Source organism: Hemitrygon akajei, chromosome 20 (genome assembly GCF_048418815.1).
Source record: "Hemitrygon akajei chromosome 20, sHemAka1.3, whole genome shotgun sequence".
In the NCBI taxonomy this organism is placed as follows: domain Eukaryota; kingdom Metazoa; phylum Chordata; class Chondrichthyes; order Myliobatiformes; family Dasyatidae; genus Hemitrygon; species Hemitrygon akajei.
The window spans coordinates 19,373,221-19,445,309 of record NC_133143.1 but is presented as its reverse complement, the minus strand read 5'-3'; the positions used below and the strand labels follow the sequence as shown (position 1 = coordinate 19,445,309).

General features: G+C 43.3%; 1 protein-coding gene across 1 annotated transcript; it reads left to right on the top strand.

The window, feature by feature from the left end:
- The first annotated feature begins 37,815 nt into the window (after positions 1-37,815).
- On the top strand, positions 37,816-42,593 carry LOC140714008 (uncharacterized). Its single transcript, XM_073024682.1, is given in 3 exon segments — positions 37,816-39,402; positions 39,466-41,209; positions 41,212-42,593. Coding segments are annotated over 3 exon segments (4,713 nt in total).
- The last annotated feature ends 29,496 nt before the right edge of the window (positions 42,594-72,089 follow it).

Genomic DNA, 72,089 nt, shown 5'->3' with positions numbered 1-72,089 from the left:
ATGTCCAGCTTTGTGAACAGCTTACCCCCTGACAGGGTCGCAAACAGGTCATCCACCCGTGGCAATGGGTACTCCTCCAGCTTAGAGACCTGATTCACAATAAGCTTGTAGTCCCCACATATCCTCACCATTTTATCTGCCTTCAAAACTGGAACAATAGGAGCCGCCCACCTTGAAAACTGGACGGGCTCAATGATGTCCAGCCCCTGTAAACGTACCAGCTCCGCCTCGACTTTGCCTTTCATGGCAGAGGGCACCGACCTGGGCTTAAAAAAACGTGGTGTGGCCTCAGGGTCAACATGGAGTTTCACGGTCACGCCCTTCAGTGTGCCCAGCTCGTCCCTGAAAACGTCACTATACCACTGCAGAATGTCCTCTGTTGTGTGAGCATACTTAATTTCATGCCAGTTGAACCGGATTTTGCAAAACCAATTGCGGCCCAAAAGACAGGGCCCACTGCCCTTAGCTATCACCAGCCTGTCTTCAGCCTTCTGACCCCTGGCTGAAATATCCACATATAACACCCCTAAATGAGGTATGGGCTGCCCCGTATAGGTCCTGAGTTGGAGCTTAAATGGTCTGATGGGAGGCAGGTTGGATCCCCATGTCCTCCTGTAGGTCTCTTCACTAATGACTGATGCAGTAGCATCACGAAATGGAAAATCTGGGTGACCCCCGGGTGGCAAAGATCTGCATGGAGGGCGTATAGCCGGTCAAGCTGCGCGCTGGCACATGTTCCCCAGGATAGGGCATCAGGGGGCTCATTGAGCCTTCCAGGCCAGTACAGGATGTCATAGTTGTAGGTGGAGAATTCGATTCTCCACCTCAAAATTTTATCATTTCTGATTTTGCCCCGCTGTTGGTTGCTGAACATGAACGCAACTGAGCACTGGTCGGTCAGCAAGGTGAACTTTTTGCCAGTGAGATAGTGCCTCCAGTGCCTAATAGCTTCCACTATGGCCTGGGCTTCTTTCTCCACCACAGAGTGCCGAATTTCCGGGTCTTGAAGGGTACGAGAGAAGAATGCTACCGGCCTTCCTGCCTGATTGAGGGTAGCAGCCAGCGCGAAATCGGAGGCGTCACTCTCTACTTGGAAGGGAATGGTCTCGTCCACCGCATGCATCGTTGCTTTGGCAATGTCCCCTTTAATGCAGCTGAAGGCCGCGCAGGCCTCGGCTGAGAGGGGAAATGTGGCAGACTTGATCAGGGGGCGGGCCTTGTCTGCATAATGGGGGACCCATTGGGCGTAATAGGAAAAGAAACCCAGGCACCGTCTGAGGGCTCTGAGGGTGGTGGGAAAAGGGAGTTCCAACAGGGGGCGCATACGGTCGGGGTCAGGGTCAATGACCCCGTTCTCCATGACATACCCAAGGATAGCAAGTCGGATGGTTCTGAACACACACTTTTCCCTGTTATAGGTAAGGTTAAGAGCTTTGGCTGCTTGGAAAAATCGTTGGAGGTTGGTGTCGTGATCCTGCCAGTCGTGACCGCAGATGGTGATGTTATCCAGATATGGGAACGTGGCCTTCAGTTGGCACTGGTCCACCATCCGGTCCATTTCCCTCTGGAAGACAGAGACACCATTCGTGACACCGAAGGGGACGCGCAGGAAGTGATAGAGCCTGCCGCCTGCCTCGAAGGCGGTGTAGGGGCGGTCCTCCGGGTGGATGGGGAGCTGATGGTAAGCGGATTTCAGGTCTATGGTCGAGTACACCTTGTACTGAGCTATCTGATTGACCATATCCGCGATGCGGGGTAGGGGGTACGCGTCAAGCTGCGTGAACCTATTGATGGTCTGGCTGTAGTCCGTGACCATCCTATTTTTCTGCCCGGTCCGAACAACAACCACCTGGGCCCTCCAAGGACTTGTGCTTGGCTCAATGATCCCCTCCCTGAGCAGCCGCTGCACCTCCGACTTAATGAAGGCCCTGTCCCCCGCGCTGTACCTCCTGCTTTTAGTTGCCACAGGTTTACAGTCGGGGGTCAGGTTGGCGAACAGCAGTGGGGGAGGGATCTTGAGGGTGGAGAGGCTGCAAGTGGTGTCAATAGCGTGGTTGTTGGCATGGTGCTGGGTGGGATGTGCGGGTCGGTGTGTGTGTGGGGGCAGTAGCGGGGTATGTGATGAATTCCCACAGAATTGAGGATTTCTGACAGTGATTGGTGGGAGGGGCCCGTCATACTCCATTGTCACACTTTTCAAGTGGCTCTGGAAGTCGAGCCCCAATAGCACAGGGGCACACAGTCGAGGCATGTCCAGTAAGACAAAGTCCCGATACTCTGTGCCCTGCACCACTAGTGTCGCTACACAACCCCCCCCGGATGTCTGTTGTATGCGACCCAGAAGCCATGGTGACCCTCTGGCTTACTGGCCGTGTCACGAGTCCGCAGCGTTGCACTGTGTCCGGGTGAATAAAACTCTCAGTGCTGTCCGTGTCAAACAGGTAGCTAGGCCTGTGCCCCTCCACCAGGATGTCCATCATTGACCTTGCAAGCTGGTATGGAGCGCTTTGGTTGAGGGTCACGGAGGCCAGGGTTGAATCGCTGTCTTGGTGCCTGGTAAGCACCTGTGGGTCAGAGGCGGGGCGAGGTGGCACCGACAAAGATGGCCGCCCCATGCCTCGCACGCAGCGGGCAGGCAAGATGGCGGTGACTAAGATGGCCGCCCCATGCCTCGCACGCGGCAGGCAGGCAAGATGGCGACCCCCATGCTTCACACGCAGCGCTGCTCAATCCCGCTTGCAGTTGGACTTACAGGCCTTGGCGAAGTGGCCCTTCTTTCTGTAGCTGGAGCAGGTAGCTTCTCGGGCCGGGCAGCGTTTTCGGGGTGCTTCTCGAGTCCGCAGAAGTAACACTTCGTGGACTTGCGACTGGCAGCAGCCATGGTAGATTCGCCGGCGGGTTGCGGGGTCTGCGGCGTCCATGAGGCCGGCAGGAGATCATGCGCCTGGAGAGCGTCAGCGTTGTGCAGAGCGGCCTCCAGCGTGTCGGCCAGCTCGATCGCCGAATGTAAGGTAAGATCGGTGTGTTCCAGCAGCCACTGGCTCACGTACACTGACCTGATCCCCGTAACGAAGGCGTCTCTTACTAGGAGCTCCACATGCTGTTCTGCCGTCAGCCCCCTGCAGTCGCAGGCCCGCACGAGTGTCTGTAGGGCCAGGACAAACTCAGCACTCGACTCTCCGGCCCGCTGCCGCCGTGTCACTAAGTGATGTCTTGTGTAGACGGTGTTCACCGGCTGCAGTTATTGTCTTTTGAGGGCATCCATCGTGCCCTGGTAGTCCGTTTGGTCCCTGATCATGGATTAGACTCTTGGACTGACCCTAGAGAGGAGAACTCTGTGCACCGTGGCAGGCTCAGTCACATGAATCTCCTCCAGGTACGATTCGAAGCAGGCTAGCCAGAGTTCGAAAGCGTTGCCGGCTTCCTGGGATTGAAGGTCGAGATCCAATCGGTCAGGTCATAAAATGCTCTCCATGTTTTAAAATTGCTGTTAATAAAATTGATGCACCATCAATTACTCTCGGAGACTGGAAGAGAACAATAGGCTTTTATTAACAGCAAAAAGGGAGCACTACATCTCGAAGACTGAGGGAGGAGCAGTGCCCCAATCACCTTTATACAGGGGTTTGTGGGAGGAGCCACAAGCAGTCATCAGAGGGGCGTGTCCAGACAGGTATACATAGTTTACCACACCGCAGTGTAGCTAAGTTCCGTATCAGCTTGTACGTCTTTGCCCCACACACACACTCAGGAGAATAGAGCGTTTCTTAGCCTCCTCAGTAATTCCATTAGCACAGAAAAAGTGGCCCAACCTTTCCTCATACTCCGGCCACTCCTCGATTTGCTCGTCGAACACATCGATATTTCCGAACGTAGCTATCCAAATGCAAGGCTCCTCGCCTGCTCACAGCTCCTGATCAAAAACGGGGCCGACACATCCGTAAAACCAGTTTACCTCGTCGCCAAAAATATGTGGTAACTTCTACTTTACAAAAAGACCACTCGACAACTTGATGGCCAAAAGAGCATCTTTATCTGGGACAGCAAATGATATTTACAATACAGAGGCTTCCAGGTACCTGGTGCGGCCTGGGTGGAGGAACTATATACAATGCATACTGGGAGTAAAAAGAGCGGAAGTAAAACCCTGCCAACCACGGATCATGTCTCTTGCTACCAACAGCTTCCCGATTAGTATTAACTTACTTTTAATAATACTCACATTACAATAATCTCCTTCGTCCTGGAGTGAAAAGCCTCATCCTGAGAGCAGATGCGGCGGAGATGAAGGTATTGTGAGAAGGGGTTAGCATTTTTGCAAGAGACAGGGTGGGAAGAGGAATAGTCCAGGTAGTTGTGAGAGTCCATAGGCTTATAGTAGATATCAGTAGATAAGCCGTCTCCAGAGATGGAGACAGAAAAATCAAGAAAGGGGAGGGAGGTGTCAGACCTTATATTCCGTCTGGGTAGCCTCCAACCTGATGGCATGAACATTGTTTTCTCTAACTTCTGTTAATACCCCTCCTCCCCTTCTTACCCCGTCCCTTATTTACTTATTTATTTCCGCCTCCTTTTTTTTCTCTCTCTGCCCCTTTCACAATCACTCTTTGCCTACACAAAGTACACTGCAGATGCTGTGGTCAAATCAACACGTAGAAATAAGCTGGATGAACTCAGCAGGTCAGGCAGCATCCGTTTCAACCTGCTGAGTTCATCCAGCTTGTTTGTATGTGTTCACTCTTTGCCTGTCTTCCATCTTCCTCTGGTGCTCCCCTCCCCCTTTCTTTCTCCCTAGGCCTCCCGTCCCATGATCCTTTCCCTTCTCCAGCTTTGTATCCCTTTTGCGAATCACCTTTCCAGCTCTTAGTTTCACCCCTCCCACTCCTGTCTTCTCCTTTCATTTCAGATTTCCCCCTCCCCCTCCTACTTTCAAATCTCTTACTATCTTTTCTTTCAATTAGTCCTGACAAAGGGTCTCGGCCTGAAACGTCGACTGTACTTCTTCCTATAGATGCTGCCTGGCCTGCTGCATTCCACCAGCATTTTGTGTGTGTTGCTTGAATTTCCAGTATCTGCAGATTTCCTCATGTTTGCGTTTTCAAGATAATGTTCTATTGGTTGGGTCTGAATGTTGACCAGAACATCAGGGATAATTCTGCTTGCCATTCATATACAATCTGATGTCTCATCACCTTTGCTGCCAGTTCCCATCCTGCTCTCACATGCACATGGTCTACTTCTGTCTCTTCTATCCCCTTTCTTGGCATCACCAGCTCCATCTCATAAGATGGAATGACCAACTCCTATTACAATCCCACTGATTGCCATGGCTTTCTCATCTTCACCTATTCCAGGAACTTCTCAAAAAAGTTGCCTGGATTCCTCCCAACCTGATTCCATCCAATTTTCTCTATCTCTACTTAATCTGCTTTGTGGAGATGTTCCATACTTGAGCCTTTAAGAAGTTTCCTTTTTTTCTTGAGGCTTTCCCTCTTCTGCAGTTGACAGGGCTTTCAAGCATGTCTCCTTGATTTCCTGCACTTCTGCTTTCAACTCATCTCCACCCAAGCAGAAAGACCAGGTTCCTCCCACCACTGCAACTATCAGACTCATATTTTTGCTCCCGTCCCATTTAAATACACCAAATGGAATGTTCCCTTGCAGCTCTTTGGTCCACTCTTCTATCTTCACAAATCATGCTGATGATACAACCACTATTGGTAGAATCTCAGATGGAGATGAGAGGATGTACAGGAGTGAGATATGCCGACCAGTGAGTAGTGTCACAGCCACAAGCTTTCACCCAACATCAGTGAGACAAAAGATTGTGGACTTCAGGAAGGGAAAGACGAAGGAACATATACCAATCTTCATAGAGGGATCAGAAGTGGAGAGAGTGAGCAATTTCAAGTTCCTGGGTGTCAAGATCTCTGAGGATCTAACCTGGTCCCAACACATCGAAGCAGTTATGCAGAGAGTGAGACAGCGAATATATTTCATTAGGAGTTGGAAGAGATTCGGTTTGTTGCTCTTAGGTCAAGGTGCAAAACGCAGTACCAGCAGTTACACACAGCGCAAGGCACATATAGCACATATAAGATAGCAAGAGGATATAAGATATCAGTAAAGTATAGTCACATGGAAATATACAGTCCAAGTCCCTGGGTCCGTGAATGTTGTATTAATCTGCAATCGAACACGATGAGGTTTGTCTTCTGCTGAGCAAATGCTGGAGGCAGCATTGACTGCAGCTTGGATGGTGTACCACTCGGCCTTCACTGACTCCAGTGCTCTCTCCTGGGCAGCTGTGCCCAGGCAACACTGCAGATTGAGGCCTTGTCCTCACTACGACTGCGGCCGGGCAGCTTCCCTGTGATTCGCCCTCTGTCCGCGAATAAATAACTCAGTCCACACGGATGACTGAGTTTAAGTTGCTTGTCACGTTAGTTCTCTGTCCCACATCCACTCCACCCAATATCTTTGGTCTCCTACTTTGGACCCCCTCAAGTGCAGGTGTACAGAACACAGAATATAGAACAGTACAGCATAGGAACAGGCCCTATGGCCCAAAATGTTGTGCCAAACCAAATAAATTAATGATCAAATAGCCATCTAATCCCTTCTGCCTACACAATGTCCATATTCTTCCATTCTCCTCACAGTCATGTACCTACCGAAATGTCCCTAATGTTTCTGCCTCCACCTCCACCTCAGCCAGGCACCCACCACTCTCTGTGTAAAAAACTTATCCCTCACATCTCCTTTGAAATTACCCCCTCTCATCTTAAATGTATACTTTCTGATATTACACATTTCAACACTTGGAAAAAGATATTGTCTGTCTCTCTCCCTTCCCCAGCACTTACGAGGTGCACCTCCGTCCATCATTTGGGAAGTCGGATCGCTCTTCCATCTTGCTTCTGCTGATGTACAAGCAGAAACTGAAACAAGAGGCAGCCACAGTTAAACCAGTCCATTATTAGTCCAACCAATTGGTCCTCCATGCCACAGGACTGCTTTGGTGATGTTAACTAGAATGTCTTTCCTGATGAGGATGTCTCCGAGTTCACAGATGGGATCACAAGCTTCATCTGGAAATGCATTGAGGATGTTTCCCGCCCCCCCCCCAAAAAAATAAGTTAGGGTCCATGCAAACCAGAAACCCTTGATCAACAGTTCCATGCGAGCGGCACAGACAGACAGACAGACATACTTTATTGATCCCAAGGGAAATTGGGTTGTGTCACTAATTGCGTGACCCAGAGCTTATGTTGCTGGTAACCAACAGGAACTCACGAAGTGCAGCTATGATCTACACAAAGTCATCAAGGCAGCAAAACAACAATACAGGGACAAGATTCAGACACAACTCTCCACCAACAACACACACAGCTTATGGCAGGGTCTTGCACACCATTGCAGACTTCAAAGCTGAGCGCAGTGGTGCTGCCAACATCGCTGCCTCTCTCCCAGATGTGCTAAATTGCACTCAGTTCAATGTCACCAACACTGAGCTCCCCAAGGAGAGCCACCAAAGCGACCTGCACCTCATCTCTGAGGCTGGAGTACGTAGGTTTGTCCAAGTGGACAGTCACAAGTCTGCGGGACCGGACGGCATCCCAGGGTGGGTACTCAGGATGTGCACAGCACAACTGGCAGGAGTGTTTACAGATATTTTTAATCTCTCCCTCTCCTGGTGCAGAATGCCCTCCTGCTTCAAAACACCCACCATTGTTCCTGTACCCAAAAAGCCCAAGGTAACATATCTGAACGACTGGCGTCCTGTCACACTCAGCTCAATAACAAGCAAATGCTTTGAGAGGCTGGTCAAGGACTACATCTGCAGCACATTGGACCCCCTACAATTCGCCTTCCGACACAACCGGTCGACAGATGATGCAACAGCCACAGATCTACACACCATCGTTACACATCTGGAGAAGAGGGACGCTTATGTGAGAATGCTGTTCTTGGACTACAGTTCAGCATTCAACACCATAATTCCCTCCAGACTTGGCAAGAAGCTCAGAGACCTCGGCCTTCACCCTGCCTTGTACAGCTGGATCCTGGACTTCCTGTCAGATCGCCAGCAGGTGATTAGTGTGGGTTCCCTCATCTCTGCCCCTATGACCCTCAACACAAGTGTTCCTCAGGGCTGTGTCCTAAGCCCCCTGCTTTACTGTTTGTATACCCATGACTGTGTCGCCACCCACAGCTCCAATCTGCTGATGATACAACATTGATTGGCCTTATCTCAAATAATAATGAGGCAGCATACAGAGAAGAAGTCATCACCCTGACTCAGTGGTGTCAAGAAAACAACCTCTCCCTCAATGTTGCAAAAACAAAGGAGCTGGTTGTGGACTACAGGAGGAATGGAGTCTAGTTAACCCTTATTGAGATCAATGAATCAGGGGTTGAGAGGGTGAACAGCTTTAAGTTCCTCAGCATAAACATCACCAAGGATCTCACGTGGTCTGTACATACCAGCTGTGTGGTGAAAAAAGCACAACAGCACCTCATTCACCTCAGACAGTTGAAGAAGTTTGACATGAGTCCCCAAATCCTAAGGACTTTCTACAGGGGCACAATTGAGAGCATCCTGACTGGCTGCATCACTGCCTGGTATAGGAACTGTAATTCCCTCAATTGTAGGACTCTGCAGAGAGTGGTTCGGACAGCCCAACACATCTGCAGATATGAACCCACTATTCAGGACACTTACAAAGACAGGTACATAAAAGGGCCTGAAGGATCACTGGGGACCCGAGTCACCCCAACCACAATCTATTCCAGCTTCTACCATCTGGGAAGCGGTATCGCAGCATAAAAGCCAGGATCAACAGGCTCCAGGACAGCTTTTTCCACCAGGCCATCAGACTGATTAATTCGCACTGATACAATTGTATTTCTATGCTATATTGACTGTTCTGTTGTACATACTATTTATTACAAATTACTAAAAATCACACATTGCACATTTAGACGGAGATTTTTACTCCTCGTGTATGTGAAGGATGTAGGATATAAAGTCAATTCAATGCATTTCAGTTCAATTCAATTCTATCTATGCCTCTCATAATCTTATAAACTTCTATCTGATCTTCCCTCAGACTCGTCCACTCCAGAGAAAACAACCCAAGTTTGTACAGCTTCTCATTATAGCACATACCCTCTAATCCAGGCAATATCCTGGTAAATCTCTTCTGTACCCTTTCCAAAGCCTCAACATCATTCCTATAGTGGAGCCACTGAACTGTACACAATACTCCAGATGCAGCCTAACCAGAGTTTTATAAAGTGGCAATCTAACTTCCCGACCTTTGAACTCAATACCTCAACTAATAAATGTAAACATGCTATATGCCTTCTTAACTACTTTAAGAGAGATGTGAACTTGGACACCAAGATCCCTCTGCTCATCAACACTGTTAAGGGTCTTGCCCTAAACAGTATACAGTCTCTTTAGATTTGACCAACCAAGGCTCAACACTTCGTAATAGGCCGGGTTAAATTTCATCTGCCATTTCTCCACACATATCTACAACTGATGTATATCCAATTGTATCCTTTGTCAGTCTTCTACGCTATCCAAAGCACCGCCAATCTCCATATCATCTACAAACTTACCAGCCCACCTTCTACAATTTCATCCACATCATCTATATACATCACAAACAGCAAGAGCTCCCAGTACATATCATTGTGGAAAACCACTAATTACAGACCTCCAGCTCGACCACTCCCTTCTGTCTTCTATGGCCAAGCCAGTTCTGTATCCAAATGGCCAATTCACCATGGATCCCATGAATTTTAATCTTCTAGATGAGCCTCCCATGAAGAACCTTGTCAAATATCTTACTAAAGTCCATGTAGACAACATCCACAGCTCTATTTTCATCAATCACTTTCGTCACCTAGTGAAAAAACTCAATCAGATTAGAAAGACATGACCAGCCCTGCACAAAGCTGTGCTGGCTCTCCCTATTTAGGCCATGGTTTCGCAAATGTTCATTTAAATCCTATCCCTAAGAAGTCACTCCAGTGACTTTGTTACCGCTGATGTGAAACTCACTCATCTATAGCTTGTAGGATTATCCCTGGTCCCATCTTAAATGATAGAATAACATTAGTGACTTGCCTGTCCTCTAGGACCTCACTTGTGGCAATAGAGAATGCAAAGATATTGGGCAATGCCCCAGCTGTTGTGTATTTAATATTCCTGTAATATTTGAGTAATATTGTAAATATATGGTTTGATTAAGCATTCTTTGCTGTTTACATAATTCACTATGGGTTATATGAGGTGTTTTAAAAACAAACCCAAAATGGCCATCGACCTGTTGAAGCACAGTGAAATAAAAAAATGCAACAATGAATGGTCAAATATTCTTTAAAAGCCCAGCACATGCAGAGACTTTGAGTTAAAAACAAAGCAGTACAATACATGTTCTTCAAAAGGGAAGACACAATCGAGTATTGAAAAAATAGTCCAAAAATGGAAGAATTCATAAGTTCATAAAGACTGAGCATCAGGTGATAATAATCACAAAAAAGCAGAAATGACTGGCAACATGAGAAAATTTACACATTTGATTACACAAAAGATAACTGGAATATGTATACTGAGCCAATTCAACAATATTTTGAAGAAAATGAAATAGCCAATGAGAACGAATATTAATTTTGCTGAGTGAATTGGGTTTAAAGGCATACAGTTTTCTTCGAAGTTTAACTGCTCCAATCAAATCAGCAGAAATGAGCTTTGCTGATGCTCATAACACTACCCTGATAGTGCTGATTCATTACAACACCGTTATTCAACTCTTTACTGAATTTTTTTAAATAACAAAAGTTCATTCTAAACTATACATAAAACTTCTCAAGAGTGGCCACCATTACAGTAAACATTCAATCAGCCAATGAGAGCGCTTTATGTACACTCTGAGCCACTCACAGCCAATCACATATTAGCTCATGCTCTGCTTCCCTTGGCAATTTATTCCATTTTTTTATCCATGATGTCTGGAATACAGCCTGCAATTTCCAGTGAAAGTTCTACATCTAAAATGTCTAGGAAAAGCATTAGCATGGATGTGAAACTGCAAATGATACAGCTGGTGAGCATCAGGATGATATGGGTGCCTCCTTGAAACTGGTTATGATCTGACAATCAAAACAATTATAAAGGATGCAGACAAGATAAAAGGTTCTGCAACGATGACCTCAAAGTTAGCATCAATGAAGGTGACTCATTCAAGGAGCCATTTGTTTGAAAACATGGAAAGTAGACTAAGTATATGGGTGGATGACCAAACACAATGAAACATACCCCTAAGCCAGCTGATATTAATGGAAAAGCAAAAAGCATCTTCAATCATTTTCAAGAAGGAGAAGGTATGTCAGTAACATTCACAGCCAGCAGAGGTTGGTGTGATAGATTTAAACCTCCATAGCATATGTACCTCTGGAGAAGTGGCTAGTGCAGACAGCAAGGGAGCCCAGGATTTTCCTGCAACATCGAAGACCATAATCAAAAAGGACAATTGTCCTCCCGGGCTCATCTTCAAAGTGGATGAAACAGGCTTATTTCAGAAAAGAATGGCTTCTTGTACTTTCATCTCCCAAGAAGAGAAACGTGCACCTGGGTTCAAGGCAGCGACGGACCAGTTAACTCTCTTGCTAGGAGGCAATGCTAAAGGTGACTTTAAGTTAAAGCCTTTGATTGTGCATCACTCTGAAACACCACAAGCAATGAAAGGTATTTTAAAGTCAAGTCTACTAGTGATTTGGAAATCAAACAAGAAAGCCTGGGTGATGATTGATGTTTTCCAAAATTGGTTTGTTTCACATTTTTGTCCAGCAGTGTTGTGAAGAGCATGACCTTGAACCTAAAGCATTGTTGGTGCTTGATAATGCCCAGGCCACCCTGAGAATCTTGACATGGTTTGGACCTGCATTCCTGTAGAAGTGGTTTGCCTTCCACCCAACACCAACCACTTCAATACTCCAACCAATGGATCAAGGAGTAATATCGAATTTTAAAGCCTACTATCTTCATTGCACATTCAAGCAACTTGTAGAGGAACGAAAAGGTCAAGGCAAACCATCTATCAGGCAATTTTGGAAAAACTACAACACCATGAAAGCTGTAAACAATATCAGAGCAGTTTTTATAGACAACATATCTGAGAAAGCTTCTGACATGTTAATCACAAAGTCACTTGTGAAATGTGGCTTGGTTTTAAGCTGGAAGAAAATTCAGGTATGTTCAAGAAAGTTGCAAGCATTCGGCTTTTGTGAGTATAAAGAACCTGAATCTACTCTGTGTGCATTAAAGTTATTCCACGACTTTTAAATGGGAGACAAAAAGCTGCCAGTAAAAGTGCATTAAATGTCTAAAGCCCAGCTGAATGAACAGAAAGCTAAAAAGAAAGGAGTCAGTGGAAATACGAAAACAAAGGATTCGTCAGGTGATATTATGGATGAAGAAACCAAGAGGAGAGATCAGATCGTAAAGTAAGCAATTGAAAGTTTAATAAGAGAATACTCCAGTGAACTAAATGGACCTTCCCAAGGTCAAGATGCACAAACTAGAAGAAAAAGGAGGGAAGGGATAGAGAAAAAGAATGTGAACAAGAAAGAGAAAGATGTGAAAGAGAGAAAGAATATGAGAAAGAAAAAGGAAGGATTTGCAGTAGATCCAGAGAGAAATAAGGAGAAGAATGGTATCCAGAGCTGTCAGAACCACATCCTGCAGACACAAGAGTCAACTCCTACAACCACCACGGAGGAGGCTCCAGAAACTGAGATTGTTTCACAGCCACAAGTCTCACCTGCCAAGCAGAGTGATCCTCCTCATCCGGAAAAACATTATCCCACAAGAGAAAGAAAGCCTCCACAGTAATTAAGTCTTTAGGTCTGAAAGCTTTCATCTTTAGGCCAATTTAAAAATTGACTACTGTGTATATCTGCATTGTAGTTGCATTATATAGCATACTGTGAATATAGTTGAGATGCATTCACAGTTGTGTTGGGGTTTATAGCTAAGCAGGAATGAGTATTGTGTATTTAGTATTTAAGGAATGTTTGAGTAACCTTTTAAATATATGGTTTGATTAAGCGTTCTTATTTATTTAAATAATTCATTACAGTTATACATATAATTATGTGAATTGCATACCTCATCATGTTACCACGTGATACACGCTCATCTCATTTAAAGTAAACACAAAGTTAGACCCACATTTCAAACTCCCATGTCTTCCTTTGAATTAGTTTAATGTTTTGAAGTTACAAAGTATAACACTACTGGCTTTCATAATCCCTTCTTGAGTTCTTTTTCGGCTTCTTTATAATCCTCAAGGGTCCTGTTTCATTCTAGCTTCCTAGGATTTCAGCCCGAAATGTCAACTGTACTTTTTTCCATAGATGCTGCTGGCCTGCTGAGTTCCTCCAGCATTTTGTGTTTGTTGCTCGGATTTCCAGCATCTGCAGATTATCTCTTGTTTATGGCTCCTTATCTTTATATATTTTTCCTTTTTCTTCTTGACTAAATTCATCATCTCCCTTGACATCCAAGGTTCTCTTACCTTGCCTTCCAAATTCAAGTTCAAGTTTATTGTCATCAGACTGTACATATATACAATCAAACCATATCCTTCCTTCTGACTGGATCATATAGAACCTGTCCTGTACTCTGTGCATGTGTAGATTTTTTCAAATACAGCTGTTCCTAATTAATTCTCCCTTGTTCCAGTTTAATAACTCATAATTTACCCTGCTCCAGTTTAATACTACTCCACAAGGTCCATAGCTCTTTTAAAACTTAAGGAATTCTGGTCACTATTCCCTAACTTTTCACCAGTCACCTGGTCAGGCTCATTACCCAACAGCAAGCTCAGTACAGCCCCTCCTCTTGTTGGGCAATCTACATATTGATTGAAGAAACTCTGAATGATGCACCCAACAAATTCTACTCCATCTAAACTTGCACTCTGAAGGTCCCAGTTTATATTAGGGAAGTTGAAGTTCCACCGTGATAACAACCTTAATCTGTTTTATTGGCAATCGGTGGGGGCTTCTGTAGCACAATCCCATCAGAGTGATTAACTCTCCCTATTATTGATTTTTTCTTTTTTTAATATTTTTTCCTATTGTTCCAAAAATGTTCACCTTAAGTTTGAAAAACAGCATCTCATGTTTGACCAGGCACATTACAACCCTCAGGGCTTAATATAATAAAAAGTGAAACAATGCTATCTGCTTGGTTGGAAATTCCAATTGTTCAGCAACTGGAATCACTTCTCAAACACTTCAGGTCCTTGGTTCTGGCATTCTTAGATGGATTCTTAGAGCAGCTTGTGCTGGAGCCTACCAGGGAGAAGGCAGTACTGGACCTAGTGTTGTGTAACGAACCGGATTTGATAAGGGAACTCGAGGTAAAGGAGCCATTAGGAGGTAATGAACATAATATGATAAGTTTTAATCTACAGTTTGAGAGGGAGAAGGAAAATTCGGAAGTGTCAGTATTACAATTGAACAAAGGGGACTATGGAGCTATGAGAGAAGAACTAGCCAAAGTTGAGTGGAAGGATACCCTAACAGAGATGACAGTGGAACAACAATGGCAGGTATTTCTTGGAATAATACAGAAGGTGCAGGATCAGTTCATTCCAAAGAGAAAGAAAGGTTCTAAGGGGAGTAGGGGGCAACCGTGGCTAACAAGGGAAGTCAAGGACAGTTTAAAAATAAAAGAGAGGAAGTATAGCATAGCAAAGATGAGCAGGAAGCTGGAGAATTGGGAAACTTTTAAAGAGCAACAGAAGATAACTAAAAAGGCAATACGGGGAGAAAAGATGAGGTACGAAGGTAAGCTAGCCAAGAATATAAAGGAGGATAGTAAAAGCTTCTTTAGGTATGTGAAGAAGAAAAAATTAGTTAAGACCAAAGTTGGGCCCTTGAAGGCAGAAATGGGTGAATTTATTATGGGGAACAAGGAAATGGCAGACGAGTTGAACAGGTACTTTGAATCTGTCTTCACTAGGGAAGACACAGACGATCTCCCAGATGTAATAGTGGCCAGAGGACCTAGGGTAACGGAGGAACTGAAGGAAATTCACATTAGGCAGAAAATGGTGTTGGGTAGACTGATGGGACTGAAGGCTGATAAATCCCCAGGGCCTGATGGTCTGCATCCCAGGGTACTTAAGGAGGAGGCTCTAGAAATCGTGGACACATTGGTAATCATTTTCCAATGTTCTATAGATTCAGGATCAGTTCCTGAGGATTGTAGAGTAGCTAATGTTATCCTACTTTTTAAGAAAAGAGGGAGAGAGAAAACAGGGAATTATAGACTAGTTAGCCTGACATCAGTGGTGGGGAAGATGCTGGAGTCAATTATAAAAGATGAAATAGCGGCACATTTGGATAGCAGTAACAGGATCGGTCCGAGTCAGTGTGGATTTGCGAAGGGGAAATCATGCTTGACTAATCTTCTGGAATTTTTTGAGGACGTAACTATGAAAATGGACAAGGGAGAGCCAGTGGATGTAGTGCATCTGGACTTTCAGAAAGCCTTTGATAAGGTCCCACATAGGAGATTAGTGGGAAAAATTAGAGCACATGGTATTGGGCGTAGGGTACTGACATGGATAGAAAATTGGTTGGCAGACAGGAGACAAAGAGTGGGAATAAACGGGACCTTTTCAGAATGGCAGGCAGTGACTAGTGGGGTACCGCAAGGCTCGGTGCTGGGACTGCAGCCATTTATAATATACATTAATGATTTAGATGAAGGGATTAAAAATAACATTAGCAAATTTGCAGATGGCACAAAGCTGGGTAGCAGTGTGAAATATGAGGAGGATGTTAGGAGAATGCAGGGTGACTTGGTCAGGTTGAGTGAGTGGGCAGATGCATGGCAGATGCAGTTTAATGTGGATAAATATGAGATTATCCACTTTGGTGGCAAGAACAGGAAGACAGATTACTATCTGAATGGTGTCAAGTTTGGAAAAGGAGAAGTACAATGAGATCTAGGTGTTCTTGTACATCAGTCACTGTAAGTAAGCATGCAGGTACAGTAGGCAGTGAAGAAAGCTAATGGCCTGTTGGCCTTTATAACAAGGGGAGTTAGGTATAGGAGCAAAGAGGTCCTTCTGCAGCTGTACAGAGCCCTGGTGAGACCCCACCTGGAGTATTGTGTTCAGTTTTGGTCTCCAAATTTGAGGAAGGACATTCTTGCTATTGAGGGAGTGCAGCATAGGTTCACGAGAGTAATTCTCAGGATGGCGGGACTGTCATATGTTGAAAGATTGGAGTGACTGGGCTTGTATATACTAGAATTTAGAAGGATGAGGGGGGATCTGATTGAAACATATTATTAAGGGATTGGACATGCTAGAGGCAGCAAACACATTCCTGATGTTGGGGGAGTCCAGAACCAGAGGCCACAGTTTAAGAATAAGGGGTAGGCCATTTAGATTGGAGTTGAGGAAAAGCTTTTTCACCCAGAGAGTTGTGGATCTATGGAAAGCTCTGCCTCAGAAGGCAGTGGAGGCCAATTCTCTAGATGCTTTCAAGAAAGGCTTAGATAGAGCTCTTAAAGATAGTGGAGTCAAGGGATATGGGGAGAAGGCAAGAACGGGGTACTGATTGTTGATGATCAGCCATGATCACATTGAATGGCGGTGTTGGCTCGAAGGGCCAAATGGCCTACTCCTGCACCTATTGTCTATTGTCTATTCCTTTTAAACTCACCAAGTCCACAGTTCCCATACTTCAAAGTTCAAAGTTCAAAGAAAATTTTATTATCAAAGTACATTTATGTCACCATATTCAACCACAAGATTCATTTTCTTGTGGGTTTTCTGAATAAATCTAGTCATAACAACCATAATTAAATGTCTTTTTTGTATGAGTGTGGTTCTGGTACTGTTGGAGCAGTTTAAAGTGTCGAGGAAGATTAAAATCATTGAGGAGGGTGAGGAGGCAAGTAAGTGGTCAACGCCATCTACCAGCCTCTCACTCGTATCTGGCAGTCTCTCTCTCTCCCTCTTGCTCAGTGCTCCAAGGAAAGGTCCTTCCATTCAAATGATCTCTCTCTCTCTTCCTCGATGCTGTTGGAGGATGGTGACAGAGCATGGTTTAGTTGGCGTGGTTTGTAGGTTGGAGTTTAATTCAGGTTCTGTTTTCTGGTTGCTCCATTTTTCCTCTATTTCTGGGTGATTTTTGAATCAGGATGGCCTGTAGATAATGAACGCTGAGCTGAACTGAAATACGCCTTTGATTTTGTGTTTTCCGTTCTGTGTTTTTGCTCATTTTTTGTTGCCATCTGCATGATCTGCTTATATTTTATGCATGGGGGAGGGGGAGTCTGATGTTTTTCTTTGAACGGGTTTGTTTCATGGTTCTGTTTTGTTTCATGGCTGTCTGTGGGGCCAACAACTCTCCACGTTGCATTCTTTGAATTTTTGAATCAATGAAAGACTGCCCAACTACAGCATTCAACCAGAGTACAGAAGACAACAAATTATGTAAAATACAAAAAGAAGAATTAATAATAATAAATAAATAAACAATAAATATCGAGAACATGAGCTGAAGATTCCTTGAAAATGAGTCCATTGGTTGTGGGAACGTTTCAATGATGGGGCAAGTGAAGCTGAGTGAAGTACAAAGGTTCAATGGTTCAAATGCCCCTTGGTTCAAAGCCTGATGGTTGAGGGGTAGTAACTGTTCCTGAGCTTAGTGATGTGAACCCTGAGGCTCTTGTACCTTCTTCCTGATGGCAGCAGCGAGAAGAGAGCATGATCTGGGTTGTGGGGTTTCCAGATGAAGGATGCTGCTTTCCTGAGACAATGCCCCATGTAGATGTGCTCAATGGTTGGGAGGGCTTTATCCGTGATGGACTGGGCCATATTCACTATTTTATGTAGGATTTTCTGTTCAAGGGCATTGGTGTTTTCATACCAGGCCGTGTTACAGCTAGTCAATATAATCTCCACCACAAATCTATAGGAGTGTGTCAAAGTTTTACCAATCAGCTGGAAAATTACATTACTGTGCTACACCTTCTAGGGAAAAACATGAATTCATAATACTGGAGTATTAATTGATTGAGAATGGCATCCAATACTCTGGAAAATCTAACAGCCCAGTACCACTGAAGTCCTGAGCACATTGGATTAACTGAGTTTCACAGTAGTAATGTAACAATTTCAGATAAAACACCTAGACATATCGATTACATTTTTTCCCAAATAATTTCATCTATCATTTTGTTCCAAAGGCTGGTAACTTTTAATTTAAGGTTACTCTGCACCTGATTACAGACAGTCCCTCCATTATTTCCACATATCCCTCTCTGCAACTTGAAGTACGTTTGCCTTCCTAAAATTATCAAAATTCTCAAAACTCTAAATGCTGAACATACAAGATTGAAGTTCTGTTAAAAGTAATGAATTTAGTTTAGCTGCTTGATCCCATGTACATTTTGGAAGACCTGTTTGCTATAATAAATCAGTATAAAAACGTGGGCCAAATGTTCTACCTCAGTTCTGCAAATGTCAATGAGTCTGTGCGACATTTGTTATGATTGGGAAATTATGAAAAAAGTGTTTGTCTAAATGGCAAGGATTGAAATAAAACCTTGAGAAACTTATTGTTACATTCAAAATGCTCTCAGCTGCTAAGTGCAAACTTTTTACAAAGCCACCTGCTTTCCAATTAAAAGGATTTAAACAAAATCACCTTGTTCTTTCATCTTGACCTAATCTTATCTGCGTAGCCAACAGGTGCTTAGTGCACACAACAGCTGCTCATACTCGCCCTCATTTGGCCTGGTACCACTGGCAGTATCAGAGGGATGAAGTTTTCAGATATCATTTTATATAGGTAGAAGCCCGAAGCACCAGGGTCGTTTCCAAGCAACCTCAGTTGCTGATGTTTTGGACCTTCAATTAACACTCCCACAATATCAGTAGACACACAATGATTCTGTTGCCCATGGTGACCCCGTGTTTCAATGGCAGTACCTCAGTATTTTTGGCATGTAAATGGACCAGCATTTCACAGACAGCCTCTATTCATGGAATAATAATTCCCAGACGACAAGCAGTTCACTAGAAAAGAATTACACTACCCGTTGGTAACTGTGAAATAGTGCAATTAGATCAATAGCCAGAGAGTTGGACTGCCAAGTTGTAGAAGTGCTTAATTCAGTACTGGCTGATTATTCTACAGGGCCGAGTCCATAAGATTCCCCATGGTCTCTAATTCAATGCAAATCATTATGCCAATCTGAAGTCAAGAGTTTCAAGGCATGAATTAGTTGTCTCTTATTCCTTCTTGGGCATCACAGGCCAATGTTTGAACTTTATTACTTAGTGCCCTTAAAAAGAAAGTGGAGAGCCAGCTTCTTCTGACTGCAGTCTTTGTTGGGAAGGTTTTGCAGTACACAGAGAGGCTCACTTGTCAACAGGCCGTGGAAATTGGAAGCAGTCTCTTCATCCCACTGAAGGAAGATGGTGCTGGGTGAGAGACAGCGATGTGTTGCGGATAGTTTACAGAACTTCTAAATATACTTCTGAACTACTCTCACTTCAATCTACTGCCTCTAAGTAACATACTTTTGAACTGACCTAACATACTCACGATTTCATAATCTTCGAAGAACTCAGTGGACTTAACTCTCAGGTATGCAGGTACGGCATCTTTAAGCAGATGAAGATACAACCCCATGGCTGAAAGAGAGGGGAGGACTCCAACTCGGACTAAAATGCCATGGTATGAAACTTCCACTACCCAGCATCTTATAAGCAAATGTACAGTTGCTGGAGATCAAGATGGCTGACCTGTGGGCAAGATTGGCCTATCAGAAGAAAATGAGGGATTGCTGCATCCTCTGTTTCCTGGAGTCATGGATCACTCTGGACACACCAGATACATTGGTAATACATTGGGCTTCTTGATACATTGAATGGACCCTACTGTTGATTAGAAGGCAAAAGGTGGGGATCGGTGTTTCATGATAAGTTCATTGTGGGGCTTGGATGTAGAGGTCTTGTCGCACTCTTTTCCCCCAGTCTTGAATATCTAATGATTAAGTGCTGACCATTCCACTTACCAAGAGAGTTCTCCTCCGTGATCCTAACCAAAGTTAACATCCTCTCAAAGGCTGACATTAAGCAGGCAGTCGAGGTACTGAGTACTGCCATCAGCAAACAAGAAACAGCCTAACCCAACACATTTTGACTTATTGTCAGGGACTTCAGTCAGACTTCTGCCCAATTATCATCAACATATCACCTGCAGCACCAGGGGCCCCAACACACTCAACCATTGCACACTCGATCATGATTAGGCATGCCTAGACCACATTTCAGGAAATCTGATCACCTGGCTGTCATCCTCCTACCTGCATACAGCAGAAGCTAAAGAGCAAGGATCTTGACATAAAGAAAGATCACAGGAAGCAGGGGAGCAACTATGGGATTGCTTCAAACTGGTAGACTGGGCCGTGTTCAAGGACTCAGAGGATATGAACAAATACACCACGGATGTCAAGAACATTATAAAACAATTGTAGATTAGCATGCCCCCTCAAAATCATTATTGAAGTATGAGGTTTACAATCTGCTGAGGGCCAGATAAGTGGCATTCAGGTCTGGTGACTAAGTTAAATACAAGAGATCCTGGTACAACCTCTAGAAAGTCACCTCACGTGTAACATAGCAATTCTGGACCAAACTTGAATCACTGAAGGATGCTCAATAGCTGTGGCAGGGCTTGAATGTTATCACCTCCTACAAAGTGAAACTAAGTGACATGTAGCAGGTGACAACAACACTTCCCTCACAGATAAGCTCAATGCCATTTATGCTCGCTTTGACCTTTAAAATATGGAGGCACCCTCTCGAACTCCCACAGCCTCCCATGACCCTCTGATTTCAAGCTCTGAGGCCAACATGAGAGCATCTATCAGAAGGCTGAACCCACAGAAAGCATCCAGCCCAGATGGGGTGCCTAGCTGAGTACTAAAGGTGTGGGCTGATCAACTGGCTGGAGTGTTCACTGATATCTTTAATCAGACACTTCTGCAGTCTGAGATACCCACCTGCTTCAGGCAGGCTCTGATTATACTGGTGCCTAAGAAGAACTGGTAACCTGCCTCAATGACTATCATCCAGTAGCACTTACATCTACTGTGAAACATATCAACTCCAGCCCAAGGAGCAACTTAGATTTGTTCCAATTTGCCTACTGTCGGAATAGGTCTACAGCAGATGCTATTTCATTGGCTCTTCACTCAAACCTGGAACATTTAGACAGCAGAGATGCATACACCAGGATGCTCTTCATTGACTACACTTGGCATTCAATACTATCATCCCCACAAAAAACTAATCAATAAGTTTCAAAACATAGGCTTCAGTATCTCCTTGTGCAACTGAATCCTTGATTTCCTCACTTGCAGATCCCAGTCATAGCACCTTGGCAACATTATCTGTGGCACAATCTCCACCATCACAGATGCACCACAAGGCTGTGTGCTTAGCCTTCTGCTCTACTTGCTTTATGCTTATGACTGTGAGGCTAAGCACAGCTCCCATGAAATAGTTAAGTTTGCTGATGACACCTCTGTCGTTAGCTGAGTCAAAGGTGGTGATAAATCTGCAGTCATATAGCAGGGAGATTGAAATCTGGCTGAGTGGTGCCACAACGACCTCTCACTCAATATCAGCAAGACCAAGGAACTGATTATTGACTTCAGGAGGAGAAAACCAGTGATCTATGAGCCAGTCGGGGGCTGGGGAGGGGGGAATCAGAGACAGAGAGGGTCAATGTTGCCATTTCAGAGGATCTGACCTGGGCCCAGCACATAAGTGCATTACAAATAAAACATGGCAGCACCTCAACTTTCTTGGAAGTTTGCAAAGATTCAGTGTGTCATCTAAAACTTCCATTTATATGTGGTATAGAGTATATTGACTGGTTGTATCACAGCCTGATATGGAAACCACAGTGGATAGCTTCACTTCACTCAGCTTCACTCACTTCCCCACTTTCAAGGATACTTCATCTCATGTTCTCAATATTTTTTAGCTTTTTATTTATTATTATTACTATATTTTTATTTTTTCTCAGCTCAAGCTGATAAAACCTGAGGTACAGGCATAGCCAAGCACACTCATTTCTCAATTGCTGGGAGCTTTTGGACTATTCTGATGTTGGCTAGTATTGTGGCTTTCTGGAGATTTATATAAATATTGCTGTGTAGGCCTGCTATTGTGAAGTGACTTGGGGATGATAACAGTTATAGATATTACTATTGGGACAATATATACCCTGTTCATGTTCCATAGTCTTTCAATTTCTCCTTTAATTCAGCATATTTTTGGTGTTTTCCACTTATTGATTTCTGTATGTAAAGTGTGTTTGGAATGTCTATATCTATTAAGTAAGTTGTTCTTGCTTGTTTATCCTGTATTGTTATATCTGGATGTTTATTATGTACCGTCCTGTCTGTAATAATGGATCAGGCAATTTGTGGGACTCTTGACTCTAAAACTGGAGCAGGCTTGTATTTATAGTAAGCTATAGATTCTTTTATGAGTTTGTATTTTAAAGCAAAATTTTGGTGAATATTGTTTGTCACATGATTTGGTCTGTATAAGTAATCAGATTGAATTAAACTGCTGCAGGATCCTGTATTGTGTTGAATTGTTTCTGGTTTCTCTTCGCATTTTCTGCATTCATCATCTTGAATTTTTTGGTCTTCTATTTTGCATTTTTAATCTTTTTTGCATTAAAAGAATATGTTAATACAGATATAGCAAAAGCGTTTATTGCCTTTGTTATATTTTTACTACTGAGCTCTGTTTGGCAGATTTTCTTAACCTTGAAGTAAATTCTAATGAAAGTTTTCCCATTATTAATCCATGATTTTTTTTTAAATTGTTGATATCCCAGATACGAACTGTATATATTTCATATTCAACCATCAGTTGTAGTGTATCCTGCTGCTCTGTTTAAAATTCTTTTAGGTCTATTGCACCTTTCTTTATGTTTAATGTTCTGCATTTAGCTAGTCCAAAGTTCATGTTTATATCTTTCAAAAATAGTTCTACTATCTGAATTAGTTGCTTTAGCTTACTGTTGAAGAAGCATATAACTTCAAATCATCCATGTATAGAAGGTGTGTCAATGTATAATTTGATTGGTTGTTTCTGATTTGATACCCAATTTTCATCCAATTCAGTAAATTAGAGGGCAGGTTTAAAGCTAGACAAAACCATAGTGGGCTTAATGAGTCACCCTGAAAAATGCCTCAGTTTATTTTGATAACGATGGTTGTTCTTTTTTGGTTATTAATAGATATGGTGATTATAGTACCCCAATGCTTCATCAGATGTGGAAGAAATCCTTTCTGCTCCTCCGTAAGTCTATTCTAGTTATCTAAGTGGGTGGTGATTAGTTGTGAGATGTACGTTACAATTTTATATATAGTTTGTAAACGAGTAATAGGGTGAAAACTCGGGCACTTCTTCAGGATTTTTAAGAAAATTATTGATATGTATGGATAAAAAAAAGAATTTTTTATACCAAAATTATTAATATTATCACTGCTGTTACTTTTCCAGTTGTGGATATTTTTTATGACTGCTTTTAGCATATCCATTATAACTTCAGGTGTTTGCATTTCTTCAATTATGTGAGTGCATTCATTTTTCTCATTATTCCAGCTTGCTTCTCAGCAACATAGAAACATAGAAAAACTACAGCACAGTACAGGCCCTTCAGCCCACAATGCTGTGCCAAACATGTACTTACTTCAGAAATTACCTAGGGTTACCCATAGCCCTCTATTTTTCTAAGCCCCATGTACCTATCCAGGAGTCTCTTAAAAGACCTATCATATTCGCCTCCACCACCATCACCTGCAGCCCATTCCACACACTCACCACTCTCTGCATAAAAAACTTACCCCTGACATCTCCTCTGTACCTACTTCCAAGCACCTTAAAACTGTGCCCTCTTATGATAGCCATTTCAGCCCTGGGAAAAAGCCTCTGACTATCCACACCATCAATGCCTCTCATCATCTTATACACCTCTATTAGATCACCTCTCATCCTCCATCACTCCAAAGAAAAAAGGCCAAGTTCATTCAACCTATTCTCGTAAGGCATGCTCCCCAATCCAGGCAACATCCTTGTAAATCTCCTCCGCACCCTTTCTATAGCTTCCATGTCCTTCCTATAGTGAGGTGACCAGAACTGATCACAGTACTCCAAGTGGGGTCTGACCAGGGTCCTATATAGCTGTAATCACTCTTGATTGTACATCACTCTGTTTGACCAGCTATTCAGCCAAAAGTTCATTATCACTGTGGTTGTTGGTAATTTTGTGCTAGGGTTAGTGACATCAAATTTAGTTTCAATGTCCTGTAAACCTTCCTCATTGTTTCTGAACTGATAATTCTGTTTTCTTCATCTGGCACATTTCATGTTTCTATTTAGTCTGGCTTTGTATGCACCAAGCTTTTGTTTTGGTGTATTTATAAATATACAATGTTTTTGTTAGGTTGATCATATCTTGTATGAACCTGCTGGCCAGAAAGAGATACAGTCTGGATATCAGTGAATTCAAATGAATCAAGGACAGTGCAAGCTGACCAATTGCCTTTGTTCTGGCCATGAGGGAGGAGATGGAGGCTACCATTTTATGAAGACACTTCATTTTGCGAGATGAAGTTGCGTGGCTTTCTGTGTTTTAAAGAAGATGCAATAATGCTCCAGGTAATCCTCTGGACTAGAGATAATTTCCAAATAAGAAGTTATTTATGAAATGTTCTTTAGTTGGATATAACATGCATGTTTTTGACTGTATCTGTTCTGCGTGAATCAAGCTTGTTGCTGATTGAGAACATTACTTATTGTCACTTGTCAGGGAGAGGGCAATAAATGGATGCTGACATGGAGCAGAGCCAATAAAACAGTGTTAAAGGTCAGATAGATTACCTACAGCCACTGACACTGGAATGCAATATTTGAATTGGTAAGAAGTTAGTATAAAAGCAGATGCTTCAAGTGTGATGGCAGCAGTAACTCTGTAGAAGAACAAATGTCACAGATGTGAGGTACCCCTCAGACACGTGGAGCTTTGAAACGGGGCTACAAAAAATATGTGGTCAGCAGCAGAAACTCTTTTTTAACTTGTAATATCTTTACTGTTCTTTGACTGTTCATGGAAGGTCAAGAAAACATAACTGGTGTGCATATAGGTATTGGTTGTGTAAGTTCATGTGTTCTACTGTCGATACAATAAAGGTACTTATCAGTAAGTACAGATCTCTCTGTGTTTCCCTGATCATTATTACAAGGGCAGATTCTTGTAACAGACTTTATATTTCCTTAGTATTTCCTTAGCTTTTCACTTAACTTTCTTGCTCAGGTTATCCATTTTATACTCGATTAAGTGGGCTATTTCTGCATTTAAAGTTTCGATTTTGTTTCTTAATCTTGTCTGCCATTTGGTGTTTTCATTTCATTTCAGTTTTGGGTTTCTATTAATGAGGGTCTCTATTTTTGAACCATTGCACTACACTACTGTTATTGCTGCACATTATGTTATTGTGTGTAGTTCTTCAAATGTTACAAGTTTTCCTAAATATTGTGGTAATATGATATTGTTGAGTGCATTAACAATTTTTGCAAATATTGATGACATATTTTGTCTTGGTATGTAGTGGTTTTATTTTGTTGGGCCAATGCCCATATATTCTGTTAGTGTGGTGTTAAATATTAGGATAATTTTGTCTGTATGCTCAGCTTCATCTTCAGCATTCTGCTGACGCCCTGCATCCATATTATTGCTGTTACCATCAGGTGTTACACGGGAGTGATGGAGGAGAACCCAAGTGCAGGACACTGGCACATCAACTCAGCTGGGGAGGCTGGCGTAGACCTGAATGTAGAGCAGGAAACCAGAGGGATCTTGACAAGAGACGGGATTCACAGGGACTCTTTAGAAACTAGAGTGGAACTTAGAACTACCAGTTCTAATTGGAACAGGGAACGAAGTATAACTCGAGAGTCGACCAACGAACTGGTGATAGAGTCGCCATCGTATTTATTTCCCAGTCTCTGATGAAAGCCAGGTGTACGATAATTGGGTAACTAGCAGCAATTGACTGAAATTGGGGCATGATCAGGGAGAAAGAAGTGTTAAAGGGGAACGGCCAACAGGAACCATGACATCAGGTTGTGGAGCATTTGAAGTAATTGCATTTTCATCAGTGCTTTCGTCAGTTGCATCTTCTTTATTTTCTTGCATTGCATCGTTGTAGTCTTTAGGTTGGTTTCTTTCTAGCCCTTGTGCAACTTCATGTTTTATTTGGTTTAACATGTCTATGGGAATTAAGTTATTTTTATTATCAATCAACGTTAATCTGCTATTCATAGTGTATTTACTTGCATGGAGGGATAAGCTGTGGATGAAGTTTGTCCCTGTATGCCATCATATCAGTCACAATTTCTGTTACTCGCATTATGTTTGTGTTTGCTTCTAATGGCCATTTCTTGTGTGTCTTCCTTCTCTTACTTGCTTGAGTGGTCTCATTTGTAAGTGGACCGCTCCCCTGAGAAACACCTGCAGCAGACAGAGCCTGTGGTGTTGGTGGGTTACCTTGAATGTTGGCTGTATCTTTTTCAGGTTTCCCAGTGCCTGCCCGCCTAATCAGCAGTGCACCACTCACAGTCTGCTAACTGTCATGCCCAGTGCTAGCTCCAGGCATGCCCTGGTGACCCCAGGCAGTGGTCGTATCAATCTATTCTGTAGACATCTCTCCAGTTCTAAGGTGAAATGGTAGTGATTTTTATCTCTACAGCCAGATTTTGGTTTCAGCCACCTCTAACACGGAGAACAGACGCTGACCAGACATGCCTGGATTTGTTTCTGTTTTGGTCCACGGGTGGTGTTTTATTTCACTCCTGCCCTGCATATCTACAGTGCTTTCCCCAATTTGCCTCCTGGGGATGTGCACAATGGAGGACAGAAATCCCCTCAAGGTTGTTTATTATTATTTCTTTCTTTCTTTCTTTCTTTTTGTATTTGCAGTTGTTGTCTTTTGCACATTGGTTGTTTGTCTGTCCAGGTGTGTACAATCTAGCATTGATTGCTTTGTGTTTCTTATATTTACCGTGAACAGCCACAAGAAAATGAATCTCAGGATTGTATATGGTGATATATATGTACTTTGATAATAAATTTACTTTGAGTCCATGCCTATCGCTAAGAAGCAATTTACAATAACCTCATTTTATCCTGGTCATGTTCTCATTAAATGCTAATATTCACATACACGGGGTCAATAGATTTGCAAGGAAATGGGTGCAGCAGGGGAAGCCCATGCAGTCATTGGGAGATTTGACACAGAGAGGGCAACGAAGGCCAGGATTGAATCACTGAAGCCTGAGGAAGCAGCTCTACTAGCTGCACCAGTCAGCCGCCAACCACAAAGCACAGGCTGGGAGTCAGAAAAAATAAAGTCAGACACCATCCAGGTGACCCTCATGTTTCAAGGAGTCATCTTCCTTGAAAACAGCCTGTATCAGGAAACCTCATCACCTGCACATGCATCAAGAAATCCAATATGACAAAAGATTGTGCTGTAGGTTTTCTGTGTTTCGATAATTAATCTCCAAGTTTTATGGTACATAGTCTTTTTTTTAAATTGACAATGGTTGAAATTTCATCAGTTGCTACATCCTCCTGGTTTTCCATCTCAGCTCCAACAGAAGACTGGCACAAACACCAAGGAAATAGCTTGACAGGAGACCTCTGAGCACTACATATGAAAGGTTCATGTCTCTTTTTAGAAGCATTAAGCCATTAATCTAAGCTGGGACATCAGAATGGTATTACACTGGAGTGTTAGGCTGTTGGAAGTTCTGTTTCTCAGGCAAGGCAGTAAACAGAGGCACTCTTCCCCTCTCAGTATTGTTAAAGAACTGCTGCTGAATTGTCCAACATCCTTACCTGAAGTAAATTTCAGCCAATGTGGAAGCAATATCTTGTCTATATTATGTTGCTCGCTGAGGGCCCCCAATGAGGTTACTTAGTAATTTAAGTCATAATCGTTTATGGGATTTTACTGCATCGAATAGGGATGTCAACATAGACATATCAGGCTTTCTGGAGTATAGCCTGGTAGGTTCCCTACATTACACTTCAGACCAACCTAACTCTACAGCATCTAGGTAGATCTTGAGAGTATGGAACAGGCTATGTAAATTCATTTTTTCTTTATCTTTTTTAACCATTTATGAAATCTTCCTAAGAACCTCAGACTCAAGGTAATGTGGGGAAAAAAACCAGAAGCGTGTGATTCTGTGTGGAGGAAGAAATCAGAACTGTGATAATTCTGACTGTTCATATTCTGCAGCAAAATAAATGAGAAACTGGAGAACTTGATATGTTAAGCAACATCTGCAGAATGAAATGGACATTCAACATTTCCAGATAAGACCATACACTGCAATGAACCTTATGAAGGGGCAAAGGGGAGGGTTGGGCCAAGAGCTGACAAGCAATTGGTGGATGCAGGAGAGGAGGAGTTGATTGGCACATGGAGTCAGGTGGGGGAGGGGAGGATAGCAACCGAATATGAGAGGTGATAGGTGGAACAATAGAGGTTGTGCTCTGTCTTGTGAAGCTCTCACTTTATGAAGGCAGTACACATACTGTAACATTGTCCTATTCTATCCAACTTCCAGACTTGTATTTTGAGCTTCTTTTTGGAAACATGGTGAAGGCACAATTGCTAAGTTATCAGTAGCAATCTACAGGCCTACACCAACAGTTCAGAGAGCTGAGGTCAAATCCCATCACAGTAATGGAGGCATTCAACTTCTGGTCCTAACATGGAATTAATGGATTCAAATAAAAATCAGATCAGACCTTAGTTATGATGTCCTAACAACTGGATTATTACACAGATTCATTGGGTTCACTCTGGCTCTGTAAGGAAGTCAACCTTACATGGACTATGTGCGACTCCAGGACACAAACCACAGTGATAGATATTCATTATCCAGAGTCAGGAGTTTCTTTGCTAAATTCAGCTTTTAGCACAGCTGAAGAAACTGTCTCAGCTTCAAGATGTTTATTATTTATGTTTAACCAGTATTCTTTACCCATCCATTGAGAACCAATACTGTCCAGGTTTAGGAAGCCTATTGTTGACATGACTGAGACTGCAAACTAATCAGAAGAAACAACATTGTCTATTAACCTGAGGTTCCGACCATCTGACCTGATGAGATGAGTCACGATCAGAATCAGAATCAGGTTTAATGTCGTTGGCTTATGTTGTGAAATATGTTGCTTTGCAGCAGCAGTACCTTGCAATTCATAATAAACAACTATAAATTACAATAAGAAATCCATTACTTTTTTTTAATTAAATTAAATTAATAGTACAAAAAGAGAGCACAACAGAGACAAAATAGTGAGGTAGTGTACATAGGTTCACTGTGCTTTCAGAAATCTGATGACGCTGGGAAAGAAACTGCTCTTAAAACATTGAGTGTACATCTTAGGCTCCTGTACCTCCTCCCTGGTGGTAGCAATGAGAAGAGGGTATCTCCTGGGTGATGGAGGTACTTAAAGGTGGATGCTCCCTTTTAGATGTATTGCCTTATGAAGATATCCTCGATGCTGGGGAGTCTAGTGCCCATGATGAAGATGGCTGAGTTTACAACATTCTGCAGTTTTTTTCTGATCCTGTGCAGTGGCCCCTCCATACCAGACGGAGATGCAGCCAGTTAGAATGCTCTCCATGTTACATCTGTAGAAATTTGCGAGTCTTTGGTAGCATATCGAATCTCCTCAAACTCCTAATGAAATATAGTCGCTGACACACATTATTTGTAACTGCATCAATTGTTGGGCCCACGATAGATCTTCAGAGATGTTAACACCCAGGAACTTGAAACTGATCACCCATTCAACTGCTGATCCCTCAATGAGGACTGATGTGAGTTTCCTCGACTTACCCTTCCTGAAGTCCACAACCAATTCCTTGGTCTTACTGACAATGAGTGTGAAGTTGTTGTTGTGACACCACTCCATCAATTGATCTATCTCACTCTTGTCCATCTCCTCAATACCATCTGATATTCTGCCAACTGTAACTGTGTTGTTGGCAAATTTATGGAGGGAATTTGAGCTGTTCTGAGCCACACAGTCATGGGTGTAGAGAGAGTAGAGCAGTGGGCTAAACAGACATCCTTGCAGTGCTGATTGTCTTTGAGGATTATTTCCTATCACACTGAATGTGGTCTCTCGATGAGGAAGTCAAGGATCCAGTTGCAGAGGGACATACAGAGACCAGTTATGAAAATGCAAATAAGGTCATCACTAGATGACCCAAGAAAATATATAAATACTAGAAGACAGTAAGGGTGGGGAGGAGTTGCAGAAATTGAGATAGAGCCCCATACACAGCCTCAGCCTGAGAAGGATCATTTCCCAGAGCATTCTTTCTGCAAAGGCTGACATGTTCATCAGCAATTCATTGGCACGGTTTTGCAGTTTGTAGGAACTGTACTTGTGGCTGGAAATCCTTTTTAGAACCTCACACAGTGGCCACTTTCTTAGCTAACTCCAGTAGCTAATAAAGTGGCCACTTGGTGTTTGTTCCTGGCCTTCTGCTGCTGCAGGCCATCCACTTCAATGTTCGACGTGTTGTACATTCAGAGCTGCCCTTCTGCACGCCATGCGTGGTTATCTGTCGCCTTCCTGTCTGGCCATTCTGCGCTGATCCCTCCCATTAACAAGGCATTTTCACCCACAGAACTGCCATGCACTGGATGTTCTTTTGTTTTCACAGCTTTCTCTGTAAACTCTAGAGACTGTTGCATGTGAGAATCCCAACAGATCAGCAGTTCCTGATGATACTCAAACCACTCCATCTGGCCTCAACAATCATTCCATAGTAAAAGTCACTTAAATTACACTTCTTCCCTGTGCAACAACAGAACCTGCTGACCATGTCTGTATGTTTTTATAAATTGCATTACCGTCACATCATTGGCTGATTAGATATTTGTATTAACGAGCAGGAGGACAGGAGTACCTAATAAAGTGGCCATCATGTGTATAATCTTCATTAGGAATAAATGAGCTCCATTTAAAATAAAATAACTGTTTAATGTTTCATTATCTGGAACCATCTCCTCCTTGTTGGGAAGAGGGACCACTGTTCAAAATAGTTATTATTGATAGCTAAATTCCTTCAGAAAAGACTAAAATAGCTAAGCAATTTAGTTTTTGCATTACATTTTGATATAGTGTAATCTTCCTAAAGAGAGGCCACTAATAGACTCCTATAAGACCTGAGGTCAGCTTAAATTTAGGATTCTGGAACGGGTACAATCAATCACACCATTATAGACAATAGGTGCAGAAGTAGACCATTTGGCCCTTCGAGCCTGCACAGCCATTCTGAGATCATGGCTAATCATCTACTCTCAATACCCGGTTCCTGCCTTGTCCCCATATCCCTTGATTCCCCTATCCATAAGATACCTATCTAGCTCCTTCTTGAAAGCATCCAGAGAATTGGCCTCCATTGCCTTCCGAGGCAGTGCATTCCAGACCCCCACAACTCTCTGGGAGAAGAAGTTTTTCCTTAACTCTGTCCTAAATGACCTACCCCTTATTCTCAAACCATGCCCTCTGGTACTGGACTCTCCCAGCATCTGGAACATATTTCCTGCCTCTATCTTGTCCAATCCCTTAATAATCTTATATGTTGCAATCAGATCCCCTGTCAATCTCCTTAATTCCAGTGTGTACAAGCCCAGTCTCTCTAACCTCTCTGCGTAAGACAGTCCGGACATCCCCACGAATTAACCTCGTGAATCTACGCTGCACTTCCACTACAGCCAGGATGTCCTTCCTTAACCCTGGAGACGAAAACTGTACACAATACTCCAGGTGTGGTCTCACCAGGGCCCTGTACAAATGCAAAAGGATTTCCTTGCTCTTGTACTCAATTCCCTTTGCAATAAAGGCCAACGTTCCATTAGCCTTCTTCACTGCCTGCTGCACTTGCTCATTCACCTTCAGTGACTGATGAACAAGGACTCCTAGATCTCTTTGTATTTCTCCCTTACCTAACTCTACACCATTCAGATAATAATCTGCCTTCCTGTTCTTACTCCCGAAGTGGATAACCTCACACTTATTCACATTAAATGTCATCTGCCAAATATCTGCCCACTCACTCAGCCTATCCAATTCACCCTGAATTCTCCTAACATCCTCATCACATGTCACACTGCCACCCAGTTTAGTATCATCAGCAAACTTGCTGATGTTATTCTCAATGCCTTCATCTAAATCGTTGATGTAAATCGTAAACAGCTGTGGTCCCAATACCGAGCCCTGTGGCACCCCACTAGTCACCACCTGCCATTCTGAGAAACACCCATTCACCGTTACCCTTTGCTTTCTATCTGCCAACCAGTTTTCTATCCATGTCAATATCTTCCCCCCAATGCCATGAGCTCTGATTTTACCCACCAATCTCCTATGTGGGACCTTATCAAATGCCTTCTGAAAATCAAGGTACACTACATCCACTGGATCTCCCTTGTCTAACTTCCTGGTTACATCTTCGAAAAACTCCAATAGATTAGTCAAGCATGATTTACCCTTGGTAAGTCCATGCTGGATCAGCCCAATCCTATCACTGCTATCTATATATGCCACTATTTTATCTTTAATAATGGACTCTAGCATCTTCCCCGCTACTGATGTTAGGTTGACAGGACGATAGTTCTCTGTTTTCTCCCTCCCTCCTTTCTTAAAAAGTAGGATAACATTAGCCATTCTCCAATCCTCAGGAACTGATCCTGAATCTAAGGAACATTGGAAAATGATTACCAATGCATCCGCAATTTCCAGAACCACCTCCTTTACTATCCTAGAATGCAGACCATCTGGACCTGGGGACTTGTCAGCCTTCAGTCCCATCAGTCTACTCATCACCATTTCCTTCCTAATGTCAATCTGTTTCATTTCCTCTGTTACCCTATGTCCTTGGCCCATCCATACATCTGGGAGATTGCTTGTGTCTTCCCTAGTGAAGACAGATCTAAAGTACTTATTAAATTCTTCTGCCATTTCTCTGTTTCCCATAACCATTTCACCCAATTCATTCTTCAAGGGCCCAACATTGTTCTTAACTATCTTCTTTCTCTTCACATACCTAAAAAAGCTTTTGCTATCCTCCTTTATATTCCTGGCTAGCTTGCGTTCGTACCTCATTTTTTCTCCCCGTATTGCCTTTTTAGTTAAGTTTTGTTGTTCCTTAAAAGTTTCCCAATCATCTGTCCTCCCACTCACCTTAGCTCTGTCATACTTCCTTTTTTTAATGCTATGCAATCTCTGACTTCCTTTGTCAACCACTGTGGCCCCTTTCCCCCCTTTGAATCCTTCCTTCTCCGGGGGATGAACTGATTTTGCACCTTGTGCATTATTCCCAAGAATACCTGCCATTGCTGTTCCACTGTCTTTTCTGCTAGGATATCCATCCAGTTAACTTTGGCCAGCTCCTCCCTCATGGCTCCATAGTCTCCTTTGTTCAACTGCAACACCGACACCTCCGATCTGCCCTTATCCTTCTCAAATTGCAGATAAAAACTTATGGTTGATTAAGTTGTCCGGTGAGCAATGTAAAAATGGATAAAGAATAAGGGTGGACAAGCAACCTGGCATTGGCCCTGGTAGCCAATTTGGGAATGGCAAAATCACTCACAGTCCAACTGGCCTTTTCAAACTCTTCCTCACAAATGCCAGGGCTTGGTTTCCAAACTAGTCACAGCAGTGACACAGTCATCTCCAAAGAATCACCCTTCCAGCCAACATACTTGGCCATCACAGTCCCTGTTCATATCCTGCCTCAGTGTGTTAAAGTACGCAGCCGGCTGCACCAGAGATTTAGATGCTCCGTTTCTCTGGAGTATGGATAGCTGGTGCAACCCCTTTAAAGGTTCAGGCCTGCTCCACTCATTGGCTGTCATGTTTTGGTGCCAACATTTTAGTATTTAAAAAGTACCTGAACTTACATTTGGTGCTCTATTGTCAGCTCAACTTAATTCTATCTATGATTGCATTTTGGATTATTGTCTCTTTCAGATTATTGTCTAACATCCAGTCAATAGCCCCATTCTCGTCTCAGTCTTGAAACCGTGTCTCAAGTCTAGTCTCAGATTCTCCAGCACTTGGGTCCTTACCATCCTTGCCTAGGCCTCTCACCACACAATGACAGGACAAATCATGGCTGAACAGTGTTGTTCAAGTAGGAAAGAGGTGGAATCCCCAGCAGTGACTCTCGTTCCCAGGAAGTCACATGATATCCTGTCAAAATGGGCAAGAAAGCATCTGCTGTCCTTAGCTGATGAGTCTGTGTTCCATGTCAAATAATGCTTGAAGGAAGCAAGTACTCCAGATGAGAGACACCAATATCTGTTGGTAGTTTATTGATAGCATCATCTTGGCTGTAGTACTGAAGACCTGCCGTCTAGAACTCACTAGACCTTTAGCCAAACTGTCCATGTAAGACTGCAACACTGACATCCACCCAACAGCGTAAAACATCCCATTCACAAAACATAGGGCAAATTCAACTGCCAATTGTCATCTACTCAGACTATCCTCAACATAGCAAAGTGAGGGAAGGCAATAAGTTGCTCCAATGGCTGTGTCAGACATTTGATTAACTTCAACAAGAGAGTCTGACCACCTTTCTTTGACATTCACATGCCATCCTGACCTGGACATATACTGCTGGGTCTGCATTTTGGAACTCCCCGCTGGACATCATTGTGGAAGAACCCTCACCACAATGGCGGCAGCAGCTCGCCACCACCTTGGCGAGGCAGTTAGAGATGGGAGATCAGTGCTGGCTCAGCCCAGATCCCAAGAAATGACTAAGTATTTTTAAAACATGGGGCAGAAGTGGAAGGAAAACCATGTCAAAATGCATGCTCGATTACAGCACCAACCTGTTCTTAATATCTATATCAAAGCTCCAGGGGATAATGGAATTTCCTGGAGCACAACTTCAGAGAATTTAATATCCTATGAATATAAAAGTAAACCTGAGACAATTATAACATCACTGAAATTCCAACCATCAAAAGGTACAGGCTCAGCTTACCATTCATGTTGCATAATTTATCCTGCAGTATATTTCCTTGTTGTGTTTTATCTAATCATTATGTACAGAGCATTTTAACTTCCCAGTCTTTACCCTCTGAACTCTCTGCCATAAATCATTATCCTGCTTTTTTAAACCTCTCAGTCTTCTGAAATCTTCTTGAATCTTTGCCATTCAAGAAAATCTTTGCTTGCTTCTTCTATTGTGACCCCTGTGAATAACTGAGCTATTCTTCTACATTAAAGGCATTTTAAGTTGTTCTTATTTAGAGGGAAATTATTCAGGATCCTTTGGGTATGTCAGGTATCTTCATTGTAAGATGGATGCACCTCCCATCAGGATCAAATTCCAAGAAACCATGTGGAAGTAATTCTATTGCTCGAGAATTACCCATCTTTGAATGCCACCAGCATCCGGAGGAATTGCTGCCCAAATGGTTGTTATGCAAAGTAAATCTGATACAAAGCAGAGATACTTTGGGCATCTTACACATAATGGCACCACTGCTCTCCGAGGCAATCACAAGGAAATAGGAGCAGGAATAAGCCACCAGGCCCTCAAGCCATAATGGCCTCCACTTCTCTTCTGTACCAGTCCCTCAAACTCTCAACTGTATTTCTACCTTCATTTTCAATGCTTCTGATGAACTAGTCTCTACAGTGTTCTGGGGCAGAGAATTCCAGACCTACCATACTCTTAGAAAAGAAATTTCAACATAAATGATGAGTTTCTTATCTTGAAATGATGTCCCCTCATTTGAGACTCTCCAGCATTTTGATTAAAGGGACATCATAAGATCTACCCTGTTATGACCCCCTAGGATCTTGTAGATTTCATTGTGATCCAGTCAAGGAAAAACTGGATTGTACATGAACATCCATCAGGATTTTGACAGATAAATCAGGATATTTTCACACCTCTATTTATAAACAAGTATTCCAGTCAGTCACCAGAAAACTACCAAAGAAAGAGATTACAATTAACAGCACGGAAAAGTCACTCAGCCTAACGAGAGCAACCTCCAACCTAATATCTCCATCTTATCTGCACACCCTTCCATCCCTTTCTACCACACATGATCATTTAGCTACACTTTAAATACAAACTGCTGTCCAGCACACACACATGCTCTCTCTCTGTAAAGAAGCTCTTCATGAGCACATGCTGAATTCATTAGAAACATTCTTGTACTATTGACCTCTTGCTTTGAAGTACCCACATGAGGAAACTTCTTCTCATTTTACCCTCTACTTGATTTTGAAGACCTCCATTAGGTCATCTCTTTTTGCAAAGGAAAGAACCGCAGTTATTTCATTGTGTCCTGATAGTTAGAGCCAGCACTGTTTTCCCATCTCTGTTCTGGTTTAATGTTTTATGGCATTTGGTGTATTTTCTGCACTGCTTCCATGTCATATTTTGTAATATGGAAGCCAAAAATGTACACAGCATTCTAAGTGTGGTCCAAATGAGGTTCTAATTATGTTTAACAATCATTTATGTCCTCCAGAAACAGCAAAACATTTTTTACAAGGAAATTATACTTGAAGTACAGTTACTATGGTAATGAAGGCAAGCCGGCTGCTAATTTACACATGGCAGGTCCCACAATGATCAATGAGATGAATGATTGGACAATCTAATTGTATTGCCTTTATGGCATTCATTTAGTTTATAATATTTTCGCTTAGTAATTCATTTGTTAGCATTTTCTAGTTAAAGTTAGGATTGTTTAAAGTAAATTTGTTGTCTGTGATATATCGCGGCATGCGATGACGTCACATCCGGTTTCGCTGCGTCTTGTGGGAAAATACCAGTTTGGAGAAACGGGAAGGAGGGGGCTGTATTGTAGGAAAAGACTGTGGGACTTGAGAGGTTAATGGGTTGCTATAAGTTCCCACTCAGCAGGTGGTATTTGGTGGGGTAGTGGGTTGTTAATGTAGTAGGATGGATGGCGTCGGGACAGGAAATGTAACAATGCAATCGGTCCCAGCTCGTCAACCGTAACGCGTCCTAAATTGTCCTGTGGTAACTGTACCGTGTAGGCATGTAGGGGCACTGTACAGGACGTCATTGTGTTAAGAAGATATTTATTGCTCTCATTGTTCTAAGGGGATATAGAGAGGGGCCCGGGGCTGTGAGGAGAGAGAGAAGACAAGAGGTAGACAGAGAGAGGACGACATGCAGTCCGTGGAGAAGGACAACAACTAGCAAGACCAGAAGGAACCCCAGGTGGGGACGAAACATCCCAGGTGAAGACCGCGTTCGCTGGCATGGGTGCTTCATCACACCTGTTCCTGGCCCCGTATGAGTCGTGTGGGAGTGGGATTAACCACACGTTGATAAGTATTGCTTGTATCGGGAAAAGGGCAGTTGCACAGCGTGGGTAGTTAAGCTAAGCCGCTTTCCGCAATGAAGTGTCATTTATGCTAATATTTTACCTTACTAATAAATAAGTGTAACCCTGTGATCTGGTGTACAGTCTCATTCTTGTCGCGGATACATTTTCTCTGATACCACGGTCCTGCTTGGTCGGATAACTTTCCGTCCATAACAATTGGCGCTGCGAGCAGGGTATCAGGATGAATTTGTTCCGCCGCAAGAAGGAGGCCACTCCCGAACAGTTCCTTATTCCCGGCTGGACGGATAATTCGGCCGGGTTCGGGATGTTGGCAAATACATTGTCTCAGTTGGGTTCTCCTCTCAGCTGGGAGGATCGCCTGCTACCACGGGAAACCCCTATCGGGGAAAGTGTGGCACGGTTATTGCGAGAGCTGAATTTTCCGAAGCAAAAGGGGTCCCTGACGGATGCTTTTTGGCTGCTGGCCACAGCCCTGAGGCATCAATCAGGAGTGTTATCTGCTAAGAAGAAGGAATTGGGTGAATTAAGGGAGGAAGTTGAAGCCATGCAACAGAGGTGTGCTATGATGGGCGAAGTAGTGCGCACCAGTCAGAATCGAGCTTCTGAGCTGGAAGAAACGGGGGTCAAATTGGTATGTAGGGCCCTCCAATTGAAACACCAGTTGTATAAGCAAAAGGGATCTATGTCCCCGGATCCCGCCCGAGTAAGGGCAATGTTAGCAAAAGGGGATGACATTGATACCTGGGATGGTGATATCTGGTATGATGATGACAACCGATATCCGGACCAACCATCTTACCCACCGTTCCCGGGCCCTGGCCCGGGAGAGGATACCGCCCAAGCCCAAGCCCGGCCGGCAATGGTCACCACATATACTTATCCTACCCCTCAGGACGAGGCGGAGGGAGATGATTTTGAATCTGACTATGCTCAGGCCGAGGGCGATGCGCGGGTAAGACCGGGGGAGGCCCTAAACGCGGGTCGAAGGCAGGTACAATATAAGGATTACACCATGAAGGAATTGTCCGGGATGGGCCAGAGGTTCCGGCAGAAACCATCGGAACCTTTGGCGGCTTGGTTATTACGGATATGGGAAGAAGGAGGGGGGCATATCTATCTAACCCCGGAGGAGTTGGTAGGTATGGGGACGTTAGCTACAGACCCTCGCCTTAACCAAGAGTTGCGGGGTCGGAGCGTCGACACTGATTATTTGTTCTCTACTGTTACTGCTGCCGCCCGTAGAGTCTTCCCTTCCACTATGGATTGGGACCATAAAGTTGCGGATTGGGAGACGGGGGAGGAAGGAGCACAGGTGCTGCGGCAGCAAGCCCTGGCGGCTGCCCTATATGCCCATCGGCTGGCCCAGTGGGCCCATGGGGGAGGACCAGAGGATGAACTCTTTACCGCTGGTATGCAGACCCACCTGGTCCGCTCAGCGGCTCCCGCATTACGGGGAGTTGTGTTATCAATAACGGGACCCTTGATCAGGAGCCCTATCGCCCGTGTTATAGGGGCCCTGCAGACCTTGTCTGAAATAGCCACCCCCCGTAGCCGGGCTCGGCCCGTGTCTACGGATCGGCAGAAGAAAGAGGGACCGCCAGGACCGAGTAGGCGAGAAATGTTCCTCTCACTGTTGCAGGCAGGTGTCCGTAAGGAAGAAATAGATGGTAAGCCCACCTCTGTCCTGCATGCATTGTATAAGACCAAAGTGAAGGGAAAGGTGGAGGAAGGACAGGGTCTGAAGAGTAATGATGTGAACAAGTCGTCCCCTTCCCTTTATCCCAGCTTGGACGATGTGCAACAGCTGGTGCGTAAAATATTGCAGGAGGAGGCGGCTAAATGGAAGGCACCAGTGCCATGTAAAGAATAGGAGGTTGGCGGGGTCGCCCTGGTGTATCGCATCACCACAGAGTGGACAAAGGGTGACCCCCGGCCTTATATACCTGTAATAGTCCACTGGGGTAGGGGGAATGACCAGCGCCATTTAGCCTTGGTTGATACTGGGGCTGAACATACGGTAATACCGGGCAATCCAGATAAGTGGAAAGGACCACCGTACCACATTGAGGGTATGGGAGGAGCTCTGACGCGGGCCCGAGAGATTTCGGTCCGCCTCACTATTGGCCATCATACCCCGGTGGTGCGGCGGGTACTGGTGGCTCCCACGGAAGAATGTTTACTGGGTATGAACATCTTAAGAGAGTTACAGTTACAAACCACAAGGGGTGCGTTCACTTTTGGGATAAGGGCTACTAGAGTAATTGTGGGAAAGGCAAGGTGGGAACCGGTCCACATCCCTGCTCCTCTCTCTCCGGTCAGTGTTCCCCAATACCGCATTCCTGGGGGGCATGATGCCATAACCGAGACGGTACAGGCTTTGGTCCAGGAAGGCATCGTGCTACCAGCCACTTCCCCGTTTAATAGCCCAATATGGCCAGTACAGAAGCCAGACGGCTCGTGGCGAATGACGGTCGACTACCGCCGGCTGAATAGAGCGGCTCCCCCATTGGCGGCGGCCGTACCGGACATAGTAACTATTATTGAAAATATCGCCGCGCAGGAGAACGGGAGTTGGTATGCTGTGATTGACCTGGCCAATGCCTTCTTTAGTATTCCTATTAGCCCCAAATCGCAGGATCAATTTGCCTTCACTTGGAAGGGGCGACAGTATACATTTACCCGACTACCTCAGGGTTATCTCCACTCTCCCACCGTATGCCATGGATTGATAGCCCGAGACCTGGCAGAATTTACCACCATACCTAGTATTATTATACACCATTATATTGATGATATTATGGTTCAGGGTTGTGATATGGACACAGTACAAGAGGCCCTGGAATCCCTAACCGCATACCTCACACAACGGGGCTGGGCGGTTAACCCCGCTAAAGTCCAGGGACCAAGTCAGTCAGTAGTGTTCCTGGGCATTCAGTGGCATGCGGGAGAGCAAGTCATTCCGGAAAAGGTGCGGCAGAAAATAATTAATATTGCCACCCCCACTAACAAGACGGACACGCAACGATTCCTTGGGTTGCTAGGTTACTGGCGGAGGCATATTCCGCACCTGTCCGGCCTCCTGCGCCCTCTCTATGTGGTCACCCGAAAAAAGGCCCCTTTTGAGTGGGGTGAAGAACAACAGAAGTCGTTTGAAGATGCTAAGCTAGCTGTACAACAAGCGCTACCATTGTCTCCAAGGGTACCTGGTGTACCGTTTGAACTGCAGGTAACCGCCGATGTGGATGCGGCGCACTGGAGCATGTGGCAAAAACAAGCAGGACGGCGAGTTCCTCTGGGCTTTTGGTCAAGGAAGATGTCAGATGCTGCAACACGGTACACCGCTTTTGAGCGACAACTTCTGGCCTGTTACTGGGCGCTGATTGAAACGGAGCGGATGACTGGAGACGCACCTATTGTTCTTCGACCTAGCCTCCCCATTATGAACTGGATCCTATCGGACTCCGCTAATTTAAAGCAAGGGCGAGCTCAACAGTCCTCCATCGTTAAGTGGAAATGGTACATTCAAGATCGAGCTACCAAGGGACCTGACGGAGTGAGTCGCATACACGAGCTGGTAGCCGAGCAGTCGCTGAGAAGATCGATGTATTACCTACCTCACCGGTGAAGTGGGGGCGGCCCTTTGAAGAGCTAACCGACGAAGAAAAGAAACATGCTTGGTTCACCGACGGATCAAGTAAATGGGTGTCCGGCGTGCCGCGATGGCGAGCTGCCGCTTATCATCCTAGTTCTGGAACCGAGCTTACTGAAGAGGGTACGGCCGGCTCCAGTCAGCTCGCTGAATTGATGGCAGTCACTTTGCCCCTGGATCACAGTAATTTAGAATCTGATGCTATGGGACCTAGTGCTGTGGACACTGCTGTGTATTTATATACAGATTCGTGGGCCGTAGCCAATGGACTGACCGTGTGGATGCCTGATTGGGAACGGAACGGCTGGACAGTGCACGGTAAGCCCATATGGGGACAGGAGTTATGGAAGAAGTTGTGGGCAGCTGCGCTGACACGGACCATAACAGTATGGCATGTGGATGCCCACGATAAGCGGCCCACTGAAACGGCAACTCATAATGAGTATGTAGACATGTTAGCCGCGATCCGAAAGATGGACGTGCTGGCTTTGGGTCGCTGGGCCCATGAACAGAGTGGACATAGGGGAGAAAAGGGTACTCGGGAGTGGGCTCAGCGGCATGGGATTGCTCTAACAGGTGACACGGTAAAGGAGCTGGTGCATACTTGTCCTACCTGCCAGGAGGTAAAACCCCGTCGGGTGATGCAAGGTCCTCCCGCTGCAATAAAACGTGGGAAAGCCCCCGCCCGGGTATGGCAAGTGGACTATATTGGCCCCATGCCTGAATGTCGGGGGAAGAAGTATTGTTTGGTCATGGTAGACACATATTCAGGGGTGGTGTTGGCCCGCCCCAGTGCCAGAGCGGATCAAGATTCTACCGTGGCCGGACTTGACTACTTGATATCCCACTACGGTATCCCGGAAGAAATACAATCAGATAATGGGTCCCATTTCACCGGAGGACAAGTAGCCGACTGGGCAGTAGCCCATGGGGTATACTGGGTGTTTCACATACCTTATTATCCACAAGCCTCAGGACTAGTGGAGAGGATGAACGGACTGCTAAAGGAGCAGATCCGGTTGTTGACCCCCAGCCATACGCTTAAGGGCTGGTGTATTGTGCTGCAACAAGCAGTGGACCGGTTAAACCAACGAGTGGGGAAGGGGGGCACCCCGTTAGAGCGCCTGTTTCCCCCTGATGGTAACCAGGCTGGCATTGACATTGAGGAAGACGAGGAAGAAAAAATGGTGTCTGTTGTAGGACAACAGGTATGGGTCCGTTATCCTACAGGTGAACGCCTCCCGGGGGAGATAATTGCTGTGGCCCAGGGGAACACCCGTTGGGTGGCTGTGGAAGGGCACGATCGGGTGGAATGTTTAAATACAGAACGCCTGACTAAACGCGAATGATTGTTTGTTTTCAGGATTTTGATGATGCTCTTGTACGGCCTACTGACCCTCCTTCTTCTCGGATCCAGTTCTCGTATCTGGTCTTGTGACGATGGCACCGACCAGCTACACTTACCCGTCGGTGAAAGCTGCATGTGTCATGCGAGTGGATGGAGGGTTGACCGGTTAACTTGTAATTGGTATCGAGTTATTGTTAAAGGCGGTGGGGAAGTAATTAATCACCATATCCCAGACGGTGTTCCTGGATTTGCCCTATCATGTCCCCATGGCCGGAACCAGTCCGCCGTCTGTAAGCTGGCGGGCGGGTGTGCCCCGTTATATGGTGGGCGGATGGGAATCTATCTGTCCCGTCGGCGGCGAGATTCCCCTCCCCTTCTTCCCTCCGTCTTCCGAAATAATATGTTTTTGCGGATGAGTCATGAATACGCCCGTCGATTGAACCTAACTAAGTGTTGGGTATGCAGCACGGGCCCCCTGGATAGCGCTGCGGGGGTACCTATGATACAACTCCCTTTTCGTAGGGAGGAATATTGGGCGTGGGTACGGTTTAATAACAACACGGGGGAAGTAGATCCGCCCTCAGATAATGTTACCAACTTACCGCTGTACCAGCACCTGTTCACGGGGTGGTACATTCCCGCTTATGATAAAGGGAGTGCCCCGCCGACCTTCCAGGTCGCGGCCGGGATAATAGGTCGGGACTGTGTGTGCAGGCGTACGCGTAGGGGGATTAGGGTTGGTAACAGTTACTGTAACGGAACCACGACTTATACCACAGGTAGGGTACATGGGGGAAAAGGGGCTTTGAATGGTACGTATTGGATCTGTGGTGATACGGCTTACCCCTGGTTACCCTATCTGTGGAACGGTTGCTGCTATTTGGCTTATGCAGTCCCCTACTTACACCATGTGACCAGACTGCGAGATCACCAGTCTGCCCGGGTCCGTAGGGGGCTGAGTGCTGCTGAGCTATTTTTCGGGGCTATTATTCCCGGGTATGGGGTAGTTAAAATTTCGCGAAAAGTAGACAAATTATATGATTTAGTAGAGTCTATTGCTAATGAAACGGCCAAGGGATTGGTGGAAACAACTGGTGCGGTTGATGCCCTGACGTCCGAGGTGGTTGCCATTAGAACAGTAGCCTTGCAGAACAGGATAGCCTTAGATTTTCTGTTAGCTAAGGAGGGCGGTACCTGCGCTGTGGTCGGCGCTGAGTGCTGCACCTACATACCGGACGTCACGGAAAATGTCACTAACTTAATACATCATGTACGCGAGGCTGTGGCTAATCTGCATAAAGTAAGCGCGGATATTGAGCAGGATAAGCAACCGCACGAGGGTGGGCCTTTCTCTTGGTTTGCAGATTTATTTGGTGATTGGGGACATACTATTGTACAATGGTTTGTGTTTGTTATTCTGTTCATAATTTTTGTGGCTTTATGTGTTTTTGTGATTAAGCAGGTTATTCAACGCTGTGTAACCCCTCGCCGCCGTTGACGAGTTGGTACCGAAGGAGGGGGCTGTATTGTAGGAAAAGACTGTGGGACTTGAGAGGTTAATGGGTTGCTATAAGTTCCCACTCAGCAGGTGGTATTTGGTGGGGTAGTGGGTTGTTAATGTAGTAGGATGGATGGCGTCGGGACAGGAAATGTAACAATGCAATCGGTCCCAGCTCGTCAACCGTAACGCGTCCTAAATTGTCCTGTGGTAACTGTACCGTGTAGGCATGTAGGGGCACTGTACAGGACGTCATTGTGTTAAGAAGATATTTATTGCTCTCATTGTTCTAAGGGGATATAGAGAGGGGCCCGGGGCTGTGAGGAGAGAGAGAAGACAAGAGGTAGACAGAGAGAGGACGACATGCAGTCCGTGGAGAAGGACAACAACTAGCAAGACCAGAAGGAACCCCAGGTGGGGACGAAACATCCCAGGTGAAGACCGCGTTCGCTGGCGTGGGTGCTTCATCACACCTGTTCCTGGCCCCGTATGAGTCGTGTGGGAGTGGGATTAACCACACGTTGATAAGTATTGCTTGTATCGGGAAAAGGGCAGTTGCACAGCGTGGGTAGTTAAGCTAAGCCGCTTTCCGCAATGAAGTGTCATTTATGCTAATATTTTACCTTACTAATAAATAAGTGTAACCCTGTGATCTGGTGTACAGTCTCATTCTTGTCACGGATACATTTTCTCTGATACCACGGTCCTGCTTGGTCGGATAACTTTCCGTCCATAACAGGGGCTCACATGTGCGAGATCAGCGCAAGAAAAGTTGTCTTTCTACGCATTAGAAACATAGTGAAGCAACGCCGTAAGTTCATGAGATAATCGATATGTTGAATTAAAATGTTAACGCTGATTCTGTTAAAAGTAACGACGGTCGATAAGGTTTGTTTTTGTTAGTTAAAGAGTTGCGGATAGTTTGTGTTGGAGTGTATTTAAAGCAGTCAATGGCGTAAGTAGATTCTGACTGTATGCTGCATTTTAATGTAATGTAGTTGTTGTAGTTTACTTTTGCAAGTATTTACGATGTAAATGTGATATCAAGAAGGAAACAAATACTGTACAAATCTTGTATTGTTTTGTCAACAGTTTTCACCATACGTTAATGTGGAAGAGTGAACAGTAAACGGTTAATCTTACTGTGATCCTGTTTTCATTGACAATGGTTTATCTCGGTGTTTAGTTCAGCGTTCCCTTACACCCGAGCGAGAACACTACAGTGAAAAGGCGGCATTATCAGGTGTTTCAAGTGCTGCAATGACAACTCGATCCAGCATCAAGTCGTTGCCATCCAGCGACAGGGGCAGTAGGGCATCATCAAGTAAGGCCGCCCAAGCAAGAGCTAAAGCAGAATCCGCCAAGGTGCAAGTGCGCTACGCCAAACAAGAAGCAAAATTGAAGATGGAAGCGGCTGCCAGAGAAGCCTAAAACCAGAAGGAAGAGGCCGCCAGAGAAATGGAAAAGGCTGCCAGAGAAGCCGAAAACCAGTTGGAAAGGGCAAGGATAGCGTCAGAGTTAGAAGTGCTGACGCTAGAACGAGGAGCAGAAGCTGCCAGGGTTGAAGCAGAGTTCATAGAAGATGCTGAAGGAATGCATGATCCGGTTGACGGAAAATCTACTTCAGAAAAGATCAGATTGGAACCTGAGCAAGAACACTACACTAATAATGGTGCTAGTTGAAATGTGAAGTATTAGCTGTGATGTTTTGAGACTTTCCCTTTGCTTCAGACATGCCATATGATGCCCTCTTTGAGAATGTGTGTCAGGAATCCTACCAGTGAAGCAGTCAGAGAAATGGATAACCACATTAGTGATCCTCACAGTGCACAGAATAAATCTAGTACCAAATTACAGGGGATTATCAATCAACAAATTTGCCTGGGAACTTGCTGGCTCTCTGGCTGGTCAACTATTGGAATCTGACTCCGGGATATCTTGGGGTTAGTAGGAGGATTCCCCATTTGTCTGTAGCCGGCGGACACACAGACGTCTGATGCCAACAACGTTTATGGGACTGGCGTCCAGTGGCTACAAAAGGGCATCACTCCTTGTTCGCCAAAGCTCCAAGTGTCAGTCTGCAACCCCGTTTATGAGAAAACCAAACCGATGGTATGCAAAAAAAAAGTCAGCATTGCTGGTTCCCTCACACCACCGAATACCTGGTGGAACCCACATCTTCTTGTTTGATAGTGCTGAGTTTTCTATCCTGACCAGTGGTTACAAAGGTGATTCTGGGCAATAGGAACATCAGAAACTCCCATGTCAGCAATGAGTTGTTTAGTAAATGAATGTGCTTGTGAATAGAATGGACTGAGCTTAGGGGAACAATGGCCCCTAATGAAGACTCTTTTGCCTGCATCTTGGGATCTTTGATATCTCTTTCCTTTTCAGGGTTCTTTTGAAGACCCTGACCTGGAGTTACATGCTGACTTCGGTTCTTTGCAGAAATGGGTCCCGCTCTCGGGACTTCACGACCAGCTGCTTTTCGATATGCCAAGGACGTAGTCTAGAAGACAAGCACGCCTTCAGGGTGCTGGCTTTTTGTGGCTCTGGAGGTGGGTGGGTTCGAGGCTGGTGCCGCTGCCTGGTACATTGTGGGAGTACACGGAAGATCGAAAGCATCAAGCTGCCAGCTGGCTGGGTGCCAGAGACACAAATTCTTTGGGCACAGAGCTTGGCAGAAGTGACGTAACAGACTTTTCACACCATAAATCAGCCAGTTGTTTGTTATGTCTCCCCTCTCACTGTGAAATGGCGACTCCTCTTTTTCCCTAATTAGGGGGAGAGCCTGTGGTATGTCGAGTTACCGGGTGAACGAGTAGTCTTCGGGGTACGGCAAGTCTGTGTCTTTATTGATGCTTTGCTGCACGTTGAGTGCTCAGTGGGGGATGCTGATGGTTTTTTGCTGGTGGTGGGGGGTTGTTGCCTTGCTGCTGCTTATGCGTGGGTGGGAGGAGTGGGGGGGCTTTGGGGTTCTAACAATTAACTGTCGTTCATTCTTTGGGGCACTCCTCTGTTTTCATGGACGTTTACAAAGAAGAAGACATTTCTCTGACATTAAATGTACCTATTGATCCTTTTGACCTATTGATGTGATATCATCTTCATATTCAATGCTGCGATGAACAGATGGTTTAATTATGGGCAGACAGCCTAGAGTTTCAGGTTAATCTGGAAACCCACCATTTTGTGGAGCTCATGCTCAGAACTGCTACTACAGGATCTCCAGGGAAGAGGGATTAACATTGATGACTTTTAGGGATCACTCTAAAGTCATGAAATTATGGACCAAGTAAAATGAGAAACAACTTCAGGAAATAACACCTGTACACAGTTTAACATGCAACTGATCCTTAATGGTGTTCTGTACCATTAAAACTACATAGGGAAAGACAATAGATGAATATTCCTGCTCTTAGCACATCGATAAAGTCTGCAATTTGACGTTCAGGACAGATCTTTTTTGACACTTAATCTTCTGGTTAGTTTTATATTCATGGAGCCATCCTTCAATACTGCAACAAAAGGGGAATAATTTGAGTGGCTAGAGGGTTTTGAAACAGACATCTGTATTGAATGTCCAATGGAGTTCTGCTCATTGGGATATGTTAACATTGTAAATATGTAATGTAAGTGCTCAAAGCTGGAGAGGAATTTACCCATCATGGGATGAGTGGTATCCAGTATTTTTTGTAGAACTTTCCCTTCAAGGACATTGGTGTTTCCATACCGGGCTATGATGCAGCCAGTCAATATTCTCACCATCACACATCTATAGTAGTTAGTCACGTTTTAGATGAAATGCCGATTCTTTGCAAACTTCTAAGAAAGTAAAGGAGCTCCCATGCTTTCTTTGTAATGGCACTTAGGTACTGAGCCCAAGACAGATCCTCTGAAATGATAATACCAAGAATTGAAGTTGCTGGCCCTCAGTGAGAGAACAGGCAATCCATAAACTTTTGGTAAGGCTGCTAATGCAGTCCATTACCACAAAGACATCAAATTTCACAACATAAGGCCATAAGATATAGGTACAAAAGTAAGCCACTTGGTCCATTGAATCTGCTCCACCATTCAATCATGGGCTGATCCAATTCTTCCAGTCATCCCCACTCCCCTGCCTTCTCCCCATACCCTTTGAAGCCCTGGCTAATCAAGAACCTATCTATCTCTGCCTTTAATGCACCCAATGACTTGGCCTCAACAGCCACTCGTGGCAACAAATTCCACAGATTTACCACCCTTTGACTAAAGCAATTTCTCCACATCTCTGTTCTAAATGGACATCCTTCAATCCTGAAGTTGTGCCCTCTTATCCTAAACTCCCCTACCATGGGAAATAACCTTGCCATATCTAATCTGTTCAGGCCTTTTAACATTTGGAATGTTTCTATAAGAGCCCCCCTCATTCTCCTGATCTCCAGGGAATACAGCCCAAGAGCTGCCAGACATTCCCTTACGGTGACCCTTTCATTCCTGGAATCATTCTCATGAATCTTCTCTGAACCCTCTCCAATGTCAGTATATCCTTTCTAAAATAAGGAGCCCAAAACTGCACACAATACTCCAAACATGGTCTCATGAGTGCCTTATAGAGCCTCAACATCACATCCCTGCTCTTATATTCTATACCTCTAGAAATGAATGCCAACATTGCATTCGCCTACTTCACCACCGACTGAACCTGGAGGTTAACCTTTAGAGTATCCTGCACAATGACTCCCAAGTCCCTTTCCATCTCTGCATTTTGAATTCTCTCCTCATCTAAATAATAGTCTGCCCGTTTAATTTCTTCCATCAAAGTGCATGACCATTGTATAGGTAAGTGTATGGTGTATGGGTATGAAAATTGACATGGCAGGGAAATGGTTAACAATTAGGAATTTGTGGGCCTGTTATGTTGTGGGCAGATTGACCCTTGATACTAGATAAGGGGAGAACAATATGTGACTCTGGTCTACCAGATAAAAGTGCTGATTTGTGTAAAAGTAATTAATCACCTTGTCTCTAAAGAATCTTTTTTTTTACTTTGTTTGGTTGTCAGATTAATAGGATGAATTGTCCCAGAGGGGGCAAAGGCCAGTTGTTACAGGTCTCCTGACTGTGGTTCTTTCAGGTATGGAGGATGTATGCTGGCTTAATACGTGGCCAGGACGTGGATTGGCCCAAGTTAGGGTCGTGTAAGTGTCGGATTGGATGCCTAGCCCCTTCCAGCTGGACTGGGAAGTGGGAAAGTTCTTTTTTGAGCAGACCACTCACCTGGGTCCCACCTTCGGGCCGAGCAGCTGAACTGGTGCCAAGGACCTCCACCCTAGCCAGTCCACGGTTGATCGCCTGCTTCAGGGACCATGCAGACGTTGCTAAGTATACTCAGCGGTGTAGACTAATAGAGGTTGCTTAAGTTAGCCCTACCTGTTAGTGGTGTAGGTAGTGTACAATATAAAGCATTTCTCACAACTCTGTTTTCTTCTCTGTATTAACAATAAAGTGCGCCTCGGAGGAACTACCAAGTCTGGGTCCATTTGTTCAAGCGAAACCGAATAGTTGCAGCATCCACCCGTCACGGTTATTCTTATTGGGTATCAGTTTTGTGGAACAACCATACACTTTCCAACATTGTATTTCATTTGCCATTTCTTTGCCCATTCCCCTAAACTATCTGTTGTGATGGAAAATAACTGGTTCTTTGAGTCTCAACAGTAGAGGCCTGGACACACACAGTTTTAATAATAAGGAATTTATTTACAAGGGGAAGTCAGGTTAACACAAGCAACTACAATATTCTAATAAAAAACACTTAGGGTTAACACATGTGGGGAAGGCTGTACAATACACAGGAAGTGGTGTGGGGACAGGGTACAGTTACACATACAAAGAACAAGGGAAAAGCACTACAACAGCTATCCCCCTTGACCTTGGATAGCCGCGGCTCCCTTACCAGGACAAACGATAAACCTTCCCAAACACAAATCAATGCACTTACCTCCAATGAGGTGGTCTGTAAGACAGACCAAGCCAGGCGCATGTCTCACCTTTTATAGCATGGGGCTGGGCGAGATAATCCAATTAAGGTGACCAATAATTTAGGTGTGCATTGATTAGTTGATAGGGACCAGATGTTGATTGGCATGTGGTGTGTCCTCCGACCAGCCAGGTGGCAGTGCGTCTGTCACGTGGCCGGTATCTCTGGATACACTATCTAAGTCTCTCTGCAGGCTGTCTGTTTGCTCAACACTACCCACTCCTCCACCTATCTTTATATCATCGGCAAATTTAGCCACAAATCCATTAATCAAACAGAATCCAAATCATTGACATACATCATAAATATGCCGATATACATCGGCATATGTTGGTGATATTAACCTGATTCTGATTCTGTAACTAAACAGGCGTTAAGTAGAGCAGATGGTAGTTCTAGTGAGCTTAGTTTGATCCCAACCTCCTCTGTGGTCTGCATGGAAATTGCTCTGCACAGGTTTGCTCTGGGTGTTCCAGGTTCCCCCACATCCCAAAGGCATTTAGATTGGCAAGTTAATTATCCCCAGTGTATGAGTGATAAGACCTGGGTAGGACAATGAGAACGAAGTGTGATTAGTGTAGGTATCAGCACAAATGGATGTTTGATGCTCTGCATAGATTCTCTGGTCCACAAAGTCCATTTCCATGTACACTTCAACAACAGTGACATCAGGGCATAAGTATTTTGAGTGAGGAAAGTTATGATCCCAACTGATTAACCATCAGCACCGAAACCCTTCCATCTTGCTTTGGCAAGTTGGGACATCACAAGCTTCCTGTGTGAATGGGAATATGAGTATTAGTCAACCCGCCAAGGAACATTTGCACCTCTATCATAATTTGTTCCTAAAGGAATGACACTAGGCAGAAGGTGGTATTTATGTTATTGTCACAGGTGCCGAGGAACACAGAAAAAAACTTTCAGCTTTGCAAGCCGTCCATACTGATAATTTTAAAAGATAAGTACTTTGAGGTAGTACAAGGGGAAAGTCAATACAAGAATGCAGAATATTGTGTTACAGATACAGAGAAAGTCCAGGAAGGCAGTAAGGTGCAGGACCATGATGAAGTAGTTGTAAGGTCAAGAGATCACCATTCTCTTTTGCACAAATGTCCATTCAATTCTTATATCAGCAGGATAATGAAAAGCAGGAGAAGAATTCCCTCTGTGGTAGCACCACCAAATCACCTATCCTTCATGATACTGTGGTACGCGTTTGCCCAAATGTCAGTTAACAGTGCTCTTCAGCAGTGTCAACAGGGACTTTTCATGGTGCTTTGATGGTTCAGATGGAAATCTCAGCCCAGTATTGGGAGAAGGTCAGCTTTACTCAACAGAAACTAAAGAAAAACGGATAGGAAGCAACTGCAAGGTTAATCAACATAGTAGCCTGGGAGATTGGTGGTGAGCTAAAATTAAAAATGAAACCAGAATAATTATTGGAGATGCAACAAGGCAAGAGAACACAAAATAAATCAGCAAATAATGATTACTGAAAAGCCTGGATGAGGTGGTCCTGGACAGGATGTTTCTAACAGTGGGAGAGTATAAGATCTAAGGGCACAACCTTAGAATAAAATGCCATCCTTTTAAAACAGATATGAACAGAAATTCCTACAGTCAAATGGTGGTGAATCTGTGAAATTTGTTGCCACTGAGGACCGTAGAAGACAAGTTATCTAGTGTATTTAAGGCAGATATTAGTACGTTCTTGTTTAGGGGTGTTAAGGATTACAGGGAGAAAGGGTTGAAAAAATAATCAGCCATGACTGAATGGCGGAACAGACTCGATGGGCCAAATGATTCTAGTTCTGCTCCTATATTTTATGTTCTTCTAAGGATATTGAGTGGTGTGGAGCAACAGAGGAATGTATCTACACGTCTTTAAAGGCAGCAAGACAGATTCTACACAAGACATGAAATATAAGGGCAGTGAGGTTATGCTGTTAACTATAAACAACACCCTTAGCACTGCATGCAATTCTGGTTTCTACTTCACAGAAAAATGTAGTGCTCTGGAGAGGGTGCTGAAGGGATCTATCAAGATGTTGTCATGTCTGCAAAGTTATAGCCACTGGGAAAATTTTTGATAATTTGATGCTGTTTTGCTTGGAACAGTAGTGAGAGAGTGCGTGAGGGAGGATTAGCATGAAATTAGATAAAGCTGGTAGGAAGGATCCATTGTCCTTGGCACAGGTTCACAAATCAGATGAGCAAGTATTAAAGTCATCGATAGAAGGATTAGCGTGGAGATGTGGAAGTTGTTTGAACAGTGAGGGAAGGGTCTGGAACGTCTGGGCTGAAGCAATGATAGGGACAGAGAACTCTGATTTAAACAGTGTCTGTTAACAAGTGACCTGCAGACCAGAGCCCAGGAGTGAGATTTAGTTGGGGCAACTATTTCCCAGACAGCGCACACAGAATGGGCCGAATGCCCTCCCCTCTGCCTCATAGATCTTCCATGATTTAATCAGAACAAACCACCTGCAGATCAATTCCTGGCAGAACTCCTCATGCCAAGAATATAAGGTGGTTGCATTTTGTTTATGTTTCATGATTTCTTGATGGGATGTGGGTATTGTTGGTGACGCCAGCGTTTATTTGGAGTTTGCTGCAATAGTGGAAACACAATAACAGCATATTACTTATAGTGTAATTATAATATCAGCATGGTGACAGATGGTGCTCAGTGATAACAGCCTAAAACAAGTTTTTACAAGCACTGTGGAAACACCTGTTCATTGCGATCCATATCTTGCTTTGATTGCATGACCCAAAAAACCACTTTAGTTTTGCCTGGTTAACAAATTTTTTTAAAGTGAACATTCAAATGATAAACTGTTATTCCCATTAGGAATTGCAAAGTTACCCATAGGGCCATTACACTTTTACTTTGGTTTCTCTGGAAGTGGAGATAGCTTTTTTTCTAATGAAAGAGTCGAAGCCCAAGAGAATTGCCGCACACAAAGACTGCATTTTCAACTAACTTTAAGCTGGATGGTGAGTGTGGATTTGTATTGAAGGTAGTGTTTTAACTGGTACTGCATAAATACAGTGATTTCTGTGATCTCCTGTTCACTCCAGCTAGTTTCACTCCACTATTGGTAGCAGTGCCTTCAGCTATCTTGATCTCAATATCTAGAATTCCTTCCTTAAGTCGCTCTGCTTCTTTCTCTTCCTTTAAAACACCCCTTATAAATCTTCCTCTTTGACCAAACTCTTGGGCACTTTCTAATATTTATTTTTCTTTCTGAGTATAAGTACAAGTGCTTATTGTTTTGACACTGATCTAGGCAAGTAAGATGTTTATTAGTCTGATGTCTGATCTGAGTTGCTCTAGAACAGAGAGTTGTGGTTTCTTCACAATTCCAGATTCAAGTTCAAAGTAAATTTATTATCAAAGTACATAAATGTTACCTTACAAGCATTTGCAGGAAGAAAATATGATAGAATTTTATTTTAAAAACTATATATAAAGAACATCAATGTGCAAAAGACAAATTGTGCAAATAGAAATAATACTAAGAACAAGTTGTAAAGAGTCCATGAAATTGAGTTTTTAGATCGTAGAATCAGTTCAGAGTAGTGCTAAATTAAGTAATCCATGCTGGTTCAAGAGCCTGATGGTTGTAGGGTAATAGCCATTCCTGAACCTGGTGGTGTAGGACCTAAAGCTTCTGTACTACCCATCTGATGGTAATAATGAAGAGAGGGCATGACCTGGATGGTGGGGGGCCTTGATGATGGAATCTGATTTCTTGTGGCTGTGCTCTTTGTAAAGGTATTCGATGGTGGGGAGGCCTGTGCCTCTGATTGACCAGGCTGTATCTAACACTTTCTGTAGCCTTTCCTGTTCCTGGACATGGTGTTTCCATATTGGGCTGCAATGCAGCCAGTTAGGATACTCTCCACTGTGTATCTATAGATGATTGTCAAAGTTTTAGTGAAAATTATTGTGCACAAGTTGCCTTGTTGTACATCAGGAGAGAATGTTGTTAGGCTATGAGATATTCAATCATTACCCAGACTTGTCTACAGATCTCATTGAACATGTTCAGAGCAGAACAATACACTCTTTATTCCTCACCTGTGTCCAAGGCTAGATCATGGAGTGACTACATAGAACACAAGATCGGTAGCATTTTTCCCTTCAAGCCTGCCCCATCATTCAATGTGTTCTTAACCAAGCTGTCCCAGGACTCAACTCTTTTTATGTGTCAATCCCCCATTGCCCTCAATTCCCTGATCTTTCAAAAAACATCCACTTCCTCCTTAAATGCCCCCAGGGATCTAACATCAACAACCTTCTGGGGTAGAGAATTCCAGAGAGTTACCCCCCCCCCCCACCCCTGTGAGAAGAACCATTCTACCAGAGCTGGCTTGGACAAAGTACAAAAGTGTTCCCTCGGCATGTTTCAGGTAGCTTGGCAATGGCACAGCAAATGTATCCAAGGTAGATGTCCACTGCAGAGATAACTATCCGTGGGGTACAATCTACATTATATCCCAATGTACATCCCAGGTTTAGCTCCACACCAGGAGCAATTTTCAGAAAACTACCTTTAAAGAAGCAGTTAACCTTTTTATTTAAGCATGCCACTGTTTTTTTTTTCAGTTCAACAAAATGTGACAAAGGGTGACAGATCCAAAATGTTGATCAATTTCCTCTTTCGACAGATATTGTCCAGCTTGCTGAGTTTTTTAAACCTTTTCTGTTTTTGTTTGAGATTTCAGCTTCTCTCCAGCTCTCTGACAGCCAAACCTAGAGGTGAGAACAAGAGCTTTCCAACATTTTTTAATATGTGATGACTATGGAAGATTCCTGATGCAAGTACTTCTACATTTTAAGTTATCCCTCTTCTTAATTTTTGCACCCTTTCAGACAAATCATCAATTGGTAGTAATAAACGCAATTGTCTGGATAAAAAAAAATACATTGAGGCTCGGCTACTAATAAAAGTTGAGCACATCATTCCAAAGTTTAGAGATGCCAAGAGGCTACAGGTACCAGAATCTAGAGCAAAAAAAAATTAGAGAAACTCAGCAAATCAAGCAGCATCTGTTGATACACATGAAGTTTCTTGACCCAATTCAACAACTGTCCATTTCCCTCTGCAGACCCCTGAGTCATTCCAAAGTCTGCTGTGTAAATTGTGAGCAGCTGGTCACAGCTAGTATGTAAGGATGTTAACATAGAACAGTAGCATCATCCAGGATCAGAGGAGAGATTATTTAATTATCCAGAATGTTAGCCAAGATAGCAACAGTATAATTAGCCAAAATATTGATTTAGACCAGGGGATCCCAACCTGGGGTTCATGGATCCCTCGTTTAATGTTAAGGCTCCATGACATAAAAAAGTTTGGGAAATGCTGGTTTAGACAGAAATATTAGCAGATACAATAAACTATTCTGGACTAGGCAGGGAGGAGCTGGTCAGGGTTTTAACTTCTTATCACCATCCATTGACCTCTATTATATGAACACACTTGAACATCAGGAGGATGTACGCATCTGCTAATACGATAGCTTCACTGCGTTCGAAGTTTGCATATTTGGTCTGATCCCATGTTGTTGTTTCTTTCTGCACCTTGTGGAGCATTGGGCAGCAATTTTGCTGTTTCTTTAGTATTTGTCTGTTTTTTTACAAGGCCAAGGTACTAGCTTGACGTTTAACCCAACACGGATGGAAAGCGTGAAGGGAACCGGCCGGATTGAAACCTGGGACCATTCGCCTCGAAAGTCCAGTGCTGATGCCTCTACGCCACTGGCTGGTAGAGATCCCAAGTAGTAACTGTAATCGGGGTTGAGCCATAGAAGGGGGAGCCCAAAAATAAGGACTTCTTAAAAGCATTGGGCATGTTCCTTTGGAATTGTGCTCTCTGAGGCAGTTTTACAATGTTCACCCCACCATATGAAACAGCCAATTCATGAACCTAAGTTAAGAGAGCCCTTGTCTCCTGTGCTTGGTGCTAATTTCCTTTAGCACTTTCAAGTCAAAATGGGCTAAATTTTAACTAGCAAGATAAAGCCATGTCCGATTCAAACATACTTCAGCAATTCCAGAGAGCCAAGCATTGGATCTGTTCTCTGCTTCTCGTTATATTATTTTGCTGGAATTTCTATTATATGCACAGCCAGGAGCACAAATTGATAACATTTGTTTTGACACATGCATTTTCAAGCTAACATTTATCCCACTATCAATGCAATCAAAAAACAGATTGTTTGCCTATTGTTTATTTGTTTATAGTTCAAGGTCCTTGTTCTGCAAAAGTTGACTGCAATCAACAAGTGATTACACTTCAAGGGAGACTTGGCATAACAGTTCTAAAAGCAATTCTTTGGCTTCAAACACTTCTGAGGCAAATTATGTTCATCAAATCTACTAGATAAATGCAAGTTCTTTCTAAAAATTTGCACACGGAATGGAAGCGAAACAACGGAATCAAAGCGACAATGTAAACAACCGAGATAGCTCTTCGTAGACAGTCCCTCAGAACTGAGGATGACTTGTTCCACTCTGGTTCGATGGGTTCCAAGTTGACAGATTGCATTCGAAAAGATGTGCAGCCTGTAACAGAGGTCATTCTTCCTGATAACTGTACTATAAGAGATGCTTAGCTGGGTAGGGGTAGGTTGTTTCCAAGATGGTGTACTCCTTCCACCATTTACTTTGGTCTTCTCTTTTCTCCCAATGCATGAACCAAAGGTTCTCAATACCACTCCTATTGCTCCTTCTCCACTTTGAGGGATCACTGGGCAGAGACTCCAGGAATGAGTATGAATGTACACCTTTTATTTTTTAAAAACGGGACTTTGAGCACCATTCTAACTTCTTTCTCAATCCACCTGTTAACCTCTTCCTATCACAGAACTAGGAATAGAGTGTCTGCCTTGGATATTTAATGTTGAGTGTACAAATGGAGTGTAATTAAGGTCTCAATTCAGGAGATGTTGGCCTCAGTGATTTTGCAGGATTCTGAAAATATCTGACACTAACTCTGTAGCTGACAGCTTGAAGAAAAACCCCAGTGGCGTAACATCTGTTTTTCAGAACTAGACTCCATAACCCTTACACTGTCTGATCAATGTGATTAATCTAAAAAATGATTATGATGTTCACTGTGGAAAATCCAGGACATCTTTCTCAGCGTCATAGAGTGAACAACATCTATGACCTTGCTGGCATATATACATATCTCAAAGACAAACAAAGTCAAATAAAAGACTTGACTTCTGCATTATCTCAGTACACTTACGAATAATACCAACACTGAAATGAACTGTTGAGTTTTATCAAACCATGACAGTGACCAAAGTTTTAAAACAGGGAGACTTTTTAAAACTTGAAATTTAAAAATTTTCTTCAAATATAATGCTTCTACCAAATCAGCTGTTCTCAGTTACCATTGGTCTTAATATCAGTAGGTCAAGGAGGGGGAAAAGTTAAGGATTTCCCTGCTAATGTTGTTTCATATTTATTGACAGGCTAGTATATTTGCATTTAATGACCTTGAGAGATGATGGTGAATGGCTTGAGTCTTTCCAACATTGTGTGTTGTAAAATGTACATACAGAGGCCACTCTTTATTGTGGAGGAAGTGATTCGTATCAAATGGCTGTTTACTCCTGGATAGCAATAGGCTTCTGGAGCTACTGCACTCGAGACATGTGGAGAAGATACCATCTGACTCATGGTGTGCCTTGCAGATGATATAGAATTTAATTGTGTAAACTTATTGCAATCAGATGAGACAGAATCAGGTTTAATTATGTGGAATTTCACTATCAGGTAACCAGGTGCACTCAGTACTCAAGTGCAAACATCAGAAAGGTCAGGTGGTGAAGCAACGTCATCATAATATTTGCAGTCAATGGCATTGCTCATAATAACAAGGTCATTTATTGCAGAACCTTACTCGCCAGCAAAAATACAAATGATTATAGGCATTGTGTCTACAGCATTTAATCCATTTTTACAACTGATTCCAATACCTTTTAGTCAACATGGAAAAACAGGAGATTAACCCCATGCAACTTAAGTGTAAGGATGCAAGTCCAGAGGAAATGTAATGGATCCTCAGGTGTGACAAGATCTCTGACCCACAAGGCTGGCGTGGAAATGGCATGAGAAATCCCTCAACCAATTAAGGAATTAAAGCTTCCTGAATGTCAGCAGGTCATGGGATCCCTATCCTCATTTGTGCCTTCAATACTGTGGTGAACTACATATACATGTCTGGACACGCCCCCCCTGCTGACTGCTCCTGTGGCTCCTCCCACCGACCCAGGTATAAAAGCGATTGGAGACACAGCCCCGGTCTCAGTCTCCAGGATGTAGTGTGGTGGTCAATTGCTGCTTGTTCTTTCTTCCAGCCAATAAAAGCCTATATCTCGCCTCACGTCTCCGAGAGTTATTGATAGTGCATCAAATACCATACAGCCCTCATTGCTGAGGAAAAGCTCCATTCAATGCAGATCGGTACCTCCATTGTATCCTGGATAATGGACTACCTGACTGGCAGACCACAGTTTGTGAGGCTTCAGAGCTGTGTGTCAGACATGAATATAAACAGCACTGGGGCAGCATAGGGAACTGTATTGGCTCCCTTCCTGTTTACCTTGTGTACCTTGGACTTTAGATACAACACTGAGTCATGTCATCTGCAGAAATTCTCTGATGACTCAGCAATAGTTGGGTGTATTGTTACGTATCCGTGACACGTGACAGTGGCACCCTTGTCACGTGATTGGGGTTGAAGCTATACTGGACTTGAGGTAATGGTCTTGTGATGGTGGAGTGACGTCATTTTCCCGCCAGTAGAGGTCATGTGACAGGTTTTTTTTACAGAGTATAAAAGGAGGACCCTCCCTGTGAGGAGGGGCAGTTCGTGGCTGGATTTGCCATGTTGACTTCATGCCACTGCGTGATTTAATGTGATGACGCAGTTTAGTTGAAAGATGAAGTTTTATCTAATGCCTAAAGTTTAAAAGGTCATTGCCAGCAGTTTCTTTACAATACTGCTAGTTGAGAATCAGTGGAGAGTGAAGATCGGAGTTCAGGAGTTAAAGATCGAGGAGAATTGATTTCGACGGTGAAACGGGTTCGACCTTGTTTGATCCTTATTCGGAAGGATTTCGTTGACTATTCTCGTGTTAATCCCTGGGAAATACCAGAAAGGATTGAGAATGGTGGTAAAGGAAAGGTCAGTGCCTTTAAGCCGTTTCGTTCCGTAAATTCTTCGTGGGAAAAGTTTGACTTTGGGGAACCGAAGCAAAACGACGTGAAAGAGAATTTAAATCGTCTTAAAAAGTCTCTCCTTTTAAATGGACTGTGAGCATTTTGAACTTTTGGCAATACTACTCTAAAGAACTGTTCTTGCAACATCGCTTTAAGGACTGTAAGCTTCATTGCTTTAAGGACTGTTTAAGCTGCCGCACAGCAGCTGATTTCCGGTTACGTTAGTGATTTGTTTACTTTTGGGGGGTTTGTTTTCAGTGTTTAATAAACGTGTTATTTGTTATAAAAACCCTTGCCTAACTCATATATTTATTGTTGCCTGAATCTGTAACATAAATATGGGGGCTCATCCGGGATTGGATCATTTGAGTTTAAATGCTTGTTAACTTTTTAATCGGTGTTTTGGAAACGGGGAATATTTGATTATTTTGTTTGATTGGCTTGTGTGTGGTATTCGGCAACAATGAATATTGATGAGTTTCTGGCTTCGCCAGGCGCGGCGTTGTTAGCGAAGGTGAAAAAAACTGAGGTGACTGAGATAGCTAGTAAATTGCAACTTAAAGGTGTTTTGCAGACTACATCAAAGGCTGTAATTCAGAGAAAAATCGCATCACACTATGTGGATTCGGGTGTTTTTGATGAATCGATTTTAGAGTCGTTTCCAATAAGTAATATAGAGATGCAGTTGCAAATCGAACAAATGAAGTTGGAGCAAAGTAAAGTAGAATTGGAGCGTTGTAAGTTAGAAGCTGTTCAGAAAAAGAGGGAATTTGATTATGCAATGGAGGAATTAAGGTCTGGGAATCAGTCTTCTGGTTCTAAAAAACCGTTTGTTGCTAGTCAAGAAATTAAATTGGTCCCTCCATTTAGTGAAACAGAAGTGGAAAGATATTTCCAACATTTTGAAACTATTGCTCGGAGGTCAGAGTGGCCGAGAGATAAATGGTCAGTGTTGTTACAGAATGTAATTAAAGGCAAAGCACAACAAGCTTATACAGCTTTAACTGCTGCGCAAGCACTTGATTATGATATTGTGAAAATGTATATTCTAAAAGCATACGAATTAGTCCCAGAAGCGTATAGAGAAAGATTCAGAAGTTTGAAGAAGTCTGTGGAAAAGACTTATGTGGAATTTGCCTATGATAAAGCTATGTGTTTTGAGAGATGGGTTTCTTCTAAAAATGTAAATGGGGACTATGATACATTGAGAGAGCTGATTTTAAAGGAGGAATTTAAAAGAAGCATTCCTGTTGAAGTAAGGACTTACTTAAATGAGAGGGATACTGATAAATTGCAGGACTGTGCTAGATTAGCTGATGAGTAGGTTTTAATCCATAAGAATAAATTTCCTCAGGGCAGAATTTTTAAGAGGAAAAATAACATGGAGACTCAAGGTAAATCAGAAATTAAATCAGAAGTTAATGAGAAAGGTAAGGAGGAAGGAAAACCTGTGAAGGAAAGACAGTTTGGTTTTATTTGCTAACTGTTTCAGATTGAAAAAGAAAGAGAAGGAAGCAGTTCCAGATGCTTGTGTGCAACATACTGAAGCACCTGTAAAATTACAGGGTTCGATAAACACAAATGAGGCTTTGTTAGAGTCTGACCAAGTTAAAAAGGGATATGATCATTTTATAACTGAAGGGTTTGTATCCTTGAAAGAAGGATCTACTCTGGTGCCAATAAAAATCCTTAGAGATACTGGAGCTTCTCAATCACTGATGATAGACAGTGTATTGAAGTTTAATGAGGAGTCTGATACTGGTGAGGTAAATTACATAAGAGGTGTTGGGAGTGATTTTATGCCTGTACATTTACATAAAGTAAATTTAAAATCAGGGTTAGTTACAGGATTTGTTAAAGTAGGATTACAGCATAGCTTACCTGTGAAGGGTATTTCTTTATTGTTAGGTAATGACTTGGCAGGTGGACAAGTTTTTCCTGAAGTGCATTTGACAATGGAGTCAGAGGAACCAGAGATGAATTCTAACACAGATTCTTCCTGTGTTGTGACTAGAGCTATGGCTAAAAAGATTGATGTGCAGAATGAGGTTGTTACTCAGGACTGTTCAACTCAGGATTCGAGTTTTGAGAATGTGTCAGAGACTTTCTTACCTTTGTTGTTTGAACAAGATTCTTGGAGTAAGTCTGACTATGAAGATTTATCTCTGTCTCGGAAGGAGATGATAGCAAAGCAGAATAGGGAACCTGAGATTTTTAAATTAAGGGAACAAGCTTTACTAGATAGTGAAATTGAGAAGGTGCCAGTAGGATATTACTTGGAAAAAGGAGTGTTGATGAGGAAGTGGAGGTCACCTACAATTCCTGCAAATGAGGAATGGAATGTTGTTTATCAGGTAGTTGTCCCTAAAGTTTATTGAAATGAGATTTTGACTTTAGCTCATAATGTGCCTTTAGGTGGACATCAAGGGGTAAGGAAAACTGTGGACAAGATTTTAAAACATTTTTATTGGCCTGGTCTAAGAAAAGATGTGGCGATGTTTTGTAAAACGTGCCATACTTGTCAAATTGTGGGTAAGCCAAATCAAGTTACACCAGTAGCTCCATTACAACCTATTCCAGCATTTGGTGAACCATTTTCTAAAGTTATTGAAGATTGTGTTGGTCCATTACCAAAGACAAAAACTGGTTATCAGTATTTGTTGACTATCATGTGTACTTCGTCTAGGTTTCCAGAGGCAGTACCACTTAGGAATATAAAAGCTAAAACTGTGACAAAGGCTCTTATAAAATTCTTTACTTATTTTGGATTGCCTAGGGAAATACAAACAGATCAAGGCAGTAATTTTATGTCTGGATTGTTTCAACAGATAGTTTATAAATTGGGAGCTAAGCACTTCGTCTGCATACCATCCAGAGTCACAAGGTGCCTTGGAGAGGTTTCATTCTACCCTCAATAATATGATTAGGACATATTGTGTGGAAAATGAAAGTGACTGGGATGAGGGTATAAACTTACTTTTATTTGCAGTAAGGGAATCGGTAAAGAATCTTTAGGTTTTAGTCCATTTGAACTTGTATTTGGGCATAGAGTTAGAGGACCTTTAGCTTTATTAAAAGAACAGTGGATTAGTAAGGAAATACACACTAATTTGTTGGACTATGTTTTGAAATTTAAGGGCAGGTTACATAAAGCTTGTAGCTTAGCTAAGGAAAATTTAAAGTTGGCTCAGGAGAAAATGAAAACTTGGTATGATAAGGAAGCTAGGATGAGGATGTTTAAGCCTAGAGATAAGGTGTTGGTTCTTTTCCCAGTGCAGACAAATCAAGCTAGATTTCATGGTCCTTATGAAATCGTGTCTAAAATCAATGATGTGGATTACGTGATTAAAAACTCCAGATCGTAGAAGGTCAACACAACTTTGCCATATAAATATGATAAAACCATATTTTGGGAAACAGTCTGATACTGTGACTGTTGTGGTTAGTGAGAATGAGTTTGATTTAACTAGGAACATGATAGATAATTCATCTGAATTTCATTCTAAATCCAACATTGTTTCTGTTAGGTTACCAAATTCAACCATTCTGGAAAATATGGATGAGAAATTAGCACATTTACAGCTAGAGCAGAAACAACAGATGAAGGAATTAATTTTTAAATATAAGGATTTGTTTCCAGATGTTCCAAGAAGGACTACTATAGCTTCACATGATGTAGATGTTGGAGATGCCAAACCTGTTAAACAACACCCATATAGGATGAACATAGAAAAATGTGAACTTGCTGAGAAAGAAATTAAATATATGTTAGAGAATGATATTATTAGGCATTCTAACTCGAATTGGAGTTCACCATGTGTTATGGTGCCAAAACCAGATGGTAGTATTAGGTTTTGTACGGACTATAGGAAGGTGAATGCTGTAACGAAAACAGATGCATATCCAATTCCTAGAGTAGATGATTGTGTAGATAAAGTTGGAAAAGCAGTTCCTTACAAAGATTGATTTATTGAAAGGGTATTGGTGTGTTCCATTAACGGACAGAGGTAGAGAGATTTCTGCATTTGTAACTCCATCTGGGTTATATGAGTATAATGTTCTTCCATTTGGGATGAAGAATGCCCCAGGTACTTTCCAGAGGATGATTATCTCTGTGATTCAGGGATTGAAAGATACTGATGCTTATATTGATGATTTAGTGACAGGAAATGATACTTGGGAAGCACACATTATTGCGGTGGAGAAATTGTTTGAAAGGCTTTCAAAAGCTAACAACCATTAATTTAGCTAAGAGTGAATTTGGACATGCCACTGTGACTTACCTTGGTTATGTTGTGGGTCAAGGTAAGGTAGCTCCTGTTCAGGCAAAAGTTCGGGCAATTTTAGAGATTCCCACTCCAACAGGGGGGAAAACTCTCAGAAGATTCTCGAAAATTTTGTAAGAATTTTGCTAATGTTGCCCTTCCATTAACTAACCTTTTGGAGAAGAATGTGAAGTTTGTGTGGACAGTGCCTTGTCAAGAAGCATTTGAAAAATTGAAAACAATGAAATGTCAACAACCTGTGCTCAAGGCACCTGACTTTGAAAAACCTTTTTTATTAGCTGTAGATGCTAGTGATGAGGCTGCGGGAGCAGTATTAATGCAAAGGAATGAGGGTGATGAGGTTGATCATCCAGTAGCTTACTTTTCTAAGAAATTTAATAAGCATCAAAGAAACTATTCGACAATAGAGAAAGAATTGTTATCTCTTGTTTTAGCTTTAGAATATTTTGAGGTATATGTTGGTACAACTCAAAAACCACTTATTGTTTACACTGATCATAATCCGTTAGTTTTTCTGAGTAAGATGTAAAACAAAAACAGAAGATTATTAAATTGGAGTTTGATGTTACAAGAGTACAATATTGTGATAACTCATATTAAAGGTAAAAGATAATGTGGTTGCTGATTGTCTATCTCGATGTTGAATGTACAATGTAATTTTTTTTATGGAGTATTTTTTTTCTAATTGTAACACCCCTACTGTATTGTGAGTTGTAAGATGTTATATGATGGTATTGTATATTGTGTATGTTATAAAATTTATACATTTGTTTTTCTGGTAAATAATTGTTAAAATTTTTGTTCTTGACAGACTAAAAATGTTTTTTTGGAGGGAGGTGTTACGTACCCGTGACACGTGACAGTGGTACCCTTGTCACGTGATTGGGGTTGAAGCTATACTGGACTTGAGGTAATGGTCTTGTGATGGTGGAGTGACGTCATTTTCCCGCCAGTAGAGGTCATGTGACATGTTTTTTTTTACAGGGTATAAAAGGAGGACCCCTCCCTGTGAGGAGGGGCAGTTCGTGGCTGGATTTGCCATGTTGACTTCATGCCACTGCGTGATTTAATGTGATGACGCAGTTTAGTTGAAAGATGAAGTTTTATCTAATGCCTAAAGTTTAAAAGATCATTGCCAGCAGTGTCTTTACAATACTGTTAGTTGAGAATCAGTGGAGAGTGAAGATCGGAGTTCGGGAGTTAAAAGTCGAGGAGAATCGATTTCGACGGTGAAACGGGTTCGACCTTGTTTGATCCTTATTCGGAAGGATTTCGTTGACTATTCTCGTGTTAATCCCTGGGAAATACCAGAAAGGATCGAGAATGGTGTTAAAGGAAAGGTCAGTGCCTTTAAGCCGTTTTATTCTGTAAAATTCTTCGTGGGAAAAGTTCAACTTTGGGGAACCGAAACAAAACGACGTGAAAGAGAATTTAAATCGTCTTAAAAAGTCTCTCCTTTTAAATGGACTGTGAGCATTTTGAACTTTTGGCAATACTACTCTAAAGAACTGTTTTTGCAACATCGCTTTAAGAACTGTTTAAGCTGCCACACAGCAGCTGATTTCTGGTTACGTTAGTGATTTGTTTACTTATGGGGGGTTTGTTTTCAGTGTTTAATAAATGTGTTATTTGTTATAAAAACCTTTGCCTAACTCATATATTTATTGTTGCCTGAATCCGTAACAGTATAAAGGGAGAACAGGAGGATGAATACGGGATCTGGTGGAGGACTATGTCAAATGGTGCAAGCTGAATCATCTGCAGCTCAGCATCAGTAAGACAAAGGAGATGGTGATGGGCTTTAGGAAGACTAAAACTGCACTGCCCCATGTTATTATTGATGGAGAGGACGTGGATGTGGTGAGAACCTGCAAGTACCTAGGGGTGCACTTGGATGAGAGACTTGAGTGGAGCACCAACCCAGAAGCTGTGTACAAAAAGGGCCAGAGTTGCCTCAATTTCCTGAGGAGACTGAGGTGCTTTGGAGTATGCAGGCCTCTCCTTCACATGTTCTACCAGTCTGTTGTTGCCAGTACGATCTTCTATGCGGTGGTGTGCGGGGGCAATGGCATCAACACAGGTGATGCCAATAGGTTCAATAAACTGATTGGAAAGGCTGACTCTGTTATAGGAGTCAAACTGGAGGTTGTGGTAGAACAAAAGACCCTACGGAAAATCCCGGCAATTCTGGACAATGTTTCTCACCCTCTACATGCCATCTTGGCTGAAAAGAGGAGCACTTTTAGTAATAAGACAACTGTGCTGCTCTAAATAATGCAAAATGAGGTCATTCTTACCCTTGGCCATTAGGCTCTATAATGAGTCAACCTATCACTGGGGAAGTGATGGCCCCCCTCCTGTTAGACTGTTTGAGGTAACTTCTTTTTTATTTCTTACTTAGCTTCTAATATTTGTAAATCTGTGCACAAGTAATGCTAGTTGTGACACTAATTTCCTTTGGGATCAATAAACTATCTATCTAAAGGCAGGACCCAGCAGGAGAGTTCTAAAGAGGATGTTTGCTTAGACAGGATGAATAAATGATGCAAATTGGCTTTCTCCTGCAATTCACCAATTTATAAAGTCCTGTCTTCAACCAAGCCAAGTCATAGTCCATAATATGAAGGACTGTTTGGGAGATGTGGGAACATCAGCTTGTGTTCCAGGACTTGACACCTCCAACTAAGCTTTTTCACAGGAATCCATCCATCAATGTGGAAAGTGGGCAAGACACATGCAGTGGCCACCTTATTTGGTATACCTGCATATTAATGTAAATATCGAATCAGCAAATCCACTGTTGTAGTTCAATGCATAAAAGCATACGGATATTATCGAGAGATTCTGATGTTTGGTCTGAACATCAACTGAATGGGGAAGAAATGTGAACTAACGGACTTTGACCGTGGAATGATCGGTGGTGCCAGATAGGGTGGATTGAGTATCTCAGCAACTGCTGATCACCTAAGGTTTTCACACACAACAGTCTCTAGAGTTTACAGAATAGTGCGAAAAACAAAAAAAAACATCCAGTGGGCATCAGTTCAGTAGATGAAAATGGTTTGTTAATGACAGAGGTCAGAGGAAAATGGCCGGACTGGTTCAAGCTGACAGGAAGACAATAGTAACTAGCCACGTTTTAAATCAGTGGTGTGCAGAATAACATCACAGGATGCACAACATGATAATCCTGGAAGTGGATGGGTTCTAGCAACAGAAGACCAGGAGGTACCTAATGAAGTGGCCACTGAGTTTGCATCATGTTTATAAAATGCAAGGTCATAAAGAATAAGAACACGAGTACGCTGTTTGCCTCCCCCCTCACGCGCACATCCACCTCCACCCTAAGCCCGGTCTGCCTTTCAGTATTCATAGCTGATCCTTCTCTTCCACTTTCCTGCACTTCTTCATTACCTAATTTCTCTTAATGAAAAAATTCTGTCTCACCTGTGAATATGCTTAAGCATTTAGGCTCCAGAGCTTTCTGGGACAAGGAATTCCAATGACTCAGAATCTTTTGCAAGGGCAAGTGTTTCCGTATCTCAGTCTGATATGAGCACCCCTATACTCTGAGACAATGTTTTCTGCTCCTGGACTCACACATGGGAGAAAAGCCACCCCCACCAAGAATCATTGGTGTTTCAACTAGATTAGAACTCATTTTCCCCCCAATAAGTACAGGCCCAGTTATTCAGCCTTTCCTCAAATCAATCCCTCCATATTAAGGACCTTGCAAATGAACTTTCTCTGAACAGCCTTCAAGTGCAATACTTGTCCTTAAACATGTAAACCAAAACCATTCACAGTACTTTAGACAACACACACAAAATGCTGGTGGAACACAGCAGGCCAGGCAGCATCTATAAGGAGAAGCACTGTCGATGTTTCAGGCCGAGACCCTTCATCAGGATCTCGGCCCAAAACGTCAGCAGTGCTTCTCCCTATAGATGCTGCCTGGCCTGCTGTGTTCCACCAGCATTCTGTGTGTGTTGTTTGAACTTGCAGCATCTGCAGATTTCCTCGTGTTTGCACAGTACTTTAGATGTGGTCTCACTATTATTTTCTACTATAGTGGTTAGATTCTCCTGCTCTTATACTCCAGCATCAACCCGCTTCAAAGAAAAGCTAGCTTTCCATTAGCCTTCAGTTACCTGCTTATCAAGTTCCCTGATTCTCACTTACCAACCCTTCAGTCTCCATGTACAATGGAACTTCTATGCATTTTCTGCAGTCTTTAACAAGATTCCACCACCAGACACAATGTCCTCTCTCCTCTCCTCTCAACACTCCCAAGGGACTTCCATCTCTACCAACCACTAACTTGCTCAAGAAATTTTCCATTTATATCATGAGGGCGAAAAACTATCCTTTTGTCACTTCCCTTTCCACCATTCAAGGACCCAAACAGTTTTCCCAGTACTGTTATGATTCACTTGCAATCTATTGTACTGCATTCCATATTCACAGTGTGGTCTATTCTCAGCTGGAAAAACCAAGCACTGATTGGATAACCCTTACATAAAGTGTCTGGGTTCAGTTCACACGGATAACTCTAAGCTTTGTTTAAATCTCCATCTGTCTTCCACTTGGAAGGATTTGCAGCCTCCTACACTGTTATAACCAGTTCAATGCAACTTTAAGGACTAAATCCTCATGTGCCATCTGGGCATGTTTGGAAGAACATGTTACTGTTGAGAAACTTATGCAAGAGGAGCTGTGATGCAAATTAACTGAACCACAACACCTTCATCACAGGCAAAACAGGATATGAACTGGTTAAACACTAAATCTCGCAGTCCCTGTGGATCTACTGTATCTTTGGTCTTTCCTGTACCTCATATATTTGCTGTCCCTAAGTAACACTAGTTGAAAACAATCTCTGCTGCTCACTTAAAATGAAGTTACTGTACTCTATTAAACTCCCTCCTCTTTCATCCCTTGAGATTCCCATTCATCTACCAGTACTTAAGACCATAAGACCATTGTGTGGGGCCTATCAGCAGCAGCAACTGAGCTCGACGAAGGAGTGCTTCTCGCAGATCAGAGTCAGTGATTTAAAACGAGAGCTTTGCAGGCGTTAGTCCATTGTGCAGGGCCTATCAGCAACAGCAACTGAGCTCGACAAACTAAATAAAAGTATAGAAGGGATAAGTGGAACGGCCATTGTCAGGAGAGGGCCAGTGGCGGCAGTGGAGGCGACAAGCTTTTGCTCATTCAGGCTTCAGTGAAAGCGGGCTTGGGCGAGGTAAGTGAACTTAGTTCTTGATTTTTCTTTGCATTTTTGAGGAATAGTGATTATGTTGGTAGCATTAGCATTTTGCTCTCTCCCAAATGGCCACACCTGCACCAGGTGCACCGAGATGCAGCTCCTGGGAGACCATGTTAGGGATCTGGAGCTGCGGCTCGATGACCTACAGCTTATTAGGGAAAGTGAACAGGAGATAGAGAGCAGCTACAGGGAGTTAGCTAAGAGGGTGATGGTCAGGGAAACGAGTGAAAGAGCTCAGATAGTGGAGAGCACCCTGTGGCCATCCCCCTCAGTAATCATTATCTCATTTTGGATGTGGTTGGGGGGGGGGGGTGACCTGACAGAGGATGACCACGACAATTGGGTCTCTGGCACTGAGCCTGGTTCCATGGTGCAGAAGGGAAAGAGGAAGATGAGGAGTGCAGTAGTTGTAGTGTTACGTACCCCGTAACTGGGTCACTTACCAGCAAAGATAGAGAGGTCCGTTGATGGTACTATTTTTTAAAGTCTTTATTTATAAAGGGGCACAAAAATAAGGTTAATGCAAACATTCAGATAATATACGTCGTCAATACTCAATCTAAAGGCACGGGTATAGTAATAATCATCAATAAGAAATGGCTCTATCGTTTGTCTAGGGTATAAAATATTGTCCGATGGAAATATAAAAGTCTCTCAGTTCATGCAGGCTTTAGCCTTTGGGGACCGCTGGGTTTTCACTTGTTGGAGAGAGAGAGATTTGTGAGAAGAGGAACTTGCCCGGGTCTTTTGATGAGGCCGATCCGATGTGTCGGGGGAGTTGGTTCCCCGTTGTTAGTTCAAGAAAATTGTCTCTGTGGTATCAGCCACCGGCTCCCAGGCGAGGGAACCGAACGCACGTGGCTTTCTTCCAATGGCTTCCCCCTATTACGGGATCGCTAGCGTTTCTTCTGGTGCCTCTGAGGGGCCATCTCTACAACCCCTCTTTTATCTGGACTCACAGGGTCTCAGATGTCAATCAGGTTGGGATGATGCAATCTCTCCCCATCACCCAGCCCACGTTGCCCTGAGGGCTTGCACATAGCCCAGTCCCCAATCCACAAAGGTGTCTCCAAGAGACAATGGCCATTATCCGTGGCTTTGTCTTGCTGAGGGGCCAGGACACATTCCAAAACCTTGAGGATTCTCTCTCATTTCCTGGGTCCAAGACCCGAATTAATAGCGATCTTGCGATTCTCAAGAAGGAGGGGGCTGCGGTCATAACAGTAGGGAATTCCACAGTGAGGGGAACAGACAGGAGGTTCTGTCAGCCTAATAGAGATACCTGCATGGTGTGTTGCCTCCCAGGTACCAGGATACGGGATGTCTCGGATCAGGTGCAGAGTATCCTGAAGGGAGAGGGTGTGCAGATGGAAGTTTGGTACACGTTGGTACCAATGACATATGTAGAAAAAAGGGAGGAGCTCCTGAGAGAGAATTCAGGAAGTTGAGTAGGAAGCTGAAAAGCAGGACCTCTAGGATACTATTCTCAGGATTGCTGCCCGTGCCATGTGCTAGCGAGTGCAAGAATAGCATGATCAAGTGTATTAATGTGTGGCTGAGAGACTAGTGTAGGGATTCAGATTCCTGGATCATTGGGGCCTCTTCTGGGGCAGGTATGACCTGTACAAAAAGGACAGGTTACACCTGAACCCAAAGGGGTCCCGTATCCAGTGGTCACATTTAATATGGCTGTTAGGCAGGGTTTAAACTAATTTGACGGGGGGGGGGGGGGGGGATGGGAACTGGAGTGATAGGGATGAGGAAAGGGAAAACAGAAATAAATCAAAGATAGCACGCAACAGAGATTATAGAAAGAACATCAGGAAATGAGGCTTAATCAAAGCCAGTGGCATGAGTTACAGGGCAGTAGAGGCATGATGCAGCTAAAACAGAAAGCAACAAATACTGGACTGAGAGTATTGTATTTGAATGCATGCAGCACAAGGAATAAAATGGACAATCTTGAAATTCAGCTACAGATTGGCAAATATGACATTGTGGCCATCTCTGAAACTTGGCTAAAGGATGGCTGCCATTGGGAGTTGAAAGTCCAAAGATATACGGTCTATCAGAAAGATAGGTTAGTAGGCAGAGGGGTGGTTTGGCTCTGTGCACAAGAAATAATATTAAATCATTGGAAAGGGATGACATAGAATCGGGAGGTGTAGAGTCTCTATGGGCTGACGTAAGAAATGGCAAGTGTAAAAGGACCCTAATGGCAGTTGTATACAGGCCTCCAAACAGCAGCCGGAATGTGGATTACAAATTACAGTAGAAGATAGAAAAAGTGTGTCAGAAAGGGAATGTCATGATAATCGTTGGGGATTTTAACATGAAGTGGATTGGGAAAACCAGGCCAATACTGGACCTCAAGAGAGAGAATTTGTAGAACGTCTAAGGGATGACTTTTTAGAACAGCTTGTTGTTGAGCCCACTAGGGGATCGGCTGTGCTGGATTGTGTGCTGTGCACTGATCCAGACGTGATAAGAGAGCTTAAGGTTAAGGAACCCTTAGGGAATAGTGATCACAATATCACTGAGTTCACATTGAAATCTGAAAGGGAAAAAATAAAGTTCAATGTGGCGGTAGTTTAGTGGAATAAAGGAAATTACAATGGCATGAGGGGGGAACTGACCAAAGTTGACTGGAAAGGGATATTTACAGGAAAGTCAGCAGAGAGCAATGGCTGGGGTTTCTGCAAATAAAAAGAGGGAAGTGCAAGTCAGATATATTCCAAGTAAGAAGAAATTTTCAAAGGGAAGAAGGACACTACCTTGGCTGCCAAGTGAAGTCAAAGCCAAAGTAAAAGTAAAAGCAAAAGAGAGGGCATACAAGGAAGCCAGAGCTAGTGGGAAGATGGAGGATTGGGAAGCTTCTAAAAACTTATAGGAAAGTAAGATGGTCATTTGGAAAGAAAAGATGAATTATGAGAGGAAGCAGGCAACTAATATCAAAGAAGATACTAAAAGCTTTTTTTTTAAGTATATAAAAGGTAAAAGAAAGTCGTGGGTAGTGTTACGAATGTGCCACAGCTCTGAGGGGCCGAAGGGTGCGGGGGGTAGACCCCTCCTTTGTGAGAATCGCAAGATCACTATTGAGTCAGTTCAGGGGACACAGGAATTGAGAGAAAGACATGCAGAATCCACAAAAGGGTTGGAATGTGTCCTGGCCTCC